Raw genomic sequence first — 72,089 nt, 5'->3', positions numbered from 1 at the left:
TGTTTGCCTAGATTAGTTGTTGTTTTGTCTAACATCTGAGATCAGTCGACATTGTCAAAACGTTCCGAAGCAATTTAACTCGAATTATTCAACTTTCAAACCAAAATATTCCCTTTCCCAAATTAGTAATATTACAAGGTAAAGGCAATATGTTTTACTTTTGGATGGCTCAGAACTTTTAATTCCTTCGAAACTTTCCAAGTTTTGAAAGTGATATCACGGTATTGATAAAAATTAGTTTTTTCGAAAACGTGTTTATTAACAACACTGAGAGGCCATAGGCCTATAGAACATGCTACATAGTAATGGGTGTATATACATTTATAACACACTTTTAGCTTCTTAGCTTCCGAGCATGCGATATGTACAATGACAGCTTTTTCGTTATGACTACATTCTTACTTGACATTAATGTAACAAATTTCTGTAGACTTGGACAACGGATTTAATATTTATCAACGAACTGTTTTCTGAGTTTAGTATACAGCGGACAAAGTAGTTAGAAATGGTATTCACTTCATACAGTGTTTAATTCACAAAACTGATAAATTCTGTGTTCTCTCAAGGTTTTCTTGTTTGTTTGTTTTTTGTTTAACGCCTCACTCAGCAATATTCCAGCTATACTATGGCAGTTTGTAAATACCTGAGTCTGGATAAGACAATCCAGTGGTTGAAATCATGAGCATCGATCCATGCAAATTGGAAACAATAACAAATCAACCAAGTCAGCGAGCCTGACAATACGATCCCGTTTAGTCGCCTCTTACAACAAGCATGGGTTATTGAAGACCAATTCTAACCGAGAAAAAAATATTTCAGTTTATAAAAGACATTATTGGATTTGCTATACTAAATATTCATACCGATACAAATATTACCTATGATCCTACTAATACAATTTCATTTACAGGGACTGGACGTTCACAGTTTAACATTTGCCGCTCTACATTATGACACCGTGAACAACGACGCATACATACAACCGACGGAAAAAGCTTTAGTTGTTGTCTTTACTTTGGGGTCCGTCTGGTTTATGTCAATGTCGTTGGGGTGACTAGGATGCGTCGACAGCGTGAATATGTTTAAGCCTTAACCTCGTCATTGGATGCACAGCAGCAATGACGATCAAGTGACGATTGTGTTCTGTCTGGCCACTTGGGTGTCTGGTTGTGACCTGGAGGAGATACCGCACTTTGAGGAACCTGTGCCGGGTGTGATGTTCTCGAGGGTATTGTCTGTGGATTTCTGTTTCTGATTCACAGCAACAGTTGTGGACAGCCATACACCGTGATGTAGGTGTGCACCTGATCGGCACATCAAGCGCTTGAAAACCATGCGGGATATACCTGGATACACCTGGATACACCTGGATACAACTGTCTCGTACACAATAAGGGATACACCATGATGGCCACACACGCCCTGTATATATACCGTGGGGGGAACATCTACCTTACATCGATGTGGGATACACCTGCCCAAGACACCACAAGGGATACACCAGTCTCAAACACCAAGAGCATCCGCATCCAAGAGGGATACACCTGTCCCATACGCCAAGCAGAATACACCTGTCCCATACACCATGCAGAATACACCTGTTCCACACAACAAGCAGAAAACATCTGTTCCATACACCATGCAGAATACACTTGTCCCATACACCATGCAGAATACACCTGTCCCATACACCAAGCAGAACACACCTGTCCCATACACCATGCAAAATACACCTGTCCCATACACCATGCAGAACACACCTGTCCCATACACCATGCAGAATACACCTGTCCTATACACCATGCAGAATACACCTGTCCCATACACCATGCAGAACACACCTGTTCCACACAACAAGCAGAAAACATATGTTCCATACACCAAGCAGAATACACCTGTCCCATACACCATGCAGAATACACCTGTCCCATACACCAAGCAGAAAACACCTGTTCCACACAACAAGCAGAAGCCACCTGTCCCATACACCATGCAGAATACACCTGTCCCATACACCATGCAGAACACACCTGTCCCACACACCAAGCAGAATACGCCTGTTCCATACACCATGCAGAATACGCCTGTTCCATACACAATGCAGAATACGTCTGTTTCTTTACACCATGCAGAATACACCTGTCCCATACACCAAGCAGAATACACCTGTCCCATACACCATGCAGAATACACCTGTCCCATACACCATGCAGAATACACTTGTCCCATACACCATGCAGAATACACCTGTCCCATACACCATGCAGAATACACCTGTCCCATACACCAAGCAGAATATACCTGTTCCATACACCATGTAGAATACGTCTGTTTCCTTACACCAAGCAGAATACACCTGTCCCATACACCAAGCAGAATACACCTGTTCCACACAACAAGCAGAAGCCATCTGTCCCATACACCATGCAGAATACACCTGTCCTATACACCATGCAGAATACACCTGTCCCATACACCAAGCAGAATACATCTGTTCCACACAACAAGCAGAAAACATCTGTTCCATACACCATGCAGAATACACCTGTCCCATACACCATGCAGAATACACCTGTCCCATACACCAAGCAGAATACACCTGTTCCACACAACAAGCAGAAAACATCTGTTCCATACACCAAGCAGAATACACCTGTCCCATACACCATGCAGAATACACCTGTCCCATACACCAAGCAGAATACACCTGTTCCACACAACAAGCAGAAAACATCTGTTCCATACACCAAGCAGAATACACCTGTCCCATACACCAAGCAGAATACGCCTGTACCATACACCAAGCAGAAGCCACCTGTCCCATACACCATGCAGAATACACCTGTCCCATAAACCATGCAGAACACACCTGTCCCACACACCAAGCAGAATACACCTGTTCCATACACCATGCAGAATACGCCTGTTCCATACACCATGCAGAATACACCTGTCCCATACACCATGCAGAATACACCTGTCCCATTCACCATGCATAATACACCTGTCCCATACACCATGCAGAATACACCTGTTCAGTACACCATGCAGAATACACCTGTTCCATACATCATGCAGAATACTTCTGTTCCATATACCATGCAGAATACGCCTGTTCCATACACCATGCAGAATACTTCTGTTCCATACACCATGCAGAATACGCCTGTCCCATACACCACGCAGCATACACTTGTCCCATACACCATGCAGAGAACGTCTGTTCCACACAACATTCAGAATACACCTGTTCCACACAACATGCAGAATACACCTGTTCCACACAACATTCAGAATACACCTGTTCCACACAACATTCAGAATACACCTGTTCCACACAACATTCAGAAGGTGATCTCGGGGGTTAGAGTTAATAGGCATTTGTCGGATGTCATCTCAGAAGTCTAATCAAATTGAAACCAATGATCTCTTTCTGGTTCGTTACTGTCAAAACCGACAGGTGAGTGAGTGAGTATGGTTTTACGCCGCTTTGAGCAATGTTCAGGCAATATCATGACAGTGGACACCAGATATGGGCTTCACACATTGTACCCATGTCGGGAATCGAAACCGGGTCTTCGGCCTGACGAGCGAACGCTTTAACCACTAGGCTACCCGACCGCCCCAAAACCGACAGGTACCACTATAAGGATTGACATTGGCACCTTGACTTTGAACAATTTCATTGAGTAGAAATCAAATTTATCTTGTATTTTATGCACTATGTGTGCAGTTTTCTAAAACAATAATTATAGATAGACACGTGAACAGTGAAAGCTGCGTTTGATATTATGTGACATTGATAACAGATACCTGTCTTGTCCTGTATGTTGAAGTATTTCCTTGACGCTGGGGATTCAAGTCTCGGTCTGTGACACGTGAATATAGCGTCCCGTAAATAATCAAGTCTGGACTAGATATAGACAAACGAGCAATTGATAGCATGAGCAATGTCCTGTGCCGTTGGGGTGTGATGACACAAGTCATCGAGCTCAACCAAACCATCCATGTGGTTGCCTCTAAAGACAAGCTTGACGGCCAATCTATTAATACCTGCAAACCGTATGGGGCTTTTATGTTGTGACACTCCGGACGTAGTGCCCAGGATCAATGCTTGATTGTCGAGCTCAGAAGGTTGGCGCTTTAACACCCACAACCTAAGTCACATCATTGTCTTAATCCTTACTTCATCCAGAACACGAGATCACCCACGTCACTCAGCTTGCAGCTGGTGTCAGAATATTATTATAATAGTCCGCCGGTTAAAGGGTATTTACTGTACAAAGGTCAGCATTGATATATATTGTCAATAAAAACATACTGATTTGAACCAAATAGTGTGTCATCATAACCAGAAATAAAATGCAACTTCCCCAGACCGTCTGTTAAATAGGAGGTGATTTGTGTGCGCGCGTGCGTACGTGTGTTGTTGTTTTTTATTGTCTAACATTACACTCAGCAATATACCAGCTCTATGGCGGCAGAATGTACGGACAAGACAATCAAATGATTGATATTATGATCATCAATCCACAGAGTCGGTACACGTTGACATGTCTTCACACGTTATCCCTACAGTGACCATGCAGCCGATCCATTAAGTCAATTCTAACTGCCAGCATAGGCTGCTAGGGATCAATTCGAACCCGGAATCTCGCATTTTACAATACATAGAGCCTTATTGTTATGTTTTCACGGTCCCACGAGAAGTGGTGTCTGAGGAGATTGTGTTGTTAAAGTCAAGCACGAATGTTTAACCCATTTATAAGGCTGTTCAAGACTATCCACAATTATCCTGTGTATTGGATCTCAATGTTATTGTGACGATACTGGGACATTATACACTAGAAACCTGAAGATATGTCAAAATGTATATTTTACGGTATTGATTTAAAACATCGTGCAATCAAACACTGGTTTGGCTGACCCAGACGCGCCCACATACTGGCCGATGTGATGTTAAAGCTAGGTTACAGCTCACTCTAGCGTTAAGCAACAAACTAACAAATCGTATGTGCTAACGACATGTGATTATATGCCGAATGAAGCGATTGCGAACAGAGTGTTTGAGAAAACTACGAAATGCTAACTCTTTTGGCTAAGAAGCACAAATCTTGTCACCTGTCAAGTTAATTTCGTTCTTTTACTGACGCTTCACAAGTACGTTTCACGTCAGTCAAATGCCTAGGTGGCGCAGCTGCAATATTCCTGACTGCGGCGTAAAACAACTATTTACGGTACATACGCACGCATTCACCACGCCCCATGAGTAGCCGACCTTCCTGAGTCATATAACGTACAGTTTCCTAGCGCTTACACAACACCACTGTGCCGTGATATTTACAATGAGAAGGAAACACAACCGGGTAATGTCATTCCTTAATCAAAACATTCATATAGACTTTGCGTGACACGGGAGAGAAATACATATATGTTCTGAAACATTATTCACTCACTTCCCCACAAAAAAGCGAACAAAAAAGCGAAGTAGATATGCCGATTATTAAACATTGAACGTCGCACAAATCAACCGCATTTGAGTAGAAACTAGTATCTGGATTAAAAATAATAATAACAATAATGAAAATAATCATCATCATAATGCTGATACTACTACTGCTACTTCTACTACTACTACTACTACTACTACTACTACTACTACCACTACAACTGCTACTACTTCTACTACTACTACTACTACCACTACTAATAAAAAGGGCGTCATGGAAAATGATAACGACAAAATTCTTTGAAATAGGCCCATATACAGCGTCAGACCAATCCAGGCCAACAAATCTGATCTTGTCCTTTTGGATTAATGCAATTAAATCATTTATATTATTGAATTTTCCGTCCCTTTTGACATTAATGCGATTGACAAGATTCAGCAACCCTGCAGAGTCCTTCCTTTTGATGAAGTCGGCTGGCCCGAAAAGTGAAACTGATGGCTTTCTGTTTGCTGCTCAGGACCAGTCACTTTCCACTCGAAACCGTCAATGTGTGATTTTGCATAAATATGTAAATATGAAATGTAGATTATGTAATGAATTTAATGAGACTGTCCAACACATTGACAGTGGATGCCCAGCTTTGGTACAAACACAGTATCTAAAGCGACATGATGGAGTTGCTCGATCATTTTATTTATTACTGTCTTGGCTATGCTAGTGGTTTTGACAAAGGGGTCCATCCATGGTACGACCCGGAATATGTAGAGGGAGTCATGAAAAATGATAAATACAAAATCCTGTGGAATAGGCCCGTATACAGCCTCAGACATATCCAGGCCAACAAACCTGATCTTGTCCTATTTGATAAATCCAATGAAATCATTTATATCATTGAATTTTCTGTCCTTTTTGACATTAATGTGATTGACAAGATTGAGGAAAAACATGGCAAATATGCAGACCTCGCTTTCGAAATGTCACGCTTGCATCCCAAGTACCAAGTTGTCCGACCCCCAATTGTTCTCGGTGCTTTAGGTTTGGTACCGCCCAATCTGTTGACCGACATCGGGTTTGCAACCAGGAAAACAGCCCTTCTGACTGCATTGTTGGGGAGTCTTCAGTACTCTTCAAATTCTCCGAAATGTTCTGGGTGGGTTTGACTAGGCAGCGCTTCCTGGGAGAAGTCCCATTCGCTGTCTGGGCAGCGTGTAGAGGGGGCAAGGGCCCTGAGCTGATGATGAGCCTAACCAGCCTGACTGTGCCAGGATCACCCAAACCCTCTTTGCTGCATTTTATTTTGATCTGTAAAGAATAAAAAATGTATTGATGTAGCGCAAGAATTCACAAAATAAATTTGCACTGTGCAAATTAGTAGCTGTAAGATTGTTGAAACAGAAATAAACTTAGCGGATATTTGAGAGTGGAGGTGAGGTGACATGGGGTTAACGTCGCGTTTATGATTGTTAAACTTTTATAGCGATATGTATTCATGAGTGTGTGTGTTTGTGTGTGTTTGAGTGTGTGTGTGTGTGTGTGTGTGTGTGTGTGCGTGTGTGCGTGTGCGTGTGTGTGTGTGTATGTGTGTGTGTGTCCGCTTGTACTAATCCGGACTAATGCTAGTATTTATAGTCCTAGCCCAATGAGATACCATGCAGCACTCAGACACAGTACCGACCAGTCCTTGGTTAAGCCCCTTAAAGCCAGGCGCTAGGCAGGGTAACAACAAGTACCATGATTTTCCTCGTCTACGAAGTAAAACGGTTTCTCAATCGGCGTTTACAGCTCTAAGAATGTGAACGTGTTTGAAAACGTCAACGCACTTGACAGACTGAAGTCGCTGTTCAACTACCGTGTGGTTTTCATTTTTGAAACTTGAATTCGTTTACGTTTGCGGAATGATGGTTAATATACACCCAACAAGAAGGCTGCCGTGAAGAACGTTTTGACTCAATGCAATGCACTGGCTTATCTAAAGGCATGAAAACTGTACTGTATTCGTAGCGACAGAAAAAAGGACACTACAATTACCATAACACTACCTCCTCCACAGCGCTCTTCTTCTGAACTGAACTGAACATTATTACACTCAGGCCGCTATCAGCGACATTAGAGGTACAGCATTGATACATCAACATACATCACTATATACAACATGGTGAGCCGTCATCTGCGCAGGAACCACTGTGGTGGCACAGTCAAAACAGGCTTCGCAATTCCCTGTACAGCGTTGCGTCCTTCGGACATACCAGAAATCGATAATCGTGAAGTCGAACCCCAGATTGGCCCTGATTATGTTTTCCGGTTTGTTCTTGGGTTTCACCTAAATGGTAAAAATCGGGTGTGCTCCCATATCAAGCTTTATTAACGCTGTTATACAGCTAATCAAGACTACAGTTCAAAAACCGAGCTGAGCCGGCTCATATCAGTCACTCAAAACTGTAAATTCATAAAACTGACATTCGAAATAGCTTAATTTATATTATCAGCTAATGTCAGACCAATATTCACAGATTCAACAAAAGAGAGAAGTGACCACTGTCCGCCGAAACAACTTCAGAACGAAAGGACGTAGACGCATGAAGAGTAAGACTTGGTACAAATACAAAGAAGCAACATCGACGATTTCCACAACCATACATAAAAAAAAATCACTGTTTTTTCACTGTTGTAGAAACCATGAGATTCGGGAAGATCCGGGTTAGAATAGATCTTCAGCAACCCATGCGTGCCGTAAAAGCGTCTATGCTTGTCGTAATAAGCGACCAATTGGTTTGGGTGGTCAGGCTCGCTGGTTGATGCATGTCATCGTATCCCAATTGCTTAGATCGATGCGCATAATGTCAATCACTGGATTGTTTGGTCCAGACTCGAATATTTACAGACCGCCTTCATATAGCTGGAATATTGCTGGATGCGGCGTTAAACAACAAATAAGATAAACCAACCAAACAAACAAAGTCACCATGAAGAGAAGATTCACGAATTTCAAATTCTTTAGCCTTTCAATGTCATTGCTTATTAGCAGATTGCTATAACTGCCTTTGGAGTCAGTCATGTGACTATGTCACAGTCAGTCTGGTCACGCATTGTGACCCATTCTCAGTTTCATTCTTACGACAAGAAGGCATTGATCTTGCGGTAGTCGATACTTTGTCAAGCTTTTAAAGCAGCACCATGCGGGCCCGGGTTAGGCATGGTCCACATAGCTCTATTACTTGTCCTAAGAGGCGACTCATTCAGAACAACCATCCTGTCAGTCTCTGTTATTGTGTGTCGTTTTACTCTAACAAATTAGGATATTTGCCGTCATCTAAATCACTCGACTTTATTAAGAGGACGTTGTGATATCGGAAACTGCAATGTTATAATATATACAAGTACAGGTTTAAAATTGCAGAGTTGTGGTAACCTAATGTTCAATGTGGCAATGCATGTATTACATGTTTTAGAAACTGCGAAAATAAACTGACCTCTCTCGTTCACAGAAAAGGTTTTCGTTTCCGGTGATGGAAAGATTAATTTCAATCAACACTTCGAAAAAAGGACGTGGGATGCAGCTTTGCGGATCTGCCAGTCAGAAGGAGGGTCGTTGATCAAGATTAACACACACGAAAAAGAAAATGTTATCATACACATTATGGACATGTATAAACCCTTCTTTGGCAGAGGTATGGTCTTTATTCCAAACATTCGTCTTAGGTGAACCTCATAAATTCATTACATACTCGTAATCCACGCGATCGATGGACGGAGGGATAGCCTAGTGGTTAAAGCTTTCGCTCGCCAAGCAAGTTCGATATCTCGTATCCACCATCGTGATATTGCTCGAATACTGCTGAGGCCGCGAAACAACATACTTGCTCACTCCTTAATCCAAGCGTTGGTGAATGTGCATTTATGCCACAGTCGGCACTATTCCAGCTATATCACGGAGGTATATCAATCATCAAATCATTTGTTAAACATTAATCATTTCTGTTCCTGTAATGCCATATGTCGAATAGATTCATTCGGCGTTTCCTTGTGGCTAGTACGTTAGCTTGTCACTCTGAAGAATATTGTTAAAATCCCAACGTGGTACAATGTTAAAATCCTCTGGAACATTGTTATAGGTGAGGGTAGATCCCAAATGACGCGATCTAGTTTTCTGTAAAACATAATTGCTTTTAACACGAAGTTTGGATTATTACATTTTGCCAGTAAATTATGCTTACACGTTCCAATGATCTTCAAAAGAATAACACACAAACAGGCACGCAATATGAATCAAATCAATAATGTATGTCAGAATTGTACATGCAAAGATACAGCAATCACGAATATAATGTTTTCTGGTTGTACAAAAAATCGCAATTGTTACAGTCGCCTAAATGCAGCTAAAGTAAATGCAGTTCACAAACGTGCAAAGCCGCCAATACGAATCCACAACAATCCACGTGACCATTGCATGTGTGCGATCTGCACGTGAAACATAAAAGCAAAGCCTGTATAAGAAGTTTTCGTGTACCTAGCCTCTATTTTCTGGCGATTGAACAAAATGAAGAAAATTCCACGACTGAATAAATCAAAAAGAAACACCGCCATCGTTCGCTTGGAATAGGCTGAATCCAGGCCGGTCGTTGTCTGGGAGTTTCATTTATCAACGCCAAGCTTCAACACATGACTTTCCCAGATCCGGTAGACCACGTGTGGCCGCCATGACCAAGGCCTGCTACATCCGGGTTCCTCTCCTACGACAAAGACCCACCACGACAACCTCTGTGACATCCGCAATACCAGGTTTGCGTATGATAACAGCTCATACGGCGAGGAACCGCCTACAGGAGATAGGTCCTCGACCCACACGGCTTGTTCCAGGTGTAATTTTAACCAGCCAACATAGTCGACTTGGACGTCAGTGGAGTTATGTCCACAGAGTAAGGACTCATAGGTTTCAGCGTTTATCGCGAGACACGGTCTTTTGCTTTTTACTTCGCGGTGCAAACAGAAGAAGTCGGGTGTTTAGACGTCCACGTGAATGTTTGGCGCCAAACTTCATCCAGGAAGACGACTGATTCGGCGGACGGAGTGTGATGGAGTTGCCAGCAATATTGCACACTGACAGTACCAGCCTGGTTTACGTACAGGGCATGTCAATTGCTCAATGGTGCCGAGATGAAATTCTTCCAACGCCATATTCCGAAACTCCAGTGCCAGACCACACACACATCACGCCTGCCAACAGCAAAAAGACACAACGGCATTCAGGTCGATCTCGATATCCAGATGTGAACCCCATCTAAAATGTGTGGAATGAGTTCGATAGAAGGGTGCGACGGCATCAATCACAGCCACAGACTTTGACACAGTTGGCACTGTCACTGCAGGTCAGTTGGACGACACTTCCCAAAGGTCCGATTTGTAACCTTCTTGCTTCCATGGGAAATTCCTGACTCCCAGCGTGGTCACACACGATACTGACTACAGATGACCTTTTGAAATTCCCATATCTGTTTCTTGTGTCTACTGTGGTAGCGTTTGTCGTTTATTTGTCATCTGAGAACACTCATCTGTTTTCCGTTGATCTATTGAATGTGTCCATCAAATGTCACCAAAAATCCATTTGCTTTCCTTGTTTGGGAGAGTATAATGTATAGATATACATTATACAGATAAAAGCTTCTTTAGATCAATAAAGAAGTCGTTACCAACAACTATCATTGTCTAACTTAATGTTTACCGTCTAGATACAATTGAAAGAAGATTTGAAATCGGTTCTTTTTGATAGAGACGAATGTTTTGTTCATATTTCTTCTGCAGATTTTGTGTGGATTGGTCTGAAGGACATCTCAGACACCAACACATTTGTGTGGACAGACAACAGTTCATTGACACACCACCACTGGGGTGGAGGCCAGCCATCCAACTTTCAAGGGGCGAGCCGGTGCACACCCAGAGGATTGCGTGGCGCTGGGTGTGTATTGGGATGATCGCTCGTTTAGTGAGAGGAGTAAATTCTTGTGTGAAACAATAGAATAAATAGGCAGCGTTTGATTGTATTTACTGAAGCTGAGATGTTTGGATTTGTGTAGCCCTCGGTGTTGATTCTGTCCTATTGAAATACCTATGTTGGCTATTGTCATTGTAAAATCATCACACAGCACAAGAATCACTTGCAAAAATGATCTTATGATAAAACTAGATATTCTGAACACAATATGATTCTGAAACATTTTTTTTAAAAATGTTAAAATATAGATAGGCGTCCTTCATGGGGGCGGTGGGATAGCGTAGTGGCTAAAGCGTTCGCTCGTCATGACTGGTTTTCCCCACATAGGTACAATGTGTGAAGCCCATTTCTGATGTCCCATGCTGCGATATTACTGGAATATTGCTTAAAGCGGCGTAAAACAATACTCACTCACCCACTGTCGTCCGAAGGCGAGGTGAGGTGAATTTGTGGGGTTTCGTGTCTCAGTTTATTGCACGTATATATAAGTAAGTGCGTTTCTGTTGGGCTGTTTATTCCGGACTAACGTAGGTTGTTGTGTTACGGTTTGCTCCCTGGAGCACCATGCAGCAGTTTAAGATGGAAACCCCACTCAGAGACAGAAACTTCATGCGACCAGTCTTTGCTTTTATCTCTATAACGTCGAGCTCCAGGCAGGGTAACGACAAGTACCACCTTCTCACATTTTTTGGTATGCCGCTGCCAGGAGATCATACACGATCTTAGGCTCTTAAGGATTACACTTTATCCATTAGTCCACGGAAGCGGTCGAATAAATGATATGCCATCAAACAGGTAGCAATGGGTAGGAACTTTGGTAAAACAAACTATTAGCATAAGGCCATCTATTAGACTTTGTGTGTTTCCTCTTCAAGTTCAACACTGAAATATTTCCTCGTGTCTCGATGAGGGAGTGTGATAGGGCTGATTTATGACAATTCACTGAACGTGTCCCTCACATGATTATCTGCCACATAGTTTGTGAGAGCCCCTGTTGCAAAGAGAATATTATTCCTTTCTGAATCCTTGGATGTGCAATTTTCACTAATGACCCAGAATCAATTACACGTGTTTTTTCGTTGCCATTTCATTGCTGATATTTGTGTTAGAGATGGGCAGGATTTTAATGTTAGAGAAGCACTGTGTAATGCTCTTGCTTTGCCTGAATGTGAGAATTTATTGTACCTTTCATTTATTGTATAGACTTGTTTGAATATATTAACACCATCTCCTTGAATCTATACACTGCTGTAATGTTTATGTAATATATGTATGAATGTATGTGATACTTTACTATATGATATGAGACTTGTATTTTTCCATACCTTTCTGCTTATTAAAAATCATTATTTAGATTTAATCGTTTTGCTTACATTTACGATTAACGTATTAGATATGTGTTTTTTAGACATTACGTTAAAGTATTATTCAGACTTGTAAAGACTTTGCTGACACCTGACGTCATCACTTTTTGAAAGTTATTCATTAACACCGTGGTCCCGAGGCAAGGGAGTTAACTGACTACAAAAGTGCAGTTTCCTACCTTGCCGAACTAGGCTGGAGTTATATTATGGCTCTCTTAACGAGTCTAAGCATTGTGCGATCAACATTGCATGACGAAAGCGCCATCCAGTTAGAAAACTGCCCTGCAGATTTCGGTCGATTGCAGAATTTGCAAAGCATGTGGACCGCCGACTCGGCGTCAACATATATTTTCCAAATCTAACAAAGGTGCTCCGATCATTGGTATGATGATGAAGAAACAATGAGTCATAGTCTGCGATGATATAGGACACCGCAACATAAGTAAATCATGTTACAACAAAAGGGGCTTGATGATCCACGTTAGATTAGGTCTTCAGCACCCCATGCATGCTTGTCGACTAACGGGATCGGGTGGTCAGGCTCGCTGACTTGGCTGATGCACGTTAAGATTATATTCAAATTTAACAGGACATGACTCGGCCAGCCCATTTCAAAGAACCGACCCATTCTACGAGCCATATGGTTAGGTAAGGATCAAAGCGTGTGTTGACAAAAGGAATACCCTCTCTGGTTCCAATGCCCTCAAACGCCAGTTTCTGTCATCCACCGACACAGGGGTGCCACCTACAGGAATTGGGTTGCCAAATTCGGTCAAAGTTTACGGCTAGCAATGGGGTTGTGTGCTGGGTATGCACTCTAACCCCGGGTACACACGTGCGATAAACCGTTAGGTAAACAGAACACGGATACAGTTTACATCACTGCATGAAGATCATTTGATTATGTTATGTTTTTAAGTGTAATGCTGCAGTATTTATTGTAGGTTTGAAACTGAAGAGTAAGTGGCAACTCGTTGAAGCCCTCGTTAAAGAAACATTCATAAAATGTCAAGATTCCGTTGGCCGATAGTCAGCTCCTATTGTAGAGTGACCTCCCTTGATTGTTCATAGTCCAAACTCAGTTCTAACGCTTGCCACCATCATGGTGTAGATAGCTCCGTTGTTGGGAGCTTGTTTCCAGGAGAAACTACATTATTCCAGTCGCTGCGAGGCGGTAGAAGGCTGGGTCTACAAATACTAGTGGGTGATTTGAGGTTCTTCCTTCAACGATCTGACCTGTCTATTAGCCGAATGCAGACACTGCCTGCTTCAAAAACTATTTCCTGGAATCAAAAATGAAGCAAGAGCCTCATTCAAGACATTCACCAATGACAAATGCGTGTCCTGGACTTTAATTCAAGACATTCACACTTGACAAATGCTTGTACTGGACTTTCATTCAAGAAAGTTGACCATGACACATGATTGTACTGGACGTTCATTCAAGACATTTGACTATGACACATGATTGTACTGGACTTTTATTCAAGACATTTGACCATGACACATGATTGTACTGGACTTTTATTCAAGACATTTGACCATGACACATGATTGTATTGGACTTTTATTCAAGACATTTGACCATGACACATGATTGTACTGGACTTTTATTCAAGACATTTGACCATGACACATGATTGTACTGGACTTTCATTCAAGACATTTGACCATGACACATGATTGTATTGGACTTTTATTCAAGACATTTGACCATGACACATGATTGTACTGGACGTTCATTCAAGACATTTGACTATGACACATGATTGTATTGGACGTTCATTCAAGACATTTGACCATGACACATGATTGTATTGGACTTTTATTCAAGACATTTGACCATGACACATGATTGTACTGGACGTTCATTCAAGACATTTGACCATGACACATGATTGTACTGGACTTTCATTCAAGACATTTGACCATGACACAGATTGTATTGGACTTTTATTCAAGACATTTGACCATGACACATGATTGTATTGGACTTTCATTCAAGACATTTGACCATGACACATGATTGTACTGGACTTTCATTCAAGACATTTGACCATGACACAGATTGTATTGGACTTTTATTCAAGACATTTGACCATGACACATGATTGTATTGGACTTTCATTCAAGACATTTGACCATGACACATAGTTGTATTGGACTTTCATTCAAGACATTTGACCATGACACATGATTGTATTGGACTTTCATTCAAGACATTTGACCATGACACATGATTGTATTGGACTTTCATTCAAGACATTTGACCATGACACAAGATTGTATTGGACTTTTATTCAAGACATTTGACCATGACACATGATTGTATTGGACTTTCATTCAAGACATTTGACCATGACACATAGTTGTATTGGACTTTCATTCAAGACATTTGACCATGACACATAGTTGTATTGGACTTTCATTCAAGACATTTGACCATGACACATGATTGTATTGGACTTTCATTCAAGACATTTGACCATGACACATGATTGTATTGGACTTTCATTCAAGACATTTGACCATGACACATGGTTGTATTGGACATTCATTCAAGACATTTGACCATGACACATGATTGTATTGGACATTCATTCAAGACATTTGACTTTGACACATGATTGTATTGGACTTTCATTCAAGACATTTGACCATGACACATGGTTGTATTGGACATTCATTCAAGACATTTGACCATGACACATGATTGTATTGGACATTCATTCAAGACATTTGACCATGACACATGATTGTATTGGACTTTTATTCAAGACATTTGACTTTGACACATGATTGTATTGGACATTCATTCAAGACATTTGACCTTGACACATGATTGTACTGGACTTTCATTCAAGACATTTGACCATGACACATGATTGTATTGGACTTTTATTCAAGACATTTGACCATGACACAGATTGTATTGGACTTTCATTCAAGACATTTGACCATGACACATGGTTGTACTGGACTTTCACTCAAGACATTTGACCATGACACATGATTGTACTGGACTTTTATTCAAGACATTTGACCATGACACATGATTGTATTGGACTTTCATTCAAGACATTTGACCATGACACATGATTGTATTGGACTTTCACTCAAGACATTTGACCATGACACATGATTGTATTGGACTTTCATTCAAGATAATTGACTATGATACATGATTGTATTGGACTTTTATTCAAGACATTTGACCATGACACATGCTTGTATTGGACTTTCATTCAAGACATTTGACTTTGATACATGATTGTATTGGACTTTTATTCAAAACATTTGACCATGACACATGATTGTATTGGACATTCATTCAAGACATATGACCATGACACATGGTTGTACTGGACTTTCATTCAATACATTTGGCCATGACAAATTCTTGTATTGGACTTTCATTCAAGACATTCACCAATGATAGAAGCGTGTACTGGACTGTCATTCAAGACATTTGACCATGACAAATGTTTGTATTGGACATTCGTTCTACACATTTACCCTTGACAAATGATTGTACTGAAGTTTCATTCAGGACATTCACCCATGACAAATGCCTGGCCTGGATGGTATGATTCTGTACAGCGAGGTGAACGCATGTGACACTGCTGCTTACGACAATTGCATTGATCTGGAACTCCTTCTGTAAAACAGGCTCGGTCAGTACACACTATAACCGTCTGTGCATTATCATACATATTTGGCACACTCAAGTGAGTTAAATGTACATTTAGTAAGCACAAGTCTTAGTATATTGTGTGACTGACTCTACACACTTTTTGCCACCATATCAATATTGATGGTCATCAAAATTGTTTTATGTCGTATTGGGCTTTTAATCGAATTCAGTACTAGGCCAACCAACAGTTGATAGAATAAGCAGCGATCCACTCAGTCTAGGTACACTGGGGCAGTCAGACCATAAATAATAACAACCTGATTCTTACTTCTTGTAAGCACGCGATCCATTCCTCCCTGGAATCCCTTCAGAAACACAAGTTAAAACCGTCTTTTGCTCTTGAAGATTTAAGGGCGTGCTTCATGGATTTTATTCAACGATGACATTTATTTATACAATTAATCGCTATTCATGTAGCTCACTTTGAACATATTGACAGTAATTGGTTACATATACGAAAACACAGAAAAGACTGGATGTGGCACAGGCATTTAATTTAACAACGAAATTACTTTTACACGAGCCTCAAGGAGCGCTCCATGCATCTGTAGCCTATTCCGTGCTTTCATAGTACAACAGAAACGGGTTATATCTAGCGAATTATTTTGGGATCCACTTCATATTTTATCCGTCAGTGTTTTTCATTTGTGTATTTTCTTAAAAACAAAACGTATTTTTCATTCCGCTGATTTCATTACCGAAATTACAGCTATTATACAAAGACAATGTCTCAACTACAATGTGTGAAGCCCATTTCAGGTGTCCCCCGCCGTGATATTGCTGGACTATTGCAAAAAGCGGCGTAAAACCAAACCAACTCACTCACTCTAAATCTCAAACAGGGCACGAGCTACAACATGCTGGCAGTAAAAGTGAACAACTTAGGGTGAAGCGTCTTAGACGTTTATGAACATAGTCAAACCCCAGATCATTGGTATGATGATGAAGAAACAATGAGTCATAGTCTGCGATGATATAGGATCCTGACACCTCGACATAAGTAAATCACGTTACAACAAAGGGGTCTTACTTATCTGCAGACCCGGGAAGATCCGGGGTAGAATAGGTCTTCAGCAACCCATGCATGCCGTAAAAGGAGACTATTCTTGTCGTAGGAGGCGACTAACGGGACCGGGTGGGCAGGCTCGCTGACTTGGCTGATGCATGTCATCGTATCCCAATTGCATGGATCGATGCTCATGATTTGAATCAGTTGGTTGTCTCGTCCAGACTCGAATATTTACAGAATACCGTCATAGAGCTGGAATATTGCAGAGTGCGGCGTGAAACAGCAACAAAACAAAACAAAGAAAGAAAAGCTTATCTGTATGGCGACAGGTATTATCATAGCTGTAACATCACTGACATCCCCTCACTGCCATCCACCAGTGTGGACTTTTCCGTTCCCTTGCCTTAATTTGGACGTCTAAGTACCCTTCACTACTTAGAAAACAGTACATTGGCTTAAATTTGAAATCTACAGTTTTGCAGACGAAGGAGGTCTCTTCCACACATGCCGACATGCACATCTGCATAACGTCGTCCAGCTCTCCAGTGACGTCCACGCTCTTCCTGTTATGGCCTGCTATGCCTAATCCCTTGTATGGCGTCATGGTTTCTCCATAACTCTTGCAGTCTGAAAGGTGAGTGATTTTGGCATTTCAGGTTCAAGACCAAACGTTTTGTTGTCACTAACGGCTGCTGTTCGTTGAAAGCTATAGTCAGGGTACATAACTGGATCGTGACAAGGCAAGTATGCAACGTGTGGCGCCCCCTCGACCACCGAACCACCTGTGCATCGAGGAATTAAAGTGCCGAATGTTTGTTTTTGCAATATATTTAAGCTAGTTTTGATTGTAAACTATCTATATTTTTTAGATGTTGTTGAAAATATATCCAGTAGCCATACAAAACCAAGTTACCCACAGAGACACACACATACACACACACGCACATGCACACACACACGCATACCCGACGCTAGGATTGGTTGTCAGCATGAACGTATAAACTATTCGTTAGCAAAAGGAAATGGATCACCTCTGTCACGGGTGTTACGGCGGATATTGTGGCTGTATCCAGGGTGACACAGGCACTGTCCAAGGAAGCATGACGTCATAGTCACGTGACAGTCCGCATCATGAGTACGCTTCATGCCGATGGCTTGAATTAAAAAAGTGAAAAGTTTCAATTGTAAATTATATATATTTAGTGATATAATATTATCATGGAACTCTGGTTAATAATAGAATGAGGACTGTATTGGGCAACGTTGATAATAACATGCACCAGGAGTGTAACAAGATGACTGAGAATAGCATATGCGTGAAGAGTACCATGTATCATGAGGGTCATCGTTGATAATAGCACGTGGGCGGAGAGTAACAGGGGAGTCATCTCTGATAATAGCAACTACAAAGGCAACTGTGCTTGTCGTAAGAGGCGACTAACGGAATCGGGTGGTCAGGCTCGCTGACGTGGCTGATGCATGTCATCGTATCCCAATTGCGTGGAGCGATGCTCATGATGTCAATCACTGTATGGCCTGGTCCCGATTCGATTATTTACAGAATGCCGTCATATAGCTGGAATATTGTCAGTGTGACTAGATGAGGTGTATGCAGGCCTCCGAAACAGTATCTGAACGAACAGACAAAATGGCGAATTGTGGGTCCGATATATCCCAAGTTGTGGGTCAAGTACCGTCAAAAGGTTGGGTTGCACTGAGACCTGTTAGTGGCAGGCCTAAAAACGTGACCTTGACAAGATCGTCTCATTACATTTATTGCACTGCGCAATAGATTCAGATCTGCTCCTGTTATCAATAAAGAATCAGACAAGAACAGGGAAGCTAGGGAATCTACCGTTAAAACCGACTCTTTGCAGTCCGCCAGAGCAAGACGTCCTGTGAAGGGTGTGACCCTAACGGCTTACCATAGGCGGCAACGCGGCGGTGGGCTAGCCAACACCAGGGAAGGGCTGTCCGCCAATGGCGTTACACCATGTTTGCAGACGAATTAATGTTTTGCCTCCAATTCACAGATGGCAGAAAACGTTTTAGCGACGTAGCGACGTAGCGGCGATCTTGACCATGATTGTTATGATGGTGGAATCACACATGGCAGTCAAACTGATTTGGTTATTGTGAATGGACATTTGATGTTGTTCCATTCGCTAGAAATATTAGAAATTTTCAACTGCAAGATGACAATACCAGGCCAGATCCTTCCCCGGTCGTCACCGATTATCTCCGATGAGAAGGCATACGGTCATTGGACTGGATCGCTAAGTCCCTTAACATGTCCCCAATAGAGCATCACTGGGATGTTCTCGGACGGAGAGTGTACGCCACAGATCCCGCATCCACTAATACCATCCGCCACAGATCCCGCATCCACTATTACCATCCGCCACAGATCCCGCATCCACTAATACCATCCGCCACAGATCCCTCCTGGGGTAGTTCTTCACGCGGAATGGTGGGCGAGACCAAGGGCAACCACACGTACGTTACTCAACAATATGCCCTCAAGGTGTCGTGCATGCATCGTCCAATATGGAGGACACACCAGATATTTATGTACACACCCGAAATGTATTTTATATTTATCGTCATCATCAGATCCCTTATTCTTTGTTACTATTTTAGTACGATACGGACACACACCCGTGTATAATCTCTATATGTTAAGCAGTGAAAATCTTACAGATGAATTGATTTGAAATCACTGCAAATAGCAATAAAGGTCTCATGTTTCCCAAACGGATCATGTAAGTTGAGACATCACTCACACAGATCACCGAGCTGACCCGAACAGTAACCTCAGATCTAGTTTCTGTACTGTAAGCCACTCTGCGTATGGTGCTGGCACTAGTGATGTCATGTTCTACAGATTAATATTCACGCTGTAATTGAGGTGACATGGGTACAACGTGTGGAGCCCATGTCTGCGTCTCATTCGGGATATTGCTGGAATATTGCTGTAAAACGGGGTATTACCATGCTTTCTGTAACTTACGTACAGTGATGAATCTGCTCATGGCGCATGGTTAACGAGGTGTCCTTGGGTCGCCATGGTGTTGGAGCAGTTGTCTCATAACGTCACCTATCGACACTGCGTGTAACGTTGTAATGTGCCACCATGTGACGTTTACTTTGACCCATTTGGAGCATGCCAACACCTCTACCACGAATTTGATTGCTCAAATAACGACGCCTTTTTACACTTCGTCAGGGGGCACTTATTCTACATATGGAGTGCATCACATCTGTTCGCACCATTGAATACAGGTGCAAAGCCGAGACTTACTTGAGCGTCAAAGTTGATAAATAGCTAGTGCGTGGAGACTTACGTGAGCGTCATCGTTGTAAATAGCGCGTGGGTGAAGACTTATGTGAGCGTCGTCGTTGTAAATAGCACGTGGGTGGAGACTTACGTGAGCGTCATCGTTGTGTGACAGAAACGTATTTTCAGTAATGAAAAATTAACTAGTTTTATTTAAAATAATACCGTAACATATGCGGTATACTCCCGGTGACTCGTAGTCAATTTACCACCTTTATATTCCTTTAAAACTTACCTTTTGGCCGTGGAATGGGGGAAATGTTAATTTCCAGCTGGGTTCCTATCGCATGGTCCGCACGTGGGTGCATTTTAGTTTCAAGTTCCGGTCAGAGCGTCTGATAGGAGCGTTCTGATTGAGTGACGGGCGGATTGTTGACCAATCGCCTCTAGGATAGGTACGGGAAGCGGTCAAGGTCGGTTGGCGCGGTAAATACTAGTGGGCTTGACACCTAGGGTAGACTGTCTTGCGTTATCGGTTGACCGATACAGGTGAGGTGACCGCACCACTCTTAACTCCGTAGTTCCCCGCAGATCTGAGAGGGATCTATATCCAAATCTTCTTAAATAAGATATGAGAGGAATTTGGTAGAGTTAAGACTCTTTGGGAACCCGGTAGGATAGTGGGCGGGGCGGGTGACATTTTACGGAATTGCAGTGTATAGCAGGGATGTAGGGTTATCTTAAAAGTGAAGAAGGGCAAACTGGCTAGGTAGAAAAGTAGTTAAAACGGCATGTTGGGGTATGGTAGGATTTTGAGGGTGGGGGGTAGGTTTATAATTTGAGTTTCTTTGATTTATTGAATAAACTATATATTTTGTTACTCTGACTTTGTTTATTTATTTTTCTAATCACTCCTCTACATCTCAAAAGAACTGGGAAATAGGTCGGCTGTAGGTGAGGAATGACGAACACAACGCAAAGCATGAGATATTGTTTGTGACAGCCGTTCCTATTACAGTTGTAAATAGCACGTGGGTGGAGACTTACGTGAGCGTCGTCGTTGTAAATAGCATATGGGTGGAGAATTACGTGAGCGTCGTCGTTGTAAATAGCATATGGGTGGAGACTTACGTGAGCGTCGTCGTTGTAAATAGCATATGGGTTGAGACTTACGTGAGCGTCGTCGTTGTAAATAGCACGTGGGTGGAGACTTACGTGAGCGTCGTTGTTGTAAATAGCATATGGGTGGAGACTTACGTGTGCGTTATCGTTATAAATAGCGAGTGCGTGGAGATTACCGTGAGCGTTCTCGTTGTGAATAGCAAGTACGTGGAGAGATACGTGAGCGCCGTCGTGGTAAATAGCGAGGACGTGGAGTAACTTTACATGTATATGACGGACAGGAACATGAACATGAGCTTAAGCTTGAAACACAGGGGTTGTCAACACGCTTGAAATGGTTTCATTACTGCATAGCATAACACAGCACTAACGTTATACACATGTAGTTTCTTTTCTTTTCATTGTATACTAACCAGGGTAGCTTTCACACAGCGGTTGGCCATACATCCCCACAGTGCACCTCGAATTTGGGTCACAGGAAGTCTTACCACAGGCTCCGGTCAGTGACTGATAAGAGAAACAATTTAAATACGCCTTTATAGAGATACCGATTTATATATATACACATTATAAGTAAATAATACAATCCCTATTACAAGTTGAGGGGTACAGCTGAATTGCCTCTATATTTGGGTACGATATCTATCTACACCACTGGGGGACGGTCGTCACGTTGAATAACCGGGTTCGATGAGTGAAGCCCATTTCTGGTGTCCCCCGCCGTGATAGTTCTGGAATATTGCTAAAAGCGGCGTAAAATCATATTCACTCACTACACCACCAGGATGTGTTATGTCAATTGTTTCAGCAGGGTGTTTTTATATGTAACCATCTTGTGCACGTGCCGAGGTTGGTCGATTCGATGAGTGTGTCTTTCTTAACGGGGGGCACGGGTGGCCCAGTCGACTAAGACGCCGCGATTCGCTGTGCAGAGTTGCGTCCCTTGGAACGCGCCAGAAACCTATGATTGTGGGTTCGTAATCCGATTCGCCCCGATTATGTTTCTAGGTTTGTCAGCACCATACCCGTGCTCGTGGGTTTTACTGAAGTGGTAAACGTCTGAGACATGCATCACTTCGGGCTTTCCTCCCACATTAAGCTGACACGTCGCGATATAACTGTAAGACTGTTAAAAGCGGCGTTAAACCCAACTCACTCACTCACTCTTTCATAACATTTTGTGGCCTCAATGTGACGAAGACATCAGGTATGCATCAATGCACAATTATTAAGGTGGTCTACCCGCTCCTGACTGTGAACAAGTCTTATGACTTGACTCTTTTGCATATGGCAGCAGCGCTCTTCATGTGGACGTTGCTCGTCATCACACCTTCAATGTGGTACAATTCCATCCACGGCAGAAAATGTTTTGAACAATTTTCTGTGTTTTTCGTATGTCACAATAAATATTACCTTTGTGCATTTTAAATATAAGAAACTATGGTATTCATTGAAAATTTTCAATCAGATATACTTTGCAATGCAAGATCGGATATACTTTGTTTGTTTGTTGTTTAACGCCGCACTCAGCAATATTCCAGCTATATGACGGCGGTCTGTAAATAATCGAGTCTGGACGAAACAATCCAGTGAGCATCGATCCACGCAATTGGGACACGATGACATGCATCAACCAAGTCAGCGAGCCTGACCACCCGATCCCGTTAGTCGCCTCTTATGACAAGCATACTCCCCTCTTACGGCAAGAATGGGTTGCTGAAGACCTATTCTAACCCGGATCTTCTGGAGACATTCGTTAAGTGTCCTTTTTGTCGTAAATCTACACATCGTCTTCGTCTTAGACTACAAACAAACCAGTGTCTCCTGTCAACACAAAGTATAGCCAGACAAGGCGTAAGTAATGTATGTGTCCTTGGTCGCCTCAGACGTTCATGTAAGCCTTCATACAAACCATGTTCCAGTGTTGAATGTTACTGAAGTAGACGCGACTGCCGACAGTGAAGCTGGGGTTAGTCTTCTCTAGAAGTTGACATGCGCGTTTCTCTGGGTCAAAGGTGAAGGACAGGCACGCCGGTGACAGTTTGCATTCAGCTGCGCAGTCGTACATAGAGGGTGCAGCAAGAGACCGGATGTAATCATCATCCTTGCCAGGGGCAACTTCATGAACTGGAGGATGAACACAGTCGTCATCATTTGCCTGCAGTGTCATAGAGAGGACATTCAGAGAGACAGTAGCCATGATAATGGTCGACATCTGTGTAGGGAGACTGAAAGTCAAGAGAAGAAAGTGAAGGGCGACGCTGCGAGTGTGAGAATCACTAAAAGCATCGATACATCCTGAAAATACATTAGGTATCATTGTTCTGTCATCACATTAAATATATTACATTGTTACACGCAGACAAGACATTAGTGAGTTAAAGTTTCATGTCACATCGGCCGTATTGCAGGATACAATGACCAGGATATCTTATATAATAATATTAAATACATTTGAATATATAAAACATGTAGACATGAGACTGAAACGAGACTTGAAGATTTCGGAATTTACAACTACATGTAGTACACAACCATAAAAAGATATGACTATATACACTAGCTGTGGACCACCACCAACCACAGCTGAGTCAACACAACAGCGACCCCGGGGACGTACGGTAACTCTGCTACGTGTATGGTGCCCAGTAGGATTTAGGAAATCCCCTTCGTATCTGGTGTTTAGTACCAGGAAATAGCCCAGAAATAGAATTAAAGATAAGCTACGCTCAAACAACTTTCATGCACTAATTTTCTTTGAATGGGCTGTAACTTACATACCTTCTAATGGAGGACAATTATTGTACTCTCTCCACCCCAACCATCCGCCCACCCCAACCTCACCCCAACCTCACCCCAACCCCCTCCCTAATAGTTGATTTAATTGCATGCAATTTGTTAATATCGTGGTGCCACACTTCTTGTGCATTAGCTCTCTGATGTAACATCTGATATACGACGCAGTGTTTGCTGGGATTCAGTTTTGATGACATAAAAAAAAATATCATCCAACAATATAGATTGAAATATCTCAGGTCACAATGATTGGGTAACGCCAATCGTCAGTAATGTTGCTTTGTCTAAAGCGACAGTGGATGATATCACAGGGAATTTCCCAAAGAAATCAAAACTATTAGTGTGCTTGATGCATTTTGAATATTATTCGACTTCTAAGTGAGGGTTGATGAGGAGGGACATATTTGTCGCTGTGGCATCCATGGGATAACACTCTAAAACCATAAGGTTCAACACAGACGTAGGTGTTCATTGGACTGAAGAAAATGAAAGTAGTTTGTCATAATCTGCCATTATCAGGCTTGAACTGATGCATGTAATTGTGGACTTAGACAAATATGACATTATAAAAAAGGCATCCAGCTCTATATAAGGCCATTAAAATGTAAACAGGCAGGCTTTGTAAAAACAAAAGGTTTGGAAAATAAACGTTTCAAATGATCTTATGTTGTACTATCAGGACTTCACTCCACTCATATGATTGTCACCACTTTTTGCCTTCTGAACATTAAACATCAACCACCAGTGATATTCCCTCTAAACAACCCAATAATGTTTTGAATGAATAATTGATGGTCGCAAAGATGTGTGTGGTGGCAGAGTGCTTGAAAGAGCAGAGGGGATAAGATGACGCTATTGTCACAAATCATTACCATGTCTTCAAAAAAACAATGATGATGTATCCTGTAGAGCCATCTTATCAGGTAAAATAAATATAAAAAATAGGATTAATTGATGAGTGTAAATGAATATGGTTTTACGCCGCTTTTAGCAATATTCCAGCAATATTAAGGCGGGGAACACAAGAAATTGGCTTCACTTAAACAGGGTCTTCGAGTGAACGCTTTACAAGGCTATCCGACCGCCCCCTAATTGATGATGATGGGGCCTAGGGTGTTGCGAAACGGTGGGTGCAACTGTCAAAATATTCGAAACTGTATCTTACGGATAAGAGTTCAATTTCAACGGTTGATGCCATTGCTGTATCCAGAAACAAAATGTTATAACACTTTATCTTCCTTTTTCATTATTAGAGGTTCTACGCAATATATCTAGAATTGATCCGCATGGTTATTTTTTGTTTTCCGACTTATATAAACCCTGGAAACTGGTCAGTACATTTTATTATTAGCCGATGCTGCAGGGAAATCAGTGCTTAACTTACCATTCACACCATAAGGAAACCAATACTGCGATTGTAATCCAGGTACTAAATCTCTTTATTAGGGGTCTTCCAAGCAGGTCGAAGTTGGCTTCATGAATTGAAACAAAAACAATACATACCTACTTAGGTTTTCATGCAAGGTGAGGTGAGATGAAATGGAGTTTAACGTCGTGTCAAAGAATTTTGCACTTATATAGCGACGTGCACGGGTATGTGTGTGGCTGTGTGTACCGGAGTGATGCCGAGTTATAGTGCTAGCCTACTGAGATACCATGCCGCAGGGTAACGTGAATACCCCACTGAGACACAGTATACTGACTCCGACCCAACCAGTCCTTGTTTTAGCCCCTTAATGCCGATCGCCAACAAGTACCATCTTTTCACGTCTTTTGGTATGACGCGGCCTGGGATCGAACCCCGGACCTTCTGCTCTCCGGGCGGACGCTCTACCAGACGTTCTACTACTAGACCACGGAAGAGGTCGTCGTGCAAGCCTTATAGAGCTCATTGATAAGGCCAAGGGTTTAAACTAATAAATCTACACCAATGATAATAAATATCGAATTCAGTATGTACCTCAGGGTTTACCTTGTAAATCGTATCCTCGTGCAAAAATAGTAGGGGATAGTTTGTTTTGAGTTGAAACTACTGGAAAATACAACAAAGCCTGGCAATAGAAGAAAGTGATTTATATGGCAAGAACATTCCCGAAGAAATCAAGCTCCCAAACACAACATTGTGACAGTCATGAAGCACGTGACCTCGGACAGCACGTGCAAGATGATATATGAAAGACTTTCAATTGTCATTCACATTCGGCTGTGAGCAGACGCATATTGTTTTCTCAAAGACACTTTATTAAACACATTGTATCATTAAGGAAGCAGACGCATTGGTCAAGTGACGTTTGCAGTGGGCCATAGTCATGCTGCAGGTCGGCACGTGTCAGGATATTGTTGCCAAAACGCTGCATGCTTCTCAGTGTGTGTGTGCGTGCGTGCGCGTGTGCGTGTGCGTGCGTGCGTGCGTGTGCGTGCGTGTGCGTGTGTGTGTGTGTGCGTGCGTCGCTAGTACTAGACAGCATTAATGCCAATGTTATGCCCCCTGAGATGCCGTGTTTTGGTATAAGGTCTTTGGTTTGACGTGGCCAGGGATCAAATCCCCGGGGTTTCCGCTCTCTGGGCAGAGGCTCTACCACTAGAAGACGGAGGTGGTCGCATATCACGCACGCACGCGTATTTCGCTCCTAGATACGTTTTGAAATACAAACAGTGTAGTTGATATACTATACTCGTCCCTGTCAGATACGTTTTCTTAATTACAACGAGTGTACTTCAAAACATATCTACCTGAGAAAGCGAGAGAGTTTTCCCTCGTTAGATACGTTTTGTAAAACACGAGTAGCAATTAGAATAAACGCTATCTAACGGAGACTTGTGTAGTAATTTATTTATTACTCACTTGAACTTTACACAATATCGACAACCCATGTTGAAAAAAGATTTTGTTGGTTTCAGTGACGAATGAATACACCATTAGGAGCTGATGACTTTTTTCTCCGAGCTTTTTTCTCCGAGACGATTGTAAGTAACTTTAAGATGACTGTATCATGTTATATAGCATTTATATATACACAAAAACAGTTAAAACCCAAGTTACATACATTTGCATTCAAGGGACAAAATTAGCTTCATAACTGTGTTCAATGTTGGTGAGTGGAGCGAGTGGGTGAAACGGGACCTCCTGGTGTCCGGCCATGTCATGTTAGCTATGTGATTCCATACGCGTCAGCAGATGGTTTACATAATGATTGCATTTTAACGACAATTCTTACGACTTTCCGTTTGGTCCAAAGGGCGCTTCTCTTATTTACCACTCGAAGTTCAAGGTCGTAAGAGACTCGGGGATTCGTGAGCGAGTGAGTTAAAATTTAACGTCGCATCAGCATTACGTCAGCCACATAGCGACGAGACCAAGTTGATAGTGTGTCATTTCGGCCAAGTTATATATAAAAAACAATTTCGTCAAACACATTTGGGATGCGGCGATGAATGTTGTGAGGATCTTACAACATAGATCTGATAGTTTATTAGTCATACAATTATAATGGGTGTAATATTACAATACTTGCACCCCAACTACACAAACGTGTCCGTATAATATATTTCAGATGTACTTGTTAGAGAGTTATGTGACAGATCACAGGCAACTGCGACACCAGTAATCATGTCAACAATACAGTTTTGAATTGCATGCGTAGTGACAAAAATAGCAGGATCTATCGAGAGAAGTGTAAGTTTTATTCTACCTAGTAATCATCAAGAGAAAGTTAGAAAAGTAGAAAGAAGCAAGGAATACTGATGTCGTATTCCACCCAGTAATCATCAAGAGTAAGTTACAACAGTAGAAAGAAGCAAGGAAAACTGATGTCGTATTCCACCCAGTAATCATCAAGAGAAAGTTACAACAGTAGAAAGAAGCAAGGAATACTGATGTCGTATTCCACCCAGTAATCATCAAGAGAAAGTTACAACAGTAGAAAGAAGCAAGGAATACTGATGTCGTATTCCACCCAGTAATCATCAAGAGAAAGTTACAACAGTAGAAAGAAGCAAGGGATACTGATGTCGTATTCCACCCAGTAATCATCAAGAGTAAGTTAGAATAATATAAATAAGCATGGAATACTGATGTCGTATTCTACCTAGTAATCATCAAGAGTAAGTTAGAATAATATAAATAAGCATGGAATACTGAAGTCCTTTCCTACCCAATTATGATCAAGAGTAAGTTAGAATGACAATAATTGGTTTAGATTCTTCTACCCTCTAGACCACTCAAACCTCTTCTCGAAATTGATATACACTATCGACAAAAGCTAAGGGAACTGATGATATTATATGGTGTAGGTTTCATGTCGATAAATGTCTGTAAAATTAATTTAGGGTCACACCCTTTCAAAGACGACCCGCGAAGATCATCCCACGTCAATATCCCAAGATGTCAATATCGGACTCACAATTCGTCACAAGATCCGGGGTAGAATAGGTCTTCAGCAACCCATGCTTGCCGTAAAAGGCGACTATGCTTATCGTAAGAGACGACTAACGGGATCGGGTGGTCAGGATCGCTGACTTAGTTAATGCATGTCATCGATCCCAGCAGCGTGGAACGATGCTAATGATTTTAATCACTGGATTGTCTCGTCCAGACTCAATTATTTACAGACCGGCGTCATAAAGCTGCAATATTGCTGAGTGCGGCGTTACACAACAACCAACCAACCCTTTCAAAGATGCCTTGCTTTCAGGTGGGCTGCATTGAGCCGGTTTTTAACGGTAAATGTTGACATTAGCCTTCCTGGTATTGTACGGAATTCGCTTTTAAAAACGAGAGCGGATATGAATCTATTGCGCATTGCATTTAAAGTAATGAGAAGGCATTCTCTCGGTGTCGTTGTTGTTCCTGCCACGCCCAGGTGTCATTATTACTCAACCCTTTTTTTTGGGGGGGGGGGGGGGGCACGGATGGCCCAGTCGTCTAAGGCGCCGCGATTCGCTGTGCAGTGTTGCGTCCCTTGGGCACGCCAGAAACCTATGATTGTGGGTTCGAATCCCGGTTCGCCCCAATTATGTTTCTAGGTTTGTCAGCACCATACCCGTACTCGTGGGTTTCACCGAAGTGGTAAACGTCTGAGACCTGCATCACTTCGGGCTTTCCTCCCACTCTAAGCTGACAAGCCGTGATATGACTGGAATACTGTTAAAAGCGGCGTTAAACCCAACTCACTCACTCACTCACTCAACCCTTTGACCTTTGTCCCACATTCGAGAAATTACTCTTTTTGATTTGCCAAACATTTCAGCAACTTGGGATATTGACTTCCATCTCACGCCAATATCCCAAGATGTCTATATCGGACCCACAATTCGTCATTTTGTTGCTTCACTGGGACACGGTAGTGGGGGCATAATTTAATCTGTACTTATCTCAAATGTATTAGTTATAGCCAGTTACCAATAAAGTCACACACTCTTTAGCTTGTGTGCACGTACATCACATGCTGTTCATGCAGGATGTAAATGTACCCCTCAACGATAGCTTCCTTCAAATTATTAGTTCCCTTATTTTTTGTCGGTAATAAATCTATTCCTACAGTAGGGCAGTAGATGTGCTGAAAACATAGTTTCTGTGAAAATTCCTATTTTGGTGTTTCCCCCACTTTTCAGTGGACACGTTTAAGTTTAGATTATGAACATGTTAAGATCCTCCGCGGGAAGGTTTTCCCCATGAATATATTTTAGAATATTGCATCAGGTGGACTTCTGAATGAATAGATTTCTGTATGAATGGAACGGTGACCCTGTCCATATTGATGTTAGTCTGTCATACCATAAATTCAAAATATCCAGGGAAATTATTAAGGCATTTCTCTACAGCATCGAGAAGCCACACAAGGGAACAAAGTATGAGTCTATTTTGTTTTGAGTTATGTCACGTGGTGAAAAGCAACAAACTGTTTTCATGCCTGATGATTGTTAAGGAGACATGAGACTTGTCGTTGGCGTCTGGTGGCTGATCCCAGCTGTGGCGAGTCTGGAGCTTGCTTTGCTGAAATACAAACAGCCATACGGTCCGAAAATGTGTGCACTGCTATGTGAAGGATCAAGCGAACTTCTATGTTCATTCTCAGCAACAGAGTTATCATGTAAAGTGTTTGGAAAGGCAAGAGCTGTGGTGGCGGCCGCCGCCAACTCGTCGTCCGAGCTGAACAGAACGCTGGTAAGTTTGCCTTTGTTTTGGAAACTGTGAGATTAAGTTAATATTATTATCATTGTTTTCAATACATTGATACATATCCAGGCCAACAACCCTGATCTTGTCCTATTTGATAAATCCAATGAAATCATTTATATCATTGAATTTTCTGTCCCCTTTGACACTAATGTGATTGATAAGATTGAGGAAAAACATGGCAAAAATGCGGACCTTGCTTTCGTAATGTCACGCTTGCATCCCAAGTACCAAGTTGTTCGACTCCCCATTGTTCTCGATGCATTAGGTTTTGTACCTCCCAATCTGTTGACTGACATTGGGAGAGTACCCGGGTTTGCTACCAGGAATACAGCCCTTCTGACAATCTGGGTAATGCAGAATGCTTCAGTGTTGGGGAGTCTTCACATTCTCCGAAAAGTTCTGGGTGGGTTTGACTAGGCAGCGCTTCCTGGGAGAAGTCCAATTCGCTGTCTGGGCTGCGTGTAGAGGGGGCAAGGGCCCTGAGCTGATGATGAGCCTAACCAGCCTGACTGTGCCAGCATTACCCAAACCCTCTTTGCTGAATTTTTTATTTTAATCTGTACATGATAAAAATAATATACTTAACCGCAAAAGCAACAACGTCACCCCAAGTAACATTGTATGAAAAGATGTCATTTAAATAATGGGGTAATTTTTGTCTATGTTTCAAAAGTTTAACACCTTTTACCTTGTCCTGAAAAATGAAATTTGATGACAAAAAAAGACAAAGCAGATGACAATAAAACCGTTCGCCCAAACGCATCACGGCATCGGCCATGGTTACCCGATGCACGTGAGTTCCTTGCGAATTGAAATGCACATGCGTTCCCCAATTTCTTGCCCTATAAAAATACACCAAGATCGGATAACATTCATTCGTTATTGAATTGCTACCACATGCCAAGATTGACAAAATATCAGCGACACCAAGCCCTTGGAAGATTACAAGCTGGACAAATCGCCCGTCAAGTAGCCAATGCATTTCAAGTCCGCGACTAACGGGAACGGGTGGTCAGGCTCGCTAACTTGGTTGATGAATGTCATCGATCCCAATTGCGTGGATCGATGCTCATGATATTAATCACTAGATTGTCTGGTCCAGACTCGATTATTTACAGACCGCCGTCATATAGCTGGAATATTGCTGAGTGCGGCATTAAACAACAAACCAACCAACCAACCACGTAAGGACCATATACAGGTTCCTGCAACGGTACCAGACCACCAACCCTACAGATGACCGACCACGTAGTGGAAGACCAAGGGTCACCGCCGGACGTCAGGATCGTCAGATTGTGCGACAGTATCTTCAAGATCGCTTTCTTACCGCTGCGGAAACTGCTCGACAGACCATGGGAACACACCAGCGACACATTAGTGCAGACATCGTTCCTGAACAGAGGCTGAAGAGGCAATGGTGTCACCATCTCCCCGAGGCAAGAGACTTAACTGACCATAAAAGTCCAGTTTCCACCCTTGCCGAACTAGGCTGGTATCATGGAGTTACATTTTAGCTGGACTAACGAGTCTATGCATAGTCCAATCAAAATCGCGCACCGAAATCGAAATCTGGTTCGTAAACTGTCGTGCAGATTTCGGTCGATTGCAGGATATGCAAAACATGTGCACCGCCAACTCGTTGTCAGCAGATATTTTTCACATCTTATGTTTTTAATCAAGGTGCGCACGTGATTTGATGCATTGTAAGACCCGTTTTTATCACAATATGGATCTGGATTATACAACAGATCGTCCTGACTCGGCGCCACCATTGTGATGCAAGTGATGCGAGAGGTGGAATCTAATTGGTCCATAGGAGAGGCTTAGAAGGGACATAACTGGTAATAGCCAGTGGTTGCGCTACGATCGAGCCCAGTAATTCCAGCCAAGTTCGGCAAGGGTGGCAACTGGACTTTTAAAATCAGTTAACTCTCTTGCCTCGGGAAGATGTGGTGTCACATCAGCTCGATACATTTTTCAAGTCTTGAGACCAGACACCATACCTCATTTGGCACGTCGCCGCAACCACGAGTTTCAGCCTGATATCGCCAATGCCCACACTGCGAGAGCAACAAGAGACTTCCTCCAGCAGAATGGCATCAGAACCATGCAGTGGCATGCCCTCAGTCCCGATTTAAATCCCGTTGAGCACCTGTGGGAACATATTCAAAGACGGCTGAATGACGTCCGACCAAGGCCGACAACTGCAGTTAAATTGCGTCAGGCGTTCCTCAGAAAGTGGGCTCAAGTGCCTTTGGGCTTCACCATCAACCGCCTCATTCATTCCATGTATCGACGTTGCACGGCAGTCATCAATGCACGTGGCGGACACACGATAAACTGACTTGTGATGCCATTTTCTCAGGGACTAGTGTTGTGTTTCACATTCAGAACATTTGACAATTGAATTTCAACCTTGATGATCAGTTTTGCCAAGTTTCATCTATTTAATATGTCTCAAAGTATGTTTAGTGTTTTGGCAAATATTGTTTCTCACATATCTATCCATGGTGGCGTTTCTATTGCGGTTCAGTATAATAATAATAATAATATTCCAAGAATATCTTAGACGTACCAACTTAAGTCCACGCTTCTTGAGTGTGCGAAAGCAACAGGATGGCCACGCATACCACGTATAAATGGCAAATTACTGAAGCAACATTGGGACCAAGCCATGCCAATGTATGCATGCCTGACAGAGCAGATATTCGTGACCAGCTCCGGCAACTGCTTTTGTATATGCACCGTGGGTCTGGTGAGCTTACTGCCCACGCTCGTCAGGCGCCTGTGCATGAACCCCCAGTTCCAACAGCAGCAGACCCGAAATTGCAAATGGACGTTCGCATTGTTCTCCCTAAACTACCTGATGACCAACTCATGGGCTCGCAAAAGGAAATTTCTGATGTTGGCCTCGACGATTTTGAGTTTTCCCCTCTCTTCCGACCCCTCTGCTGTCGATGATCTTTCTGATGATCCCATGTATATTTTGTTTATGTCATTTTATAATCAAATCTGTGATTTACCGATTGAGAAACGGAGGCCAATAAAACAAATTTACCAATCATTTCGACAGAATCAACTTAATAAATTAAATGACATTATTTCTGTTACTCTCAATGCGGACTGCTCTTTGCATGACATAAATTGTTGCGTGTATGCTGCTGCTCGAACACTGGAGGAACTCCATACAGCTTCCAAAGTAGATGAACCACAAAATGAAAATAAACAAAAACATCAAAAGAAAAACCGGTTTCAAATGAAATTGAATGAAACAAGGAAAGGCGTGTCCTGGATAGAACTTTGTTTAAAATTCCGTTCTTCAGGACAATCTATGTCAAAGCGCCAGAGATGAAAAATGAAAACAAGACAACAAAAGAAAAAATTCTCAATAAAATTCTTGATTCTCCAAGGGCAAAGTTAAAGGTTTGGACAGAACGAAAAAGAAAGTGTGATAAGAAAAATAATTTCATAATACAAAATATATTGTTTAAATCTGTTTTGGAAACAGTTGTGGTCTATACCCGGCAATTGTAATTTCGAGGAACCATGTGTAAAGGATTACAATGAAAGTGCACATGAAAAAATAAGGTCACCATTGGTGTGTTTCATCACACCTGATTGCCTAAAAGTGTCATTAAAAAGTCCAAATCTAATACGGCGCCAGGGCCTGATGGTATTCGAAACCAGTATTCGAAACTGTTCCCTTGTTTCCAAACGCCATTACTTCACTGTTTTAATTCTCTTGTGGATGCAGGGGATGTTTCGCCTTGGTTCTGCAAAGGGCGAACAATACTTCTCCCAAAGAAAGGTGATTTGACTGACCCTAAAAACGTCCGCCCAATGACTTGTTTGAACACCCAGTACAAACTATTTACAGGGTGTCTTACAGATCTCGTGTCATCCTCGTACTGCGCTTCGAATGACATTATCTACATGGAGCAGAAAGGAGCCAGAAAGGGATGTTGGGGTTGTAAGGATCAATTGCTGGTTCACAAAATGATCCTTGAAGAGGCTAAAACTAACCACCGTAACCTCTTAATGTGTTGGATAGACTACAGAAAAGCTTATGATTCTGTACCTCACAAATGGATTTTGAAGTCACTGGAATATATTGACCTCCCTGAGCGACTACTTGTTTTACTCAAGTCTTTAATGAATTGCTGGTTAGCTCAAATGGAGATGTATTCGCAGGGGCAGGCGGTGACTTCGGAACCCATTTCTATTAGAAGAGGAATATTTCAGGGCGCTTCTTTCAGTCCTTTGCTTTTCTGTTTGTCACTAAATCCTTTAAGCTTTTTGCTTAGCAAAGAGGAAGGTAATCATCCTGGACCTCCTCAGCACAGATCCCCAACACCCCTTACTCACCTCCTTTACATGGATTGCCAATGGAGGCTCAACACTCAAAAAACAGATTCTCCTTGTCGAGTCATTTTCTAATGATATCGGCATGTCCTCTGGACTCGACAAATGCAACACAGGGAGAATCAGTCAGTTTACTTGGAGGAGTTATTGTCCATCTCATGGAAGGTCAGGCCTATACGTACATAGGGATGCAGATTAGGGACGAACTCCAGAATGCCCATATCAAAGAAAAACTTCGGGCAGAGTACAAATGTAGACTTAAGAAAATCTGGAGTTCAGAGCTGAACGCTCGCAATAAAGTCAAAGGCACAAATACTTATGCTGTACCCGTCCTTTCATATTCTTTTGGTGTTGTTGATTGGACGAAACAAGAAATTCAGGGTATTGACACCCTCACATGAAGAATCATGTCAGACGATAGATCCCTGCACCTTCGCTCTTCCCTCAATCGCTTATATTTATCAATCATTATAGGAGGACGTAGTTTGATTAACGTTGAGGCTCTTCATGATAGAAATATTTTTGTGCACTTTCGCACAAATTTATTTGTCTGATGATCCTCTTGTGAAGCATGTCAAGACTCATGATGAAAACAAGGCATTCCACAGTTTTTTTAAAACGAGCCAAGGATGTGGGACATAATCTCAATGTCAGTGTTGATTTTGTTGATGGTTCTGTACTGCTGGACGGTACAGAAATGAGTGTCAACCAAGCGAAGTGCCATATCAAGTCGGCCTAGACTCGAGTTTACCAATGCATCGAGTTTATGTGCAGTGTGTTGAAAAGATCAGCAATCCTGTAGAGTCCTTCGCTTGGATGAAGTCGGCTGGCCTGAAAAGTGAAACAGAAGGCTTTCTGTTTGCTGCTCAGGACCAGTCACTTCCCACTCGAAACCGTCAATGTGTGATTTTGCATCAAAATGTAAATATGAAATGTAGATTAGGTAATGAATTAAATGAGACTGTCCAACACATTGTCATTGGATGCCCAGCTTTAGCACAAACACAGTATCTTAAACGACATGATGGTGTAGCTCGATCATTTTATTACCGCCTTCGCCATGCTTGTGGTTTTAACACAGAGGTCCACCCATGGTACGCCCCGGAATATGTAGAGGGCGTCATGGAAATTCTTTGGAATAGGCCCATTTACAGCCTCAGACGTATCCAGGCCAACAAACCTGATCTTGTCCTTTTTGATAAATCCAATGTAATCATTTATATCATTGAATTTTCTGTCCCTTTTGACAGCAATGTGTTTGACAAGATTGAGGAAAAACCATAGCAAATATGCGGACCTCGCTTTCGAAATGTCACGCTTGCATCCCAAGTTGTCCGACTCCCCATTGTTCTCAGTGCCTTAGGTTTGGTTTTATACTAAATTAGAGAGTTTATGGTGTTAGAGCAGGCGAGTTTACGTTTGTAGGAGATACTGGTTATAGTGTTGTTGATTGTTTTATTGCGTTTTTTGCCAGTATGTAGATATGTTCAATGTTGGTGATCGATCATTTCCCTCTTGAGTTATCCTGCAGGTTTCCTTGTCACAATCGTGTCATACAAAGTTCAGACTAAGGATTATGTCTCTATGAAAAGCGCATTTTCATGGAACGAATCTAAGGAAAGTATTTTTGCCACAACAGTGAGAGGGTCCTTGCATATTCATGACAATTCTTTGATGGATAAAATTGAAGCTAATGTAGAGGAGGGGATTACATATTTGGTACATTATGTTCTGGACTCGGCGTCCTGTATGAAGAAACAAACTAAATATGGTGAAACTAAACACGATAAACCAAAGTTGAATATAGCATGTAGAGCAGCAAGATCTGAATCAGGAAGGCTCTCAGAAGGTATAGGTGTTGCCACAGTGAATACAACAGAAAACGCGACTGTAAACTGAGAAATGTGTATAAAACCTTTTGTAGAAAGTTCAAATATAATCTTAAATTGTCACGGCTAGTCCGACTAAACAGCACTTTACACAGCCGAAATTATTTTGGAAAAATATACGTTCTCTTCAGAGACATTCTAACCCCAGAGGATCATTCCCCAACAGAATGGTTACAACATTTAAAAAAGTTATTCTCAAAAGATTTATTTGGTAGAAAATGAGTTCTTTGAACGTGATAATGATGGCGTCAGTGAAAATCTTTGTGATGTTGACATGTTTCTGTTGGAATCGCTTATCACGGAAACGGAAATATTTAATGCTATATCTCGCTTTAAAACTGGTAAATCTGCTGGGGTTGATTGTGTTATAGCCGAAATGCTTAAGTACTCATTACCTGATATTATACCTTTTCTGGTTAAATGTTTCAATCGGATTTTTGATACAGGTGATTTTCCTTCTGTCTGGTCAAAATCTATTATCATTCCGTTATTCAAGAATGGAAACAATTCTGACAATTACCGGGGTATATCTCTCACTGGTATTCTTGGTAAAGCATTTACTTCTATCATCAATAATAGATTAACACAGTGGTCAAATATGAGAGATTTGATCCCTGAAACACAAGCGGGATTGAGAAAAGACTTTTACTTTGGCGTCCAGCTCTTACCTGACATAACAGAACTTTTCATGCTACTTTTTGCAGATAATGTGATTTTGATGTCTAGTACTATCATTGGTCTACGGAATATTCAGATAAATGGAAACTTTGACATAATCTTGATACAACAAATATTGTTATATTTCGTAGAGGTGGTCAAGTAGCCGCAAGAGAGAAATGTTTTTTGTAAAGGTAAATGTATTAATGTTGTGAATGAATACAAATACCTTGGCATATTGTTTACCCATTCACTGAATCGGCATAAGTCTGTAATTGATCTCACAAAGAGAGCAAAGAAAGCTCTGTTACAAGTCCACTCTGTTATCTCTAAGCTTGGAGTTATTTCACCGAAATGTATTTTAAATTATTTGATTCTAAAGTACAACCTATTGTACTACACTTCTGCCTAGAAGTTCATTCCCCTTACACGCATGGGCAAAGCTTTACGCAACCCGTGTGCACCCCGTGGGTCACTAGTGTGGAACCCGTCCACCACGCGTGTGATACCCGTGTGCAGCGCGTTGTATATGGGTCTGAGATATGGAGTTGTAAAGAGTTCTATACAATTAAAAAGGTTCATCTCCTCGCTTGTAAAACGTTTTTGAATGTTGGTATGTCAACACCAAGTAATATGGTTTATGGAGAATGCGGGAGATTCCCATTGTACATTATATCTTACATTTATTGCTTGAAGTATTGGTGTAAAATAATAATTATGCCTGAACACCGTTTACCTAAGAAAGCCTACAACATGCTTGTACACCTCCATAAAGAAAAAAAACATGGGCTTCTTGCATACGTACATTGCTTTTTACATATGGCTTTGGTTTCATTTGGATGTCCCAGACAATCGGTAATGCAAATGTTTGCATTCAGTACTTTTGCATGCGTGTTATTGATATGTTTCATCAGAAATGGCATTCCGATATTTACGAAAGTTCAAGATATAACACATATATCGTCAGTTCAAGTCATTGCTTGAACCAGAGTCTTATTTATCAAACTTTCGGTACAGGAATTTTCGTAACATCATTATTCGTTTTAGACTTGGCCTGAATGATCTAAAAATTAACACAGGGAGATTTTCATCTATTGAGAAATCCCAAAGGTTATGCCCATTCTGTGACATTGTTGTCGAAGATGAAAACCATTTTATGTTTATTTGCCCTATATACGAAAATCTAAGAAACAAGTACTTACCGCAGTGGTCTTTATCTCATTTTAATGCTATAAGATTGTCTTCATTACTGTCCTGCAAGGATCTTCTAACACAACATCAACTGGCTTTGTACACACATAATGCGTTTTTGTTACGAAGTGAATTGTTACCTCGACTTTGTATCCTATGAAATATGTTATGTAACTCCGTTGTATATGGGCCTGTGACCTTTCATACAATAAAGAATTGAATTGAATTGACTGTGCCAGGATAACCCGCACCCTCTTTGCTGCATTTTATATTTTTATCTGTATCTGCTGAGATTTGAAAGGGTGAACTCATAGCCCACTGAGATACCATGCAGCACTTTAACATGAAAATTCCACTCAGACACAGTACCGACCAGTCCTTGATTTAGCCACTTAAACCCGAGCGCCAGACAGTGTTACAACAAGTACCAACTTTTAAAGTCTTTTAGCATGACGCGGTCGGGGATCGAAACCCCGACCTTCCGCTCTCCTGCCTGATGCTCTGCCATTCGACCACAGAGGCGGTCAGATTTGAAAGAAGAAATAGTGGGGGTTGTTTTAAGATTTTCCGTTGCTCAGCAAACCTCGACTACGAACGAGCGTCGATTAGTATGTCCTTCATAACTGTGAGTGAGTGAGTGAGTGAGTATGGTTTTACGCCGCTTTTAGCAATATTCCAGCAATAACACGGCGGGGGACACCAGAAATTGGCTTCACACAATGTACCCATGTCGGGAATCGAACACGGGTCTTCGGCGTGATAAGTGAACGCTTTAACCACTAGGCTACCCGACCGCCCCTCATAACTGTGAATGCGACGAACTGCTTATGTCGTAATTGTGTCACGTATGTAATTTTGAAACAGAATTTACTGTGAATAGTAGGTTTTGTAAAATGGTAAAACAAAAACCTACTGCCAATGAAGTTGCAATAAAGTTGAAAATAAATACGGAGGAAATGAAAAGGTATGCCACACGATTAATTTACTTTTGAAAAAAAAAACATATGACAAAAGAGCTTGAAGCATGTGAAACATATTCTAACTTAATCATAGCTGTGACACTCTAACATGCACACGCCGCTAGCTCAGAGCGTTCAAAAACTAAAAGATTGGAGAACTCATTCATTAGGGCGAAAGAAATACACATTGTTTTGGTTCAGGTTTTGGAGTGTAATGAGAAGACGTGAATGTCATCTTGTATGTTAATATTTAGTGCGCGGAGCTTAACGAGTACGTGATGGCCACAGGGGGCGTGGTGAGCCGTTATCTGCGCAGGACTCACTGTGGTGGCACAGTCAAAACAGGCTTCGCAATTCCCTGTACAGCGTTGCGTCCTTCGGACATACCAGAAATCAATTCTCGTGAAGTCGAATCCCAGATTGACCCTGATTATGTTTTCCGGTTTGTTCTTGGGTTTCACCGAAATGGTAAAAATCGGGTGTGCTCCCATATCAAGCTTTATTAACGCTGTTATACAGCTAATCAAGACTACAGATCAAAAGCCGATCTGAACCAGCTCAATCAGTCACTCAAAACTGTAAATTCATAAAACTGACATTCGAAATAGCTTAATTTATATTGTCAGCTAATGTCAGACCAATATTCACAGATTCAACAAAAGAGAGAAGTGACCACTGTCCGCCGAAACAACTTCAGACCGAAAGGACGTAGACGCATAAAGAGTAAGACTTCGTACAAATACACTTAAACAACATCGACGAGTTCCACACCCATACTTTTTAAAAAAATCACTGTTTTATCACTGTTGTAGAAGCCATGAGATGCGGGAAGATCCGGGTTAGAATAGATCTTCATGATCAGCAACCCATGCTTCCAGTTAAAGGCGTCTATGCTTGTCGTTATCTAGAGGCGACTACCGGGATCGGGTAGTCAGGCTCGCTGACGTGGTTGATGCATGTTATCGTATCCCAATTACTTAGATCGATGCTCATGATGTCAATCACTGGATTGTGTGGTCCAGACTCGATTATTTACAGACCGACGTCATATAGCTGGAATATTGCTGAGTGCGGCGTTAAACAATAAACAAACAAACAAACAAAGTCACCATGAAGAGAAGAGACATGAATTCCAACTTCTTTAGCCCTTCAATGTCATTGCCTGTCCTTGTTCGTAGATGCAACAACTTTAATAAGCTATTGATATTTGCAAAACTACCTTTGGTGTGAGTCACGTGACTGTCAACCTGGTCACGCATTGTGACCACCCAATCCCCATTTCATTCTTACGACAAGAAGGCATTGATCTTGCGGTAGTCGATACTTTGTCAAGCTTTTAAAGCAGCACCACGCGGGCCCGGCTTAGGCATGGTCCACATAGCTCTATTACTTGTCCTAAGAGGCGACTCATTCAGAACAACCATCCTGTCAGTCTCTGTTATTGTGTGTCGTTTTACTCTAACAAATTAGGATATTTGCCGTCATCTAAATCATTCGACTTTATTAAGAGGACGTTGTGATATCGGAAACTGCAGTGTTATAATATATACAAGTACAGGTTTAAAACTGCAGGGTTGTGGTAACCTAATGTTCATTGTGGCAATGCATGTATTACATGTTTTAGAAACTGAAAATATAAACTGACTTCTCTCGTTTACAGAAAAAGTTTTCGTTTCCCGGGATGGAAAGATTAATTTCAATCAACACTTCGAAAAAAGGACATGGGATGCAGCTTTGCGGATCTGTCAGTCAGAAGGAGGGTCGTTGATCAAGATTAACTCTCCCGAAAAAGAAGATGTTATCATACACAAGATGGACATGGAAAAACCCTTCTTTGGCGGAGGTATGTTCTTTATTCCAAACATTCGTCTTAGGTGAACCTCATAAATTCATTACATACTGGTAATCCACGCGACCGATGGGCGGAGGGGTAGCCTAGTGGTTAAAGCTTTCGCTCGCCACGCCCAATGCCCAGGTTCGATATCTCGTTTCCTCCATCGTGATATTGCTCGAATACTGCTGAGACCGCGAAACACCATACTTGCTCACTCGCTAACCCAAGCGTCAGTGAATGTGCATTTATGCCAAAGTCAGCACTATTCCAGCTTAATCACGGAGGTATATAAATCATCAAATCATTTGTAAAACATTAATCATTTCTGTTCCTGTAATGCCAAATGTCGAATAGATTCTATCGGGTTTCCTTGTGGCTAGTACGTTAGCTTGTCACTCCGAAGAATATTGTTCAAATTCCAACGTGGTACAATGTTTAAAGCATCTGGAATATTGTTATGGGTGAGGGTAATTTCCAACATGACGCGCTCTACTTTTAACACGAAGTTTTTATTGTTACATTTTGCCAGTAAACTATGTTTACACTTTCCAATGATCTTCAAAAAACTTCCACAGAAACAGAAACGAAATATGAGTGAAATCAATAATATATGTCAGAATTGTACCAACAAAGATACAGGACTCATGAATATAATGCCCAGGTATCATGCATCATCAGCCCTGCATCTGCCCAACGTCGGGTACATCATCGGCCCTGCATCTGCCCAACGTCGGGTACATCATCGGCCCTGCATCTGCCCAACGTCGGGTACATCATCGGCCCTGCATCTGCCCAACGTCGGGTACATCATCGGCCCTGCATCTGCCCAACGTCGGGTACATCATCGGCCCTGCATCTGCCCAACGTCGGGTACATCATCGGCCCTGCATCTGCCCAACGTCGGGTACATCATCGGCCGAATGTCGGCAAACTTTATCGGGCCGATGAAGCTTTGCTCATCGGATCGACATTGGCCCACCGTTGGCAAACTACTTCGGCCCTGCATTGGCACTGCACCAGCCCAGTATTGACCCATCGTCGGCAAACATTGTCAGGCTGATGAAGTTTTGCTCATCGGATCGACGTCGTAAATAATTATTGGGCCAGCCATCGGCCCGACATCGACAATTATTATCGGCGTAGCATTGGGTTGACATTGGCCTAACAGTAATTCTAGGTTTAGAATCAGACTTGGCCAACCTCTCAAGTCCTATCACAATCCAAGCAATGGTCATTCAGACTTCATCACCTTTTCTCTTCTTTGCTCATTTACAGTGGCAGCTGTAATTTTCAGTATTTTTACCTTTCATAATATTTGATGGCAGTTCTTGATTTTCTTCCAAATAAATGCATAAAGTATGAAACAAATGGCTAACAACTCGATTATTTGATCTGCTAAATATAAACTAATAATCGATCCTGAAATAGCCATATCTCGAAATGAAACTGCGTGATCACACCTTAATCGATCGATACAGATACCCTACATCGGTATAAGATTTCTGATCGATATGTTATAGGCCTAGGTCTATATAAGGTATCCAGGTAGATCTAGATAAAATTGCCCAGACCTGTAATACATAGTGATCGTTTACAAAAAAGCTGTCCTTTCATTTCGGCCTTTATCCAAAAAATGTTCAAAATTCGCAAGTAACTATGACATTTAAAAACATCAATCTCAAAACAATTTTTCATTTCAACTGTGTGGTGATTGAAAACGGAACTCGGCAATGTAGCTCCGTTCACTGATCAGTAGGAATATTGGCTAGTCCGTATGACATGCACACCCAATGCTGAACGTTTCTGGAAGCCTCGACATGAATTTCATGTTCGTTGCTTTTTGTGCTGACAGCAATGACAAAATGACTTGTAAATTCGAATTTGTCATAAATTTCCTTACCTTACATGTCCCCACACCTAACAAATACGACTGCGACAATGGCCTATGAAGAAATGCTCAATAAATAATACCAATGTCAATAATTGTTTGAGATTGTAACTGTGTGTGTGTGTGTCGTACATGATAATAAAACATATCTTGTCATGTTTTGCATTTGCCCTTGTCCTCACGTTTTGCTAGAAATATGTGTATGGCGTTTAAAAAAATAAATAATGAGGATGCAGTGTACCATGCTTTCGCATCGTCAGCTTGAAAAGACGCGCGTGAGTAACAGCGCCCTCCATAACAAGAGTAGCTTCCCTTAAAGCATGTTGTGAAAACGTTGGACCAACGTAACAAAACCGATCGCGATATTTTGCCAATATCTTGTAATTTGCTGAATAAATTGTAAGATGTGACGAACTTTTGCCAATATCTTGTAATTTGCTGAATAAATTTTAAGATGTGACGAATCCTGTCTGTATCTTCTCTGTCTGTTGTATATGTGCAGCCAAAATGGTCAGGGAATGTGCTTAATCTATTTCATTTCAAAATTAACAATAAAGTTAATATTTTGAGTTCGAATAGAATTATTGTATTAATCGTAAATATATTAGATCTAATATTTGTCACATTGTTATCGACAAATGTTTTTTTTTTTCTTTTATGTTATAACAAAATCAAAACCATAGAGGCCTATCAGGTTCAATAGTGGCAGTGCCAATCATGGCCAGCGTTGGCCCGACAGAGGACCACTGCAGTTTGCCGATGCCGATAAAACCGGCGGTGGCCGATGCATAGCCAAGGTCGGCCCGGTGAAGGTATGCTAGATAAGATGTACTCTGGTGGTACGAAAAATCGCCATTGTTTCAATCACCTAAATGCAGGATGCAAGATGCAGTTCACAAACGTGCAAAGCCGCCAAATCGAATCCACAACAATCCACGTGACCATTGCACGTGTGCGATCTGCACGTGAAACATAAAAGCAAAGCCTGTATAAATAGTATTCGTGTACCTATCCTCTTTTTCCTGGCGATTGAACAAAATGAAGAACATTCCACGACTGAATGAAGCAAAAAGAAACAACGCTATCGTTCACTTGGAATAGGCTGAATCCAGGTCGGTCGTTATCACGGAGTTTCATTTATCAACGCCAAGCTTCAACACATGACTTTCCCAGATCCGGTAGACCATGTGTGACCGCCATGATCAAGGACCGCTACATCCGGGTTCCTCACCTACTATAAGGAACTACCACGACAACCTCTGTTACATCCGCCATACCAGGTTTGCGTATGATAACAGCTCATACGGCGAGGAACGGCTTCCAGGAGATAGGTCCTCGACCCAGACGGCCTGTTTCAAATTAACCGACCAAGATAGTCGACTTGGACGTCAGTGGTGTCAGTCAACAGAGTACGGACTTCGCGGTGCAAGTAGAAGATGTCGGGGGTATAGACGTCCACATGAATGTTTGGCGCCAAACTGCATCCAGGAAGTAACAGCAGACGTAGTGTGATGGAGTTGCCAGCAATATCGCACAATGGCAGTTCCAACCTGGTTTACGTACAAGGCACGTCAATTGCCCAATGGTGCCGCGATGAAATTCGTCCAAAGCCATATTCCAGCACTCCGGTGTCCACACACACAATACGCCTCACAACAGCATCCAGACACAACGACATTCAGGTCGATCTCGATATCCAGATGTGAACCCCATCTAAAATGTGTGGAATGAGTTCGATAGAAGGGTGCGACGGCATCAATCACAGCCGCAAACTCTGACAGAGTTGGCAATGTCACTGCAGGTCAATTGGACGACACTTCCCAAAGGTCCGATTTGTAACCTTCTTGCTTCCATGGGAAATTCCTGACTCCCAGCGTGGTCACACACGATACTGACTACAGATGACCTTTTGAAATTCCCATATCTGTTTCTTGTGTCTACTGTGGTAGCGTTTGTCATTTATTTGTCATCTGAGAACACTCATCCGTTTTCCGTTGATCAATTGAATGTGTCCATCAAATGCCATCAAATATGCATTTGCTTTCCTTGTTTGGGAGAGTATAAGTAGATATATACATTATACAGATAAAAGCTTCTTGAATATCAATAAGTAAGTTGTTATGCACAACAATCATGTCTAACTTCATGTTTACCATCTAGATGCAATTATTCAAAGAAGACTTCATGTAGGTTCTTTTTGATAGAGACGAATGTTTTGTTCATAATTCTTCTGCAGATTATGTGTGGATTGGTCTGAAGGACATCTCAGACACCAACACATTTGTGTGGACAGACAACAGTTCCTTGACATACAACCTCTGGGGTGGAGGTCAGCCATCCAACGTTTCCAAGGGGCGAGCCGGTGCACACCCAGAGGATTGCGTGGCGCTGGTGTCCCACCGCGTGCTGGGTGTGTATTGGGATGATCGCTCGTGTAGTGAGAGGAGTAAATTCTTGTGTGAAACAATAGAATAAATAGGCAGCGTTTGATTGTATTTACTGAAGCTGATATGTTTGGATTTGTGTCCAAAGGCGAGGTAAGGTAAATGTGTGGGGTTTAATGTTTCGTTTAAGTTTATTGCACGTATATATAACTTCGTGCGTTTGTGTTAGGCTGTTCTTTCCGGACTAACGTAGGTTGTTGTGTTACGGTTTGCTTACTGGAGCAACATGCAGCAGTTTAACATGGATACCCCACTAAGAGACAGAAACTTCATGAGACAAGTCTTTGCTTTTATTTCCATAACGTCGAGTTCCAGGCAGGGTAACAACAAGTACCACCTTCTCACGTATTGTGGTATGAAGCGGCCAGGGGATCTTAAGGCTCATAAGGCTTACACTTTATCCATTAGTTCACGGAAGCGGTCGAATAAATTATATGCCATCAAACAGATAACAATGGATGGGGACGTCGGTAAAACAACAATAAGGCCATCAATTAGACTTTGTGTGTTTCCTCTACAAGTTCAACACTGAAATATTTTCTCGTTTCTCGATGAGGGAGTTTGATAGGGCAGATTTATGACATGCCAATGAACGTGTCCCTCATATGATTATCTGCCAAATAGTTAGTTAGGGTCCCTGCTGCAAAGAGAATATTATTCCTTTCTAGATCCTTGGATGTGCAATTTTCACTTATGACCAAGAATCAATTACACGTGTTTTTTCGTTGCCGTATCTTTGCTGATATGGGCAGGATTTCAATGTTAGAGAAGCACTGTGAAATGCTCTTGCTTTGCCTGAATGTGAGAATTAATTGTACCTTTCATTTATTGTATTGACTTGTTTGAATATATTAACGCCATCTTTCTGAATCTATAAACTGTTGTTATGTTTATAAGCCACGCCATGTAATATCTGTATTAATGTATGTGATACTTTACTATATACTATGAGACTTCTATACTCCCATACCTTTCTGCTTATTAAAAATCATAATTGTTTTTATTCGTTTTGCTTGTATGTACGATTAACGTCTAAGATATATGCTTATTTAGACATTAGGTTGGAGAATATTATTCCTTTCTGAATCCTTGGATTTGCAATTTTCACTTATGACCAAGAATCAATTACACGTGTTTTTTCGTTGCCGTATCTTTGCTGATATTTGTGTTAGAGATGGGCAGGATTTCAATGTTAGAGAAGCACTGTGAAATGCTCTTGCTTTGCCTGAATGTGAGAATTAATTGTACCTTTCATTTATTGTATAGACTTGTTTGAATATATTAACGCCATCTTTCTGAATCTATAAACTGTTGTTATGTTTATAAGCCACGCCATGTAATATCTGTATTAATGTATGTGATACTTTACTATATACTATGAGACTTCTATACTCCCATACCTTTCTGCTTATTAAAAATCATAATTGTTTTTATTCGTTTTGCTTGTATGTACGATTAACGTCTAAGATATATGCTTATTTAGACATTAGGTTGGACTAATATTCAAACTTGAAAAGACTTCACTAACACCTGACATCATCACTATTTGAAAGTTCTTCATTAATACCATCTTCCCAGGCAGGGGAGTTAAATGGCTACAAAAGTGCAGTTTCCTACCTTGCCGAACTTGGCTAGAATTATGGAGTTATATACTTGCTCTTCTAACGAGTCTAAGCATTGTCCAATCAACATCGCATGACGAAATCGGCATCCGGTTTCAAAAGTGCCGTGTAGATTTCGGTCGATTGCAGAATTTGCGAAGCATGTTGACCGCCGACTCGGCGTCATCAGATATTTTCCAAATCTTTTCATGTTTTTAATCAAGATGCTCACGTGATTTGACGCACTCGGCGTAGTAATACACGTTTTATCACAATATAGATTCTATTATCGATCAGATCGTCTTGATCTTTGGCGCCGCCCTTTTGTTGGAAGTAAATGCAAGTGATATGAGCGGTTGAATACGATTGGTCAACAGGAGAGACATAGAAGGGACATAACTCGTAATAGAAGATGGTGTGGCTACGAACGAGCCCAGAAATTCCAGCTTTGTTCGAAAAGGATGGAACTGGAATTTTGTAGTCAGTTCACTCCCTTGCCCTGAGAAGATTATAAAACCATGCTTGTGAAACAGTCGGAATCGTACAATGGACTTTAAGCAAGAACTAAGCTGGAGTTATATTTTGGCTCTCTTAACGAGTCTAAACATTGTGCAATCAACATCGCGTGACGAAAGCGCCATCCAGTTAGAAAACTGCGAGGATCACAAGAAATGGGCTTCACACATAGTACCATTGTTGTGAACAGAACCCGGATCTTCGGAGTGACGAGCGAACGCTTTAACAACTAGGCTACCCGACCACCCCTGTTCGGAAAGGATGGAACTGGAATTTTGTAGTCAGTTCACTCCCTTGCCTCGGGAAGATGTATAAAACCATGCTTGTGATACAGTCGGAATCGTACAATGGACTTTAAAGAAGATGTTTAATCAAGACTTTAATTAATGGAGTTTAATCAAGATTTCTTGTGATTGTTAATAAATGTTCTATTTACATCTTAGCAATCAAGTTAAGGTACTTCTTTTAGTGAGATCAATTGGTGTTATCGTGTCTGCAAGAGGTTAGGAGTGAGTTAATGATGTTGTCTTTGACTCCTTGATTGCATGTATGGGATTAGAATGAGGGTTGAACGTCTGTGGAGGAATCAAAAGATGGCTTCTCCGTCGATAACTGCAGGCTGGACTCCTGCTCCCTGGAGTCCAGGTCCAGGTCAGTGTTTTCCTAACTCGAGTAAATGTTTATGTGCCCTCATCCCGGGAAATACTGGACATAGGATATTGCCATGGGGCTCACAGGAAACCTGTGGCACAAAGAAAGGTCCTGTAACACTACTTGATGGTGACACGTGACTTAAAATCGAGGTAAACCCCCATCATGTGGGCCAAGGTTTGTCACCATGACACTGAAGAACTATTGTGTTTTGTGTAGTGAATTCAACATACCGTTACCCTCGTTGCCACTGATTCAAACCTATAGTGATCCAGGCCAGCCTTCCCTTACCGCCAGTAGTGCCTTGCTGTAAGACAGTCACTGTATCGAGGTCAGACTGCAAAGTTCCATCATGTAGACAACGATCAAGAACTTCGATAAATACGCCACGAAAGTAACATTTGAAGAAACAACTACAAAATAATGGCAATAGTACACGTGTTACTTGCCTCTTAGATTCCCTGGATTAGACCATGTCATTATCAGAATCTTTCTCAATATAGTCTGCTTTCAAACTATATTCCCTGAGCATTAACGCGAGTCTGTGGCGTGTGCGTACACACAATAAGACCTTGTTAACCCGGAAGGTGATGCACCTTCTGACATTGTCCGCATTAACGCATTCGGAATTAACGATAAATGAGTATGGGGTGATGCTCATTCGTATCATGTACTGCTCTCGAAGCAGCAACGGCCATGAGAGTGGGTTCCCGGTGAGACAATGAGCCATTATCTGCCACATTATCTGTGGATTCCTGATGTCGGAATTAGAAGTATATAGGGAAATGTCGCGAGAGAAGAAAAAAAATCCTCTTGATAATCAATGGATCAGGTTTGGGTTTCGATACGTCTGTATCGAACACCATTACCACAATAGGTTGTACGTTAAGAGTACTATCGTCAGTGTGACACCGATGGTATAATTGATGGAACATTGCTCAAAGTGACGTTAAACCACTCACTCAATGCCTTATATGTTGTTTTTTCTATTTTCAACATGAAAATAAACCCTTTCAATTTGTTTATTCATTGCACACTGAAAGGCCATAGGCCCATAGTTCAACGTATTTACAAGGTATGCGCGTTTCTTCTAACTAACAATGCATGATGTATGTACAATGCAATATTTTGTAATCAACTAATATTTGAGGTTGACATGAGTATGCAAAACAAATTGATATTTGGATAAGATGTAAACTTCTTTGGAATATACTTGCTTCTTAATTGAAGATAGAGTTTACACACAAGCATAAAATGATACTCATTTTTTACAACATTAAGGTTGCAAGATGTACAGATATTGTTAGACTTTTTAAGTATACCTATATAGATCTTTAAATCACAATAACCTGCTCTGAACTGCGCTAATGATACTCGAAGTTTTTTTTATTGTAACATATATTAGATATTCTTCCCGTTCAAATTGATGTTTGAAGAGAGAATAAGTATATGTAAATGTGCTATTTCTTAGTTTTTCTATCCACATTTGCTGAAAACAATCTTTAGCTTTTTGGAGTAATAATGACATAAACATCTTGACATTTCGAAAACTCTGATCCATCCATGCCTATCCAAGGCCTAAACTTGATTTTGATATTTGTTGCCCAGTTAGTTTTATTGCGTGAGTGACTGGGATTTTGGTCGAGATAGAGCAGCATGTTATAGGCTTTTACTGAGTATCGCGTGGATGGAAGAGTCGTTAGTTTTCATCAATAATTTATACAGCGCTTAAGCGAAAATATATACAATGGACATCCGCCACATTCCCCAAGTACAAGACTATTTGGGGTGGAGGATCGAACCCCAATTACACGTTTACACGCATTAAGATGAACTTTTTCTATACACATATATTTTCTATAACCCCATATTTCTGATCCATAAAGTTCAATTCAATTTCAATTCTTTATTGTATGAAAGGCCACAGGCCCATATACAACGGAGTTACATAACATATTTTATAAAATACAAAGTCAAGGTAACAATTCACTTCGTAACAAAAAAGCATTATGTATGTACAAAGCCAGTTGATGTTGTGTTATAAGATCCTTGCAAGACAGTAATGAAGACAATCTTTTAGCATTAAAATGAGATAGAGACCACTGCGGTAAGTACTTGTCTCTTAGATTTTCGTATATAGGGCAAATAAGCATGAAATGGTATTCATCTTCGACAACAATGTCACAAAATGGGCATAATCGTATCGATTTCTCAATAGATGAAAATCTCCCTGTGTTAATTTTTAGATCATTCAGGCCAAGTCTAAAACGAATAAGCGTGTTACGAGAATTCCTGTACCGTAAATTTGATAAATAGGATTCTGGTTCAAGCAATGACTTGAATTGGCGATAAGTATCATATTTTGAACTTTCATAAATATCTGAATGCCATTTCTGATGAAACATGTCAATAGCACGCATGCGAAAGTACTTAATGAAAGCATTTGCATTACCAATTGTCTGGGACAGCCAAATGAAACCAAAGCCATATGTAAAAAGCAATGTACGAATACAAGAAGCCCATGTGTTCTTTCCAAGATTGTCGAGGTGTACGAGCATGTTGTAGGCTTTCTTGGGTAAACGGTGTTCAGGCATTAATATTATTTTACACCAATACTTCAAACAACGAGTGTAAGATCCAATGTACAATTGGAATCTCCCACATTCTCCATAAACCATATTACTTGGCGTTGACATACCAACATTCAAAAACCTTTTACAAGCGAGGAGATGAACCTTTTCAATTGTATAGAACTCTTTACAACCCCATATCTCAGACCCGTATAGTAAAATAGGTTGTATTTGAGAATCAAATAATTTAAAATACATTTTTGGTGCAATAACTCCGAGCTTAGACATAACAAAGTGGACTTGTAACAGAGCTTTCTTTGCTCTGTTTGTGAGATTAATTACTGACTTATTCAGATTCAGTGTATGGGTAAACAATATGCCAAGGTATTTGTATTCATGCACAACATTAATACATGTACCTTTAAAAAACCATTTCTCTCTTGTGGCCACTCGACCACCTCTACGAAATATAACAACATTTGTTTTATCAAGATTAACACTAAGTTTCCATTTATCTGCATATTCCGAAAGTATGTTAAGCTGCTTCTGTAGACCAATAATAGTACTAGACATCAAAATCACATCATCTGCAAAAAGTAGCATGAAAAGTTCTATTACATCAGGGGAGAGCTGGACGCCATGTCTACCAGACTGTATGATATCAACATATAACTCATTTATAAAAAATGAGAAAAGTATAGGACTTAAAACACATCCTTGACGTAAACCTATCGGACAATCAAAAAAGTCACTCTTAATATCACCACAGCGAACACATGATTTTACATTTGCATACATTGATTTAATAATGACAAGCATTTTGCCTCCTAAACCCTTATTTTTCAAACACCTCCACAAATAAGCTCTATTTACAGAATAAAATGCCTTTTTAAAATCAACAAAGGCCACATACAACTTACGTTTCCTGTACGATAAATATTTCTCAATGACTGCATACAAAGTAAATATGTGGTCAAAAGTCGAATAGTCCTTTCTAAATCCCGCTTGTGTTTAAGGGATCAAATCTCTCATATTTGACCACTGTGTTAATCTATTATTGATGATAGATGTAAATGCTTTACTAAGGATACTCGTGAGAGATATACCCCGATAATTGTCAGGATTGTTTATGTTTCCATTCTTGAATAACGGAATAATAATAGATTTTGACCAGATAGAAGGAAAAATACCTGTATCAAAAATCCGATTGAAACATTTAACCAGAAAAGGCACAGTATCAGGTAGTGAGTACTTGAGCATTTCAGCTATAACACAATCAATCCCAGCAGATTTACCTGTTTTAAGGTGAGATATAGCATTAAATATTTCCGTTTCCGTGATAGGCGATTCCAACAGAAGCATGTCAACATCACTAAGAATTTCACTGACGCCATCATCATCACGTTCAAAGCACTCATTGTCTACCAAATATATCGAATCATCTTTTGAGAATAACTTCTTGAAATGATGTAACCATTCTGTTTGGGATATAGATCCTTTGGGGGTAGGATGTCTCTGAAGAGAACGTATAGTATTCCAAAATAATTTCGGACAGTGTAAAGTGCTGTTTAGTCGGACTAGCCGTGACAATTTAAGATCATATTTGAACTTTCTACAAAAGTTTTTATACACATTTCTCAGTTTACAGTAGCGTTGTCGGTTGTAATCACTGCGACAACACCTATACCTTCTGAGAGCCTTCCTTGGTTCAGATCTTGCTGCCCTACATGCTATATTCAACTTTAGTTTATCGTGTTTATGTTCACCATATTTGATCTGTTTCCTCATACATAAAGTAAAACTGGCATTATCCTTGTATCGAAATTTGAAAGTATACATTACAGGGCATATCATATTTTCACAAACTTTGTAGGATTGACATCAACACTTTCTTAGCTTTAACAGATGTAGATTCTAGATATTTATTCCAACTCAAAGTCCTAGTAAACAATATGAGTATAAGGTGAGTATAAGATGAAACTACCTCTATATGTGCATCTTTGTATATCCATTTCTCTAATTTTGATAATTTCCCACCGCTTTTAAAAACAAGAAAAAAACTTTAGTTTTATTTAGATTGACGGACAGTGACCCGTTTATCACAATTATTTTCCAAAATATTGATTTGACGTTGAAGACCAATCAACGAATCAGAAAAAAAGACAGCAACAAGTAAAAGGAATATTTCTATTAGATCGGGATATAACTCGATGCCATTTTTAGATTTTGAGTTAATTTCAGGAACAAGTTCATTTATGAAGAAGGAGAACAAGAATGGGCTTAATACACAACCCGGACGCACTCCCAAAGGGCAATCAAACATACTTGTAAAGTTGTTGCCATTGGTTCGTACACAAGCTTTAACTGATTAATGATTTTTCCATCTTTGATGCCCACCCATGTTTACCAAATAAGTACCAGAGTTTTTTTCTTTGAACGAAATCAAATTCCTTTGCGAAATCAACAAATCATGCATATAATTTACCTCTCCTTTTTGAGAGATATTTTGTAATTAAAGCTTGTAAAATGAAAACATTGTCCATTGTGGAATATCCAGCTCAAAATCCTGCCTTTTCTTAAAAAATGTTTCCCATTGCATCTGCCATTAAGAATCATGGTATATAATTTTCCAAAACAACATTATCAACATTATTAACTCTTAACCTTTTCATGCAATGGAACAATGATTGCTTTTGACCATTGCGAAGGAAAAACACCTTTATCATATAGAGAATTGAACAGTAAATATGTAACAAGGATATTACCTGAGTGAGTGAGTATGGTTTTACGCCGCTTTTAGCAATAATCCAGCAATATTACGGCGGGGGACACCAGAAATGGGCTTCACACATTGTACCCATGTCGGGAATCGAACCCGGGTCTTCGGCGTGGCGAGCGAACGCTTTAACCACTAGGCTACCCGACCGCCCCGATATTATCTGAACATTGAAACATTTCACTAATTACATAATCTGTTCCAGCTGCTTCATTACACTTCAGCTTAAGAATATTCTCTTGTATTTCCTCACTGCTGATAGGGGCATTAAATGTATCATCACTGGCAGAATTATCCAAATTAGTACCAGTATATTCATCCGTTAGTACACTTTCAGTATTCAAGGTGTGTGTATCTTCTTAATAAAAAGTAGATATGTCAGGTCCTTAAAATACTCGTACCAAGTCTCTGAATTTATGTTATGTTTATCCTTACTAGTACCGGATAAAGCTTGAACTTTGTGCCAAAATGTTTTTGAATCCTTCATTGAATCTATCAATTCAGATTGGCGTTTAATCTCGAAAGAACCTGTAGCATTCCTACAAACAGCTTTATACTTATTTCATGCAGCAAGTTAGTGCTGAAGAGACACTTTGTCTTTATATTTACGAAATGCATTGAGATGATGACATCTCTGGGTTTTTTTTAAAACATTCACATTTAGCATCATACCAATCTTTAAACCCTGAAAGTGGTCTTACACAACGCTTCATACAATTACCTGATCGCAATTAGATATCTGTGAATAATTTAATCCCATAATTAATGTCTGTTAAAGCCATGTGTACCGCATCCTCCGATTCTTCATTGAGAGATGCTAACATGTCAAAGAATATATACCTCTTATCCTCATTCCATGAATACTGAGTACCACTGATCATTTAGTCACCTGAACGGACCTCTGTTGTAGTCTCTGATAGATCAGTATTCGTATACAGATTAAATGCTAAAGGGAGATGTTCTGATTCACTTCTTGAACTTTCTCAAATAACCAGCATAATCCAATCACATAATCAATTACACTGCATCCATTATGTCCAACAAATGTACAATCACCCTTTTCTTGATCAGTATCACATCGAACATTTAGATTGTGCAAATTCAATAATCGACACACACCAATAACAGATTTTCCAAATTTGTTAGTTTGCTGGTCAGAGGAGAACTTCGGTCTGTCAAAACCATCTGATACTAGTTCCGTTATTAAATCATCATCATCTATTAAATGTCTGAAATTATCGTCAGTATAATCATCAAGTCGTGCAGTTCTAGCATTTTAGGCGCCACAAAGTATAGTTGCAAAGGTGGCAAGTTAATTGTAAAATCAATATAAGAATCTAAGACGAGGTCAATTCCATTTTTCGAACGCTTATCGTCATAACACCTTGATCCTTCTGGCTGAACATATGAATAGATACACAATACATGTTTTCCCATGAAAACAAGTTATGGTCAAACAGGGTTAAAATAGCATTTTCAAAGTACCGGACACATTTGATATATTTTGAAAGGTAATCTCTTATAAACAATATTCTAACATGAATTTGGAATTTATTCGATTCTGATTGGTCAATCAGAGGCTATTAAATCTCAATAAACCCCCCTCTGATTGAAACAGCTGGTTTGACGGCCGCATCACCGCGGAAGCTAATATTCATAGAATAGTACTTTTTTCAGTCATTGTCGGTAGGCATATTTAAATAATTATATGTACAATTACAGGTTACAAAATGCACAGATGGGGTTACTACAATATTCAAAGGATGTGCGGCAATACATTTCGTGCAGAAAAGACGATAGAAATCTACAAAGGGAATGCATTTACGTTTTGGAGACAACAGAGAGCTTGGAATTTGGGCGCTTTTCTATATACGACTGTGACGTCATATCTTTTGCGTCACAATGAGCGATATGACGTCATAATTGTGACGCCTAATGTAGAGCGAAAGCCTTGCAAAGCTTGCTTTGTTTTATTTAGGGATGCCCACCCCATGTTAGCTCACTAAGTTACCGTGCTTGTATACCTTCAATGCCTGTCATATGTTCGAGTGAAGTATTACGTTGTAAACAAACTGCTTGAGTATATACAGCGCTATATTTTGTTCGGTGATTCCGTAAATCAGATCGATTACCCTCTCAAAACATTGGACTCAACCCATGCCGCTTCACTCAGTATATTTGCTAACACCAAAGAGTTCGCGTTTTATTTAGTCATGGTAGAATGGAGATAAACATACTGTGTTTTCAATGTAGAGAAAGGTTACCTGCAGATTTAACCGCGTTAAATTTAACATTTTGAAACCTGATGCTGCGCGTTCGGTTCCAAATTCAATTTAGCGCGGTTAAATTTACAGGTAACCTAGCTCTACATTGAAAACACAGTATGTTTATCTCCTAATTATACCTCCCGAAGCGCGTCCAAACTGTTATAGCTTTATACCGGGTAAATGAAAGCATTTATATCCTGGGAGGGAAAAATCAGCATTGTCCTTTTCATTTGACAAAGTTTCTGATAAGTGGATGATGTCGACATCACTGAAGAAGTTAATAAACGCATCATCTTTGATTTTATTGTGCAGACCTGAAATATTCCATGTCAAAGTCAACACATTGTTTACAGGTTTAATGTCCACCGGCGGTGACGTAAGTCGGGCCTGGCCGTATCCCTATGGATGAGCAGACCTCTGTCGGGTTGTTCTGAAGGGTTGTGTTCTGTTATTGGCAAACGCGGAGCCTTGCTTTGGGGGCATATCCACAACTACAAGTTTGCCATTTCGTAGAAACCCCTCTTCCCGTCTTTAGCTAGAGAGAATACACTCTTTAGAAAATTAAAGGGTTGGAAACAAACATTGTCCTATTTCAAACCAACACGGTTGCAACACACAGTCAGACTCAAACATATCATGTATCAACAGAGAGCTATGAATCAAATGCTGAGAAAAGGTAACCATTTTTTATTAAAGTTACTTTTGTCATCCTTTTTTATAGCAATAAATTTCTCGATTGAATATATGTTTTTAAACAATTTTAAAAGTATATCTAATTTCGGTTTGGTTCCTTTAATTCCACTTACATGAATATGCCTTTTTCCCAATAAAACTATATGATTGATTAAAGTATTAGAGTAGTTAGAACCAAACCAAATAAGATATTTTGTCAATTTAATTTATTTGTTTAGCTTTTAATTGTTCGCTCTTCTTTAAGGCCCAAATTTTTTCCTCAGTTTCCCGGAACGCACATATGATAGGTCTCGGTTTCTTTGCTGTAGCTCCTCCAAGTCTATGCGATCGGCGAATATCGTTAGGTTGAATTGCACTGTCGCCTTCTCACATACAGAGTTTAAAACTGTTAGTGCTTTGTAGGGCATGATCTGAACGATTCATCGCGGCATTGCCTAAAAGTCGGGCCGGGCCCGGCCAAGACGGGCCAAAGTGTTTTTGGCTAATTACTTCATTATCGGCGACCATACCTACATATAATTGATGCAACATACACACAGGACATTAATGAACAATCACCAAACAAAAAAATGCATCATAATTAAGTAATTCGGAGTAAATCGCTAGAAAACCAGAAAGTGGAGCTGTGTGCAAGCGTCGCTGATCTAGGTAACATGTAAAAGAGCAATCGTTAAACGAAATAAGATTTGACACGTATCAAATACTTCTAGCTATCGTGATACAAATTTCCATCTGTCGGCATAGCGTTTATATTTATAGGATAGTACTATATCTAAGTACATACCACTTTATAATGTCACTGTTCATCGTATTTAAAGCGGACACGTTGGTTAAAGTAGACCTCTTCTCCCTATACTCTCAACAGTCACACAAGTGTTCGGTCCGACTTGGCCCGGGCTGTCAAAATCAACTTTAAACTCACATATGTATCATAAAATGGATTCACATCTATAAACTAGTATAATATCTACCAAAATACCACTTTATAGTGTCTCAGAAGTGTTTGGCATGTAATGGCTCCGACTTGGCCCGGGCGGTCAAAATCTACTTTAAACACACAGATGTATCTTCCAATGTGTTGACATCTATAGATTAGTATTAAATCTACGTATATACCACTTTATAATGTCACGGTACATCGTATTTAAAGAAAACAAGGTATTTATATTTATATTGTTTGATCTCATTTGGCAAACGTGTCCATTGAGACCCATCTAGAACCTACAGAGCACATTTAGTGGCAGATGAGAATGTTACATTTCGTTCAGTTTGGTCAAATGTGAAGAGAATGATATTTTTTCCCATGATTATCTGAAGTGCAAAACGTTTTAAAACGCCAGGACTCTCAGCTGCAGTATGTATGAGCTTATTTTAGACTGTTGTCTCCGTTGAGCATTCGCCAAGGTTATCGCATCTACATCCACGAATGTCATGTCCACTTATACAATCACTGTAATGTAAGTTACAAAGTCAGGGATCCTGTAAGCGATCGGACTTCGTCGGGCATCTGCGTCAATCGAACAGGGACAGTTCAACACCATGCTAAGATTAACACAAGTGCAACGAAACAACGTCATAGGCCGCTTGCAGGCAGGGGAATCCCGATCAGCTGTAGCCAGGGTTTTCCATGTAGCGCATAGCGCAATCACAAAGCTATGGGATCGGTTTCAACAGCATGGGCCAACACATGATCGGCCAAGGTCGGGACGAACAAGAGTAACCACCCCCGCCAAAGATCGCTACATCCGACTGCGCCACCTACGTAAAAGGACGACCACGGTCACCTCAACCGCATCCCAAATACCCGGACTGCGCAGAATCTCTGACCATACCGAACGAAACCGTTCAAGAGGAGCAGGCAGAATAGGTCTTCAGCAACCCATGCATGCCGTAAAACGCGACTATTCTTGTCGTAAGAGGCGACATACGGAATCGAATGGTCAGGCTCGCTGACTTCGTTCATGCATGTCATCGATCCCAATTCCATGGATCGATACTTATGCTGTCAATCACTGGATTGTCTGGCCCAGACTCGATTATATACAGTCCGCCGTCACATAGCTGGCATATGATTGAGTGTGGCGTTAAACAACAATAGAAAGAACCAAAACAAACACTGTCAAGCACGTTTCTCCATTGCAAGCCATAGATTTTACCATGTTTCATGTCTCATAGATCGTTTTATCACAATGCCCCTACTCACTGTTATAAATAACGGCTGATATGGAACGTGTCATGAAACTTTTGTGAAATCAGAACGACGCACAGTATGACTTCTACAAACTTTTGTTTAAGAGTTCAATCAATATCAAACTTCGAAATTTGAATTTTGCCTAGCATTCCATGTGCTCTTCACACGACTTCTGATGCCATGAAAGACGAGGTGAGGTGAGGTGAAATTAGGTTTAACGTCGCGTCCAAGATTATTGCACTTATATAGCGACGTGCATGCACGTGTGTGTGTGTGGCTGCTTGTACTAGTCCGGACTGATGCCGATGTATAGTGCTAGCCCACTGAGATACCATGCCGCAGTTTAACATGAATACCCCACTCAGACACAGTATACTGACTCCGAGCCGACCAGTCCTTGTTTTAGCCCCTTTATACCGAGCGCCAGACAGGGTAACAACAAGTACCATCTTTTAACGTCTGTTGGTATGACGCTGCTGGGGATCGAACCCCGGAACTTCCCCCCGGACCTTCCCCCCGGACCTTCCCCTCGGACCTTCCCCCCGTACCTTCCGCTCTCCGGGCGGACGCTCTACCACTAGACCACGGAGGCGGTCACATGACATGACTAAACTGATAACGCCGCACACTACCCTCGTACGCCTTGACAGGGGGCCGGCTGTGTACATAGCATGCAGATTACACAACATGTAAAACTATAGTGTCCATTTTGTAATAATTATTATAAATGTTCAGTAAATGATTAATTAACTTAACCACAATAACATTTTTTTTTTATTTGTGTACATATTACACATATGGCTTTTCGGGGGATCCATAGAATTATACTGTAGAGGTCTAGTATTCTTAAAGGAAAATTGTTTAGATACGATTGGGAATTTACATGGTAGGAGTTGGGCTGCGACATTCATTCGGTCAGAGGTCACACGGTACGGTGTAGACGAAAACCTCCCCTAATTTGTAGTGCTTGTAAAGCTATTGTTAGAAGCAAACAGTGATATTAGACACGATTGGGCGTTGACCTAATAGAGATTGACGCTGGGATGACGTTCATTCAATTAACCCCTCCGGTTATCTGGGGATAATGTAACTAATTGGGCACCCTAATGTGTTTGTAATAGCATTGTCCCAACATTATGAACAATCACTTTATGTAATTCCAGTCTTGAAACATGTCTCTATGTAAACGAAGCAAACTTCTGACTTTACACTGTGAAGTATTTTCTTCTATTTTGACAGATCCATTCGTCTATTCATTGCATACATTCGTTTATTTTTTTACGAAAATGCATGGAAAGATTATTGCTGCAGGACGTATGGAATTAAAATAGATAAATTACGGTGATTTGGTAGATTCAACAGAAGCCCTGCATGCCGCCAACCACAACGGTATTCATCTGCATGTCTAACTCACTCTATTGGTGACAATGGGAAACACAAACAAACATAACCATACGCAGATGTTCAGATTGTGTCTGATTACTTACATGACACATTTATGCGGAAACGATCCCTGCATCAATGAAAGGCCTCTGAAAATACTGCCTACTGCTGTCAGGAGACAGGCCATTCTATAAACGTCGGTCACTAGTAGTGGTGACTTACGTAAAAATGTTGTACACATTTGGGCATTTCTTTGAGGTGAACACGATTATTATTTCCCTTAGCTTTCATTTTCAATCATGATGTATGTATTGCGTACCTTGTACATAATGATGTTTATCAATGTTCAATGGCATATCACACGTTTTCATAAGATCTGAAAAGTGAACGTTGTGCGAGAATTATACTCGCAAATGTATGACGAAAAGTTCTATTTACCAGCTTTATGGAAACTGTGAGCCAACAGAATACTGCCTCATATCTGAACGAAGTCAAAGACGTTTATTGTACGACAGAAGCTCATGTATAACGTCATACATGGGATATAAAAATAAGACGCAAATTACCGTTTTGGTAATTCTGAAACAATTTACGGCGACCTATCCTTGATGTATAGATGCATTTATTTTTTTAAAAAAGTTTGTGAATACAAATCAAAAGAATGTCAGATAAGTATTTATATTAAGTTTCGATACAGATATTGATAATGCTAGTAACACAGACCCCGAGCACACGTATCACACAAACACAAACACCCAGACACACACCCAGACACACACCCAGACACACACACACACACACACACACACACACACACACACACACACACACACACACACACACAACCTGTAATAAAGCAAGTTAGACAATAGTCATGTAACTTAGGCATCAACATATTTATGGTGTCCGAAATCTTTGGACACAGCACAGAAAAAAAGAGGATATCTCAGCTGAGTGACGGGTGGGTGGGAAGGTGATATGTTCACGAGTGAAGATATCTCCTTTCCCCCCGTCACGAGATGTGAGAAACGTGATATTTCAAGAGACATATGGAATATCCTATTTATTATATACTTTTTGTGTAGGTTTCCACCGGAAAATTAAATTATTTCATTAAAAATGTAAAACCTTGAAACTTAAATCCCCCTACCTAACACACTGGGGCTGTTCACCACCCCTTGTGTTTGCGACTTAAAAAGAAGTTTCCTGTTTGCAAAAGCTTTAACATTATAACCAAAAGTATCAACAAATTAAGGGTCACGGAAATTCTTCATCACACATTTAGATTTGATTATATACATAATCAAATTTAAAAAAAATAATTCTTCGAAACTAGGAGACGGCTGTTGGAAGCGAAAGAATACAAGTAGGAAAAATGTCGCTCCGCGAAACGAACAGTCTCGATTGACTAGTTAAATGAGACATTTACAGTTTATAACGAAATATTTTCGCAGATTAACAAACGTGAAATTGAAAAGTGAAATTTACCACCCGTCATTATTTTACCTTGTCAATGTGTAACTAATGTAAAAAGGACGTCAACAGTTTGTATATGGGCTGGTCACTTACGATAAAGGGAGACAATTTAAGAGGAGGTAACTCCGGTATGACAATAGTTCCGTCAAGGTGTTATGATTAGTGCAATGAAAATATCACTTTTCACAATTTCAGTAAACTCAGTCTTTCACACTGAAATAATAAAATTTTCGTTGAGTTTGTTGTAATTCCTGCTTTTATAACTATGAAATGTACCTTTCTGCTAACGCGCATCGTTAAATACAGGACATTTAGTGAAATTATGCATATTTATTGTCCACACTACCCTTTGAGACTGAAAGCCGAGAAGGAATGAAACATCAAACGTGCATGTTCGCTCGCCTGTTTTCTTCCCGCTCGCCAGGGTTCCACAAGTTCACAAGTCTTCGGGTTTCATTTCTATTCCGCCTTTTTCCAACTATGTCTTCCCGTTCTCAGGGAACGAATGTTTGAATCTGGCGGTAACTGATAATGCCTTTTAAAAGAGCCGCCTTCTCCCAGACATATTTGTTTTAGTCCTTTAGAGTATGAATGTTGCGGTTCTTCTTGCCTCTTGCCTTGATTGACAGGTCCTGTGAACTTTTTTATCCTACTCTCCGTTGATTAGCAACTGGCTCTGTGGGCGTGTATTTGTACATAAATAAAACAATCACCTGATTCATGTCACGCTACATGTCATGTATTTCTACACCTGGTATGTTTATCAATTTCGCCATTTTCGTCTGCTTTAATATATGCAACTGTTTTAGTGAAACTACTCGAGATAACACATGTTTTCGTTGTTGAATTCAATTATAAGGATTGACTGTGTAATTTGTTTCCATTCATTGAGGTATGAATCGAAAATCCGATGTGCAAACTTTTTTTGCACATCGGGTTTTCGATTTATAGCTCAATGAACCGAACAAAAATACACAGTCAATCCTTAAGTATATAATAAATAATAGTTTTGGTATGGACAACCCTGGAAAGTAATGGTCAAGTGAATCGGTTGGAACCTCACGAGAAGTGCAAAATGGCTGTCATTGTCCTGGCCGCGGCGACCATTGCTAATTCGAAAATAATTCAGCATGCAAAATACTTTCCCGATTTGTAAGTCATCTAAGTATATTTTGAAGCAAAAATCTTTCGTGTATTTAAAGGTAAAATTTTGGGGCACGTGTGAGTTGAAATGTCAATGACTATATGCATATGGACGTCATTATGGTAATTCGTACAAAGCAGCAACCAGAAAATTAACATCCAAAATATCACCCTAGAGTTATCACTATTAGGCACATAAACTGTACTAGTTTGTTCTGCACGCAAAAGACACAGTGGCTAGTAGTTAATGAAAGTTAGTTAGTGTAGTTAGTAGTTAGATGAGGCAGTAGGTTTAATACAAGCAGCAATTTTGATTGTTTGTGGCAGCAGTGTGATTGAGGCGCTCGTACAATATAGAGTTGTGATAGTGACCTTGACAATTCACTACATCAGCTCCAAGGTTTGTTGTACATATATAAGAGCGACGCAAAGACGATTCGAGGATTCTGTCAACGACCTGAATTACAGTTGCTACTTATCTATTTGCGTTTCTGAAATCGCTTGCGTTCTGCGTGCTTTTAATAATGTTTCCAGGATTCGGGAATACGGAGCAGGTGCCTCTTTCAAGACATTCGCCTGACATTCGAGAGTGCACTGACCTATTATGGGGCCCGGTATTTATTGCTTCCACATGGTTGACTCCTTGCCACCGTACCGGGGCCTGTGTGTTTCAATGTGATTTGCTGATTGTTCATTGATCTTGTGTGGCTGGCTACCGATTTTCCATTTTGGTTTTATACGTACAAATGTCTTGGTTGGATTTCGCACGTAACAATATGCAATATTTTTAGAACAATTATTGGGGTGGGTTGGGGGTCAATTTTCACATCAGAACATGCTTACGCCAAACTATCCTCATGAAGGATTAAGTATATATGAAGTATCAGCTTCATCGGTCCATTGGTTCGTTAGGTGAAGATGTTTAAGAAGGACGACGGCAGACGGGCCACGACATAAAATCACTTGACTCTTTTACAAACGCATCTCTGAAAGTAAAAGTATGCGTCGAATACACGCAGGGGCTAAAGACCCCTCAGAAATATGTATAGCATTGCGTTCATCCAAGGATTTACGGCCTACCAAACTCGGGCTTGCGTAGTTAAAATGTATATATTTGAAATCAGTAAAAGGGCAGAATTCAGCACCCTCAGGCAACACAAAAGTGCGCAAATATATAATCGCATTGGTAAACGTGTATGATTGGTTGGCTGGTTGGTTTGTTGTTTAACGCCGCACTCAGCAATATTCCAGCCACATGACGGCGGTCTGTAAATAATCGAGTCTGGACCAGACAATCCAGTGATTAATATCATGAGCATCGATCCACGCATTGGGATCGATGACATGCATCTACCAAGTCAGCGAGCCTGACCACTCGATCCCGTTAGTCGCCTTTTACAACAAGCTTAGTCGCCTTTTACGGCAAGCAGGGGTTGCTGATGACCTATTCTACCCCGGAATCTTCACGGGTATCAACGTGTATGAGTTAATGTTATATACAGAGAAATGTTAACATGTTCACTAAATTATATGTCTGCTTCGTTCCGCTCGCAGGGCCACGTTATAACTGTACACACATCAGAGTGGGCGGGTTGGGTTTTTTAACGCTGCTTTTAACAGTATTCCAGTTATATCGCGGCGTGTCAGCTTAATGTGGGAGGAAAGCCCAAAGTGATGTAGGTCTCAGACGTTTACCACTTCGGTGAAAACCACGAGTACGGGTATGGTGCTGACAAACCTAAAAGCATAATCGAGGCGAACCCGGATTCGAACCCAAAATCATAGGTTTCTGGCGTGCTCAAGGGACAAAATTCTGCACAAGGAATCGCGGCGCCTTAGACGATTGGGCCACCCTTGCAGCAGAAGAAACATGATTCGCTGCACTGACATCATTATAAGCAAAGAACAGTATGAGTTGTGGCTGAACAGTATTCGATGGTCAAGGTAGCTAAGATTCTTCCTGAACAACATCCACTTAAATGTCACAAGTAGTCCTCTGTATGCAACAAAACATTTTTTCACTAAATATTCAATATCTTAAATATACAATGGATGGCAATGTCTGAAAACAACGAAGCGCCTGTAAAATATCGTGTTTTGTCATTCCTAGTCGCTTGTCTACTCTGGCTTGTAATCACCTGAGTCAAACGAACTATTGATACCCAGCATAGGTTGAGAGTAGTGACCTGACCCAAAAAACATTCGTGACTTTGTATGAGGTCCTCCCATTGGCGCGTACCATTGTGAAGAAAGGGGGAGCGGGTTGTACGCGAAAAGTAGTACGATGGACATGTCTCGGCGAACAACGAGTGCCACATGATGGTAATAACCCCCCCCCCCCCCCCCCCCCCCAATGATAAATTGCCAGTCCGTTTTTATGGAAAGAAATTCAACATAGGGATCCCTTTGACACATACTCCATTGTGTCCTTCAAATGTGGAGCGATCCGTCACCGGAATATTTAGACCACAATTTCCTGCCTGTCTATTTGGCGATCGAGAATGATTAATTGGGTCCCAAAATGTAAATCATTAATATCCTGCATCTCTACGCCAACGATTCTAGTTCAGGAATAACAGATGCTACGTATAAAAGGAATGAACCAATTTCTTGGTAAGGAGGCTCTTCCTCGGCGAGGCGAAATGGTATTTAACGTGGCGCTCAAAAGCAGTGAATGTGTGATTGTTTGTACCAGCCCGGAATAATGACAGCTATATCATGCTGGCTCACTGATATACTATGCCACAGTTTCATGACATGAAAATCTGCACTGACACAGTAAAGTATTCAAATTATATTAACCTGCTCAAATGCGCTTAGACCATGCTAGATATGGCAAAAGACTTGCTTGGTGGGACAGGTATTTCGTGTTTATAAAGTTTGTCAAATTGTTTTGATTCTCTGATTTCTGGCAGCAGATTGTCCCATAACAATGGGTCAGCATGTTGAAATGGCCATTTTAGTAGGTGACCATGTGTTTTAGTAGGTGACCATGTGTTTTGGTAGGTGACCATGTGTTTTGGTAGGTGATCATGTGTTTTGGTAGGTGACCATGTGTTTAGGTAGGTGACCATGTGTTTTAGTAGGTGACCATGTGTTCTGGGCGGTGACCATATGTCTCTGTGACCATGTGTTTTGGTAGGTGAAATTAAAGTTGTATGTCCCGAGCCTTGGCGATTGACTTTCAACATTAATTTCACGAGGGACAGATAATCCGTCATTCCTCATTCCTCAGTAGTTTATTGTGTATATTTCCCATCGTCACGTTTTAAAATAAGAAGATAACAAGACAAGAAACAGTTTACTGTTATAACATAGGCGAAGTCGCATTTCATAATATTCATATGTATACGCGTGTGAAACGACATCGAATTCGTGGAATTTTACCTGATCACACACAGTCTACACTCAACACTGAGATTCCGCGATACGAAATAGTTCGTTTGAGAGGCATTAATTCTTCGACAATGTAAGCAATGTAATGAATTTTGGCAAAAAAATATGCAATTTGATTCATGTTTAATAATACAACAATGAATCAAGAATGGCTTGGCAGTACTGTTTATACCATATTCAAACACATGTAGTTCAAACTGTTCAAACTGTTTGCCGTCAGTCGCCTCAAAGTCACTAGCTCTCGTGACTAAGACACGATAACCAAAGCTTGTGTCCGTCTGCACATTCTCAACAACATCAAACTGTGTAAACTGATTCTACAACAAGTAAGGTTTATTTGACAGACTCTTTCAAGCGAGCATATGCTTTACATGTTAAAACAACAGTAAATATGTCAAACTGGAACATTGGAATATGATGTTGCCTTGACCTTAAACCGTTAGATTTAGGCCAGAGTGTTTATGCAGCATTTTCACGAAAGTTAAACGTAAATGTCCATAAAACAAGAGTCCGACGATATGTCGCCAATGCGCCGACTTTTGGGGTCAGTGTATCCAACGTCCGACTCAGCAGGCTTGCGAGTATTTACGTTAAATACGTGGAGGTAGATCGGGCCAGAAAACAGGCAGTGAATCAAATCCGTTGTTGCGTGCTGCGAGTGTGAAGACATCACAACATCGTGTTTTTGTACCGAGGCGAATACAGGAACAACATGCGAATTGGTAGATCGTTCAACGGTATGGATGCCACTGATTGACATAGGCCTAGCGGAATCCGAAAGTGGTTTGACGGGGTCACTGCGTGGACAGTGATTGCATCATGTGTTTCCTAGCGCTGTGATTACTGATGCGTTTGTGGGATGAAAGGTTGGCTTTGGAAGCCATGTTTTTCATTAGTGCACCAAGTTTTTCCCAACTGACAGCCTTTCGAACCAGGATTCGCAAGATTTGGACACCCTCTAGTGTTTGTTGCGAGATAGAATGGATCTTCCCTCTCCGAAAAATTGCTGAATCTCGTCACCGGCTCTGGTTTTGGATTGCCGTTCAACATACTCGATGAACTCATGATGTTATTTGGGCCATCCAAGAAATCATTATCCATCAAATCATCCAAACAAGATTGATTTAGACCAAAATGTGGGGGCGTGGCAGACATTGAAGTCACGGTTTCAGGAATCACGCGAAGTCTATAACGAGGGACTTGTCGCTCACCCATGTCAGTTCTCACCACAAAGACGTTGAAACTGTTCAATGGCTGTTTTATGTTCACTACTCTTCCAACACAATTTTCCGTCCATCTTCACAAGATCGTTCACTTTGATCGAGGACAACAATGTCACCGTTGTTGTGTACATGCAGGGATAGGAGACGATTTATTATCCCCCGCCACGAAGTGGAAGGGAGATATAGGAATGGGTGCCGTCCGTCCGTCCTTCCGTCCGTCACATTTCGTTTCCAGAGCAGATCTTGAAAACCGTACCATATTTCTTCACCAAACTTGGCACATAGATAGGTCTAGTGGTGAACTGGTGCCTTTTGATAGTTTGGGATTTTTGAAGAATTTATTTATCAAGTTTCCATGGCAACGACTAGCGGTAGTCCTCGTTTCCGGAGCAGACCTTGAAACCGTACCATATGCTACCAAGCATCTCCGTTCCCATATCGGCAATAAATTGATATATATATTATTAAAGGCATTAGGCCATTAACGATATATGAAGCTTTTCAACGACCAAATGTCTAATGAAATCAACCCTGTTAATATTCAAAAGAATTCGATGTTAAAAGCAGAGTTGTTTTTACCATTGTGAGCACGTGTCACAAACACATGCAAAGGCATGTCTACTGTTCACCGGAAAAACATGGGGCCACACGTAACAATGCAAAAAAGGATACCACATTAGAACCACGGGGCCAATGGACACGCATGTCATCATTAACAGGTCTGAACAATTTGTAGGATCTAAACGTTACTTGTTAGCAAGTGTTTAGCAGCTTAGTCCTGCCACCACTTCCCCAACCACAACAGAACAACGTCATCGGCGTTTTATAGCAGCTAAATCGCAGGTAAGTTGGCCGTGGCCAGGAAACTCTACGTGTCCCAGTACACCATCTCTAGACTGTGGATACCCGTGAAGACCCGGGCTAGAACTGGTCTTCCGCAAACCATGCATGTCATGAGAGGCGTCTAGCGAGATCGGTTGGTGAGGCTCGTTGACTTGGTTGATGCACGTCATCGTATACCAAGTGCGTAGATTGAGGCTCATGATGTCAGTCATTGAATCGTAAAACAACCAAACAAAAACAAAAAGACATTGGTATCGGTACCAACCGCATGGTACGCATGTGTCCGACCCCGTCACAAGTAATATTAACAATACACATAATGCAGTTATTAACATGTCAGTAGTAAAAACCGATCTTACTCGTATGTAAATGGTTATAGCACGTCCTGGCTCGGGTTTGTTCAGGCTTAAACATGACGGACACATGGACTACATTTAATCTATCCTAATCACTAATTATACCTAAAAGTTGAACACTTAAAAAGAGACACTGAAGAATAATCAAATACAAAGTACAATAGTTGCATCTGTCACAATATCCTCAGCAGAAGCAGAAAGTTCAGGACTGCAAAGAATATATGACAAGAAAGTGAGCATATAGCTGTATATTTGTTAAAGGAGTATATTTGTGACAGGTGCTTGGCAAGTGATTGCCTTCAGCAGCATTTTGCTTACATTTGTTGACCAACAGATAGTCATTCGATTGATGGATATTAAGCTTACATTACTGAGTAACCAATTCGTTTTATGTCAGGTAACTCTTGTTCTTTTTACGCTGCTGACAGAGGCCTTAAACAACACCCTTCTCTCTCCACCCCTCACTTAGAAGATTAAGAAACGCGCATAAGAAAGAAACATTGCTCCACCTTGATGAACGTTTGCTCCAGAAGTACATATATATGTACCCGTAACAAGTAATACTGATTTTGGATGAGGTTATTTAGTGGTCTCTGGGTAATTGTAGAACATATATGATGGTTTGCTGCGAAGAAATTTATCTAAATGTTTTCCAACATGTATGTCTGCTGATTGATTATTTAACACAACATGTTTTTACTCAATGATTACTAGTGATTTACCACATATGATACAATTATCCTCAATGCATAATAATAAAAAACACCTTGACATCTGCCATTGACATTGACTCATGGTGGCTTTCATACCATTGAATATGTGGTTGTTAAATTGTCATTCATAGGACTTAAAGTTTTAGATACCATGGAAAATAATGACCTTGATGATAGCTATTAACCTTGGCTAGGATTACCTTACTTTTAAATAGATGTTACATACTTATACTTGTGTTCATACTCATATTGTGAAAGTTTCCTTCAAGTAGTGTTTTGAAATATAAATTTGTTTGGTTGTTTCAGTTTAATGTTGCCTCCTTTCCCTCCAACAAAATGGTGCTGCTTATTTTCTTCTGAGTAGTCTATATAGCAGTTACATTATGTATCCACGTTCAAGATTTGCAGGTGTACGTGTAGCTGCAATGATTGTCACCTATTTCAGATAACGCCATGCCATTTGGATTCCTACACTCAACTAATAATCAGTACGGTGCATATATGGCCAGTGTGTATACAGCCAACTGGTTTAGTCCCAGCATGCAGTTTTCTTCCATGAAATATCACGCTAATACCGGAAATAGATGTTCCCCATCCTCTGGACAGCCAGTGTCAATGTCTCATGTCTCATGTCACACTCGGTGTATTTGTAAATGGTCACATGAAGTATTCCACAGTGAGATTTATATTGCCTCTGGTTGTCATCGCTGTCACTTGACAAATGGACAAACTGCTGCCTAATATCATGCTATGTCCTTCTATGTCAGGAGTGATTCAGTCTCATGGCAGGTTATAGGCCGGAGTCAGACGTCAGGCTGCCGGAATACATTTAGATATGAACCACAGTTGCTCTCTTGCTGACGCTTGACGCAAGGTAAATGAATTACTGGGCAAGCATACACGCTTAACATGGATTGGTGAATTTATTTTTGCGTCAGTATTGAATCACGTCCCAGAACTGATGTTACTATCTATCATGAACAATATTTGGTGGTGTGGGCCTATGGGAGGTTAGGGTAATGAAGTCTCTAAGTAAGGTGCGTGGGTGGATATACACTGTTCAAACAAAGAAACGCACAGGCAGATTTTTAGTAAATTTATTGTACCTAGTAAAGTTATCATATTAAATGTAATATCATAGATACAAATATGAAATTTTGGAGCTCGATAGTCACATGTTGTCGTTGTACAGAGGCATTGCAAAACTGTTCATTGTCATGTCACATAAGGTCACTCCGTTGCGTGGGAGTGTCTGCGGCGTGTTCGGACGTTGACGTACACGTCGATCGAATTCATCCCAGATGTGTTCGATTGGGTTGAGATCTGGAGATCTCGACGACCTTGGCAAGACGTTAATGTTGGCATTATGAAAGTAGTCTACCGTGACACGAGCTGTGTGCGGTGGAGCGTTGTCCTGTTTGAGCAGCTCCCTCTGGCGGGACACGTACACAATGTGGGCCAAAACGCTCTTTTCAACTACGATAAACACTTTGTCTTCCATCTCGCCGGTGAAGAATAAATCGTGATTCATCGCTAAACCACACTCGTCTCCAGTTTCTAAAATTCCAAGGCTGTAAGGTATGGCACTAACGCATGCGTCGATGTTGATGGATCGGTTGAAAAACAGGGACGATAACTGGTCATCTGGGTCGAATTCCAGCCTCGTAAAGATGGTACCTAACAGTCGTGTCCGATATCGTCCTTAGTGTTTTGAGTGGGTTATCGGTCTGAAATACGGAATCACCGAACCAAATATAGCGCTGTATATACTCAAGCAGTTTGTTTACACCCTAATACTTCACTCTCTCTACATCGCGCGTCACAATTATGACGTCATATCGCTCATTGTGACGCAAAAGATATGACATCACAGTCGTATATAGAAAAGCGCCAAAATTCCAAGCTCTCTGTTGTCTCCAAAACGTGAATGCATTCCCTTTGTAGATTTCTGTCGTGTTTTCTGCACGAAATGTATTGCCACACATCCTTTGAATATTGTAGAAACCGCATCTGTACATTTTGTAATCTGTACTTGTAGATATACTTATTTAAATATACCTACCGACAATGACTGAAAATAGTACTATGCTATGAATATTAGCTTCCGCGGTGATGCGGCATTCAAACCAGCTGTTTCAATCAGAGGGGATTATTGTGATTTAATAGCCTCTGATTGACCAATCAT

The sequence above is a fragment of the Haliotis rufescens genome, unplaced genomic scaffold (genome assembly GCF_023055435.1).
Source record: "Haliotis rufescens isolate VD_foot unplaced genomic scaffold, xgHalRufe1.0.p SCAF_10, whole genome shotgun sequence".
In the NCBI taxonomy this organism is placed as follows: domain Eukaryota; kingdom Metazoa; phylum Mollusca; class Gastropoda; order Lepetellida; family Haliotidae; genus Haliotis; species Haliotis rufescens.
Note: the sequence above shows the minus strand (reverse complement) of the source record.